This window comes from Melozone crissalis, unplaced genomic scaffold (assembly GCF_028551555.1).
Source record: "Melozone crissalis strain CALT ecotype California unplaced genomic scaffold, PUWL_Pcris_2 ptg000096l_1, whole genome shotgun sequence".
In the NCBI taxonomy this organism is placed as follows: domain Eukaryota; kingdom Metazoa; phylum Chordata; class Aves; order Passeriformes; family Passerellidae; genus Melozone; species Melozone crissalis.
In genome coordinates, this window is record NW_026535873.1 from 2,241,415 (window position 1) to 2,311,949 (window position 70,535).

Sequence of the window (70,535 nt, forward strand, 5' to 3'; positions counted from 1 at the left end):
GCGTCAGTTGCCACTCGCTGTGTGCTCTGCCCCTCACTGTTGAGCTGTTGCTGCTGACTGGGCTTTTCCTGCTGCCTGCTCTGGAGCGCCAATCCCAGCAGGATGTGCACTTCTGTGCCAGTGGAGGTACAGTGCCATCCCAGGCAGGGGGGCACCCGGCTTGGGCAGGCTGCAGCCATGTGGGAATGGATGGTGTGGGACAGGATGCCCACTGAGAGATTGTGCTTCCCCTTGCAGACTGCAAGAGAAACTGAGGAGGAGATGGAAGTGGACATGGTGCTGGAGAGGGAGGAGAAGATGGAGGTGGACGAGGAAGATCCTGTTGAGGAGATGGAAGTAGAGGAGGAGAACAACATAGAAGACATGGAGGTTGATGAGGAGGATAACACCGAGGAAATGGAGGTCGATGAGGAAGATGAGGAGGAGCCCATGGTCCTTGGATGAAGATGGAGCCCCACAGGTAAGACAGGCAGCTGCTTCCCACGCCCAGCCCACAGACACACTGGGTCCCCTGACACCAGGCTGGGGCTGGGCTGGATGGCCCCACTAAGGGACACGGTGCCCGCAGGGGGCCTGGATTGTGGTGGCAGAAACACCAGTCCTGGCCTGCCCTGCGCTTACCTTGGGCCAGGCCAGCCCTGCCAGCCCCGGCCCAGACCCTGGGGCCCAGCTCCCAGCCCTGCTGGCCTCAGGGCTGGCACCTGAGTCCAGCTCTGCTGCTTCCTTTCTTCCAGGACTGATGCAGACGATGGTGGAGATGCCACGCCTTTGTAAATATGTTTTAAAGCTTCAAGTTTCTTGTAAATATGTTCACTGCCTTCGAGGATTTCTGTAAATATGTTTTGAAGATTGTTAGTCCATTGAATCCCATGTAAATATCTTCTGTACATTGTTGTTGTTACAAGGATTTTTAAAATGAAACATGTTCTGTAAATCTGAGCTTTTGCCGATCTTCAGCAAATAAATACTGTTTCTTTTTAAAACATCTCTACTTTTGTCATTCTTTTTGGCGCAGGCAGCGTTTGCACACTTGTGGGTTCCTCTTGATCTGAGTTTGCAGGGCTGGAGGTCCCTGGGAGTGCTGGCACAGCCACCCTGGGGCTGGGGGTCCTGCGCACAGGGTCTCCCACTGACACCACTCCTGGCACTGGGCACTACTGCTCTTCCTGCCCTGGGGCACAGCGCTGTCCCCAAGAGCTCAGCTGTCACCAGCTCTCACCCAGGGGGCTCTCACAGCACTGGCCCCTGCAGCCATTCCACCAAAGCAGGCAGCAAACCTTCAGCCACCCTTCCTGCTGGAGCCACAGGGGCTCCTGGGCCCAGAGCAGGCAGAGCAGTGAGTTGGGGAACAGCTGCCTGCAGTGCAGGATCCTTGGGTGATAGTTTAGTCCTGTGGGTGAGCGACCCTGTACATCAGGAGCATCTATGGGTAACAAATTATCCAAAGCTGAGAGGGGCATATATGTTCCAGTTAGGGAGGTTCTCCTTTCAGAGGGGAAGACTATTACTAAGGGAAGTTGGAAGCCTTTTGTTCATTGGCTCTTTAAGGAGTTCCCAGACATTTCTGTTGATTCAGTTCTTCATGGAGCATTTTGGGACTCAGTTAGGGGAACACTCTGGCTTTTGCAAACTCAGGGGGTGGTAAGATTCACAAAATTTTTCCCAATTTTTCACATGATTTATGAAGTTTTCTCAAGGGTTCAAAGTTCTAATATTCAACCCAGATTTTGTGCTCTGCCCCCAGCATTCCTGAACCCACTGACACCAAGATTAGGATGAGAGACAGAAACTGCTCCAAAGCACAGATGAGCCACCTGCTGTCTGCCATCTCCCCTCCTTCTCTACCCTCTGCCCAGGTCTGTACTGAACACATCAGCCTGGATTCTACCCTAACCCATTCTCCAGTAACTCTTCTCCCTGTATGCCCTTCAGATAGCTCACAAAATCCAGTCCCTCCACTGGCACGGGATGCCAATGTCAAAATCCCTCCCACCCCCGGCTGTCTCATTGGGTCATCCGCCGTGTGAAAAATGCATATATTTTATGATTGGCTTTTCGCAAATATTAAAATGAATATTATACATGTTGTGTTAGAAAGCAATGATGTATTAATTTTCTTAAGTACTGTGTTAAATATAGTTTTAGTTTATAAAATTTGCTAAAATAGAAACTATGCTATGTAAGATGCTTTGTTTAAAAGAAAGGACTTGCAGCAAGATAGCAGCCACAGGACACCTAGATCTTTCAGAGAAAAAGAATTTATTGCCTTCTTATCAGAAGAAACGAACTTCTTCCTGCCTCGAATGTGCTATTAGGATTAGAGGGAAGAAGTTGACACTGACCAGACAGAATGCTGTGTTTGAATAGAATTTATGCATCATGTATGAAGTGCATGAATATGTAACCGGCTATTGTTTTTAAGGGTTAATGCTTTGTTAACGGGTGTCCTTTTTCAGGCTCGTGATGCCCAGAAAATGTACCCGGACGTCCGTAAGTCTTTGTTTTTATTGCCTCATATTGTCCTAATTCAATTTGTCCAAATTGTTATTACTCTAATTGTGTTACTATTTTTATAACCATTTTATTACTATTAAACTTTAAAATTGTAAAAACAAATGATTGGCGTTTTTCACAGTGAAAAACACGTTCACTCTCCTGTTAAAAAGTACAAAGTTTAATAATGGACAATGGGAGACCAGGACCATGGAGCAAAGGTTATTATGGCCTGTGTATCTTGGCACTCAGCCAGGAGCACCTTGGCACTCAGCCAGGAGCACCCTGTTACCTTCGGGGATCCCCCTGAAATACCTTTCCCTTACATATGCCTGTTGCATATTCACAGACCCTCATGCATATCCATAAACTACTTTACATATTCCAGGAAAGATTTTACATGGCCCCTCTTGGGTCTGCCTTTTCAGAGCATGTGTGTTTCTTGGCTGTGGTTTTGGCTCCTTCTCTTTATCACCGCCAGTTTTTGGGCCTTGGTCCACTCTGCCTTCAGACGGGGAGTGCTGATAGTTGGCAGATCTGTACAGGTGTCCTCATCCTGTGTGCATTGGATGTGATCCCATCCAAGTAGGCAGTTTAACACAAGCAGCTATTCCACTGAGCTTAATTAACAACAGAAATAAAAACTGTATCTTTACAACAAAGTTACTTTAACACCACACATATAAAATCCATTTTAATATTTGCAAAAAGCGAATGTTTTAATATGTATCTTTAACATTGCCCATATCTTTCCTTACCCTTTGGTTCTCCTGAGTGCAGCAAGGAGTGGGAAATGCCAGCACGGCACGGAGTTGCTGCCGTCTCTCCATCACCCCGTGTCCCTCTCCCGTAAGAACCTGAATGAGAGATGTGGGACTCGAGGCAGCTCTTCAAAATACAGTTTATTGTATCCAAGATGTCACAGCAGTCCAGGGTTGTGGGTGGCAGCGCCTGTGCCTACAGCTGTCAGCTCCAGCTGCACACAAGCCTGGAGACCCTTTAGCTTTGGTTACAGTGCATTATATACTCTTCTTTGCTGAGCATCTTCACACAGAAGAATCGATCTATACCTTTAGTTTTACCTATAGCCTATCATAACTCCTGTAATTACTATATTGATGTTACTATTCTCCAATCACTAAAAGTTAGTATGTGTGTCTCCCTGCCTGTCCTGAGAAGCCCTGATTCCCTGGAGAGCACTGCTTTTGGCCTTTGTCCATGGAGAAAAATTCCAAGGCTTTGGGATGAACTGGAATCTACGAGTGTGTGAAATAGATAGTAGTGTAGTTTATCACAGGGTGAAAAACCGAGAGCTTTGGGATTTTAGTATGAGGGTGAACAGAAGACAGGATGGAGGATTTTAGGCATTGTCTGATCTCCTTGTCCTTCATCTACTCCATTTTCTGCTGTGTTGGGAGCACAGAGTGATTGGTTGGAAAGAGCTGCAATGCAGATGATGAGTGGCAGACAAAGAATTAGTTACTGGCTGAAAGGTAGAAATAAAATGCATTCTAAGATTTAATTGGACAAAATAATTTTAAAAGACCTTGAACCTGTGTGTCTTGTGACTTTTGGTGCCTTCTCTTTGTACACTAAGTCTGGTGTGCAGCTGGCGTGCTGAACTGTTGATAAGAGAAAAATAAACAACAACCTAAAGCCCAAAAAAACCAAAAGTCCCGTTCGTTTCTCAGTCCTGGCACAGAACTTTTTAGGGGTGTCCCCATCGGGGGATCCTCGGGGGGCTTTCACACCTCCATCCCTCCCCCCCTTCCTGCCCCACTGCTCAGCCCCCTCCAAGCTCTGCACCCGGGGCCCTCTCCGCTTCACAAAAGGACCCAAAATTATCCCAAATCCACCCAAAATTACCTCAGAGCCCATCCTGAGGAGCTCTGGGGGAATTTTAGGGGGGTTTTGAGAGAATCTGGGGAGATTTTGGCTGGGTTTGAATCCTACGTCAAATTTGTTGTCCAGAAGGTACCAAAACCATCCAAAATCCACCCAGAATCGACCCAAAATTACCAGAAATTAACCCAAAATTACGTCCAAATCTATCCTGAGGAGGTTTGGGGAAGACTTGGAGGGATTTTAGGGCAATTTTAGGGGGAATTTTGGGTGGGTTTGAATCCTATGCCCACTTCGGCATCCACAAGGTACCAAAATCACCCAAAATTACCTGAAATTAACCCAAAAATTCATCCTGAGGGGGTTGGGGGGAGGTTTGGGGCGGGGGGGTGGGAGTTGAAGAGATTTGGGGGTTTTGGGGGGGGATTTTAGGGGTGTTTTTGGTAGTCATCATCATGCAAAACACAACACGCCATGCCAAAGGCAAGACCAAACCCTAAGGACTGTGCCCCTCGTGAAGAGGAGATCAAAGAACTGCACCCCTTCTAGGAAGGAGATCAAAAGCCAGAGGAGATTGAGCTATTAACTAAGCAAAAATGTATTCATTTCATCAAGTATCATAATTTCTGTTACTTTATCCTTTGTGATTAGGTCTGGAATGCTTTTCTATTCCTTGTTAATTTAGCTGAATAATATTCATTTTGGTTTTGTAAACGATTAAGTCATATTCCTGATGTTATATATGGGGTCCCATATGTCTAATTTAATAAACCAGAAACTTAAAATTTAGCAGCAGTTTTACTGAGATAAAATAATACAATCAAATAAAATCCAGTAGTTACAAAAAGAAATTTGGCAGTGGTTCAGATAAAGCATAAGCAAAACCGATTGATTGGGGTATGGGGAGGGCTTCCCACCCTGCCTCACATGCAAAAGGCAAAAGGATCCAAACACAACTTATATACTGTGTGCTAATACATATTCATCAATATTTTCCTGTAAATCTCCTCCTATTTCCAATTCCTGAAATCTGCATCACCACACACACACAGCGCATGCTCCCGCTGGGGCTAAGGGGGCTTCTGGCTCTTTGGTGCTCTTCTTGGAGGAAGGCCGACAGTCTTCCTCGCTGTCCTCTGAATAACCTGACAGGTTGTGCCTGTGCCCCAAATCCTGTGTTATGTAAGTGAGCACTATGCTCCAATTAAGCCTCATTATTTTATAGATAAGAGCACTATTTTAGACTCTCTGTCTGGAATTGTCCCAGCGTTATTCATGTCACGGCCGATCCTGTCCTAGGAGTTGTCTTAACTTTGTCTTGATGCCAATTCTGACTTGGAAGGCTTCCTAAATTTTGCTCATCAAGGCCATTCCAATCTCCTGTATCCTGTTTCCCACAGGTATCATCTACAAAGAAACTCATTTGTTTCATAACATTAATCACATATACCTTTCCAATTATTTTCCAAAAATATTGAAATAATTACAATTTTGTTAGAACTAATCACATCCATTTATCACAGGAGGCCAAAGCTTGGAAAAGGATGAAAGAAATGCTCCGAGGATGACGATAACAAAAAAATCCCAATTTATTTTTGACAGCAAATGAACACCGGCTGCCCTCCAGCCCTCCCAGCCTGGCAGGCTGAGCGGGGCCGTTCCCATGGCATGAGGTGCTGGCAGCCTGCGGAGAGAAACCAGAGAGCCACGGTCAGTCGCAGCAGGCTCCTGTGCCCCTGTCCCATCATGGCTGTGCCTGGGCCAGGCTGCTGGCTGTGCTCAGAGCCCAAACCTCCCGACCCATTCTCTGTTTTTAGAGAAGGGCAGCGGGGCAGGCCACATTCCACCTCCTCTGCTTAATCACGGCACAGCAACCTCCTCAGCAGCTGCAGGAGCGGGATGCCCGTGTGCCCGCTGCCGCCCGCCCGGATCCCTTCTGCCAGCCCAGCTGTGGAGCCGGGTGCCCACCTCTGGAGAGCTGCTGCCAGGGGAGGAGCCCATCCCGCACCAGGTCCTCGTCCTTCTGGAAGGGGCTGTCCCCGCAGACCGTGGCCCCTGGGGCAGCGCTGGCACTGGACGCGCTCCACAGACGCTGCAGGTGCTTCCCCATCTGGGCACCAGGTGTAATCCTCCTGGGAAAAACAAAGAACAATTGCATGGAAGTCAATTCAAAACGAGACCTGGAAACAAGAAAAAGTACAAAGCCTGTCACTGTTTCACGGGCCTGAGTGGTCTGACCACTCCATGGGAGAATTAAATCTGTCCACGGGTGGGGAAAATCCCCACCTTTCCCACCCATAAAGGCACCCCCTCCTCAAGGGCCTGCAGAGCAGGCGCCAGCTGGGGCACGGCTTCGGAACCCGTCCCCCTGTGCCGCCCCCCATCCACATGGATGGATGCTCCTGTCAGGCTGGCTGCCCTTGCCTCAGCCCGTGCCAGGCTGGCTGGCAGAAGCTGTCAACAAGGCCAGGAGCCGGCTCCCCTTCCACAATATTGGTCCCGTGTCCCGCCAAAAAGCAGCTTGGCTGCCGGCGGGAAAATTAATATTCCCCAGCGCCGCCAAGCCGGGAACCTCCGGCATGTGGCCAGGCCGAGCCCTGCCCTGCCTGGAAGCACCAGCATCCCCCCACCCCTGCGCCGGCTGGGGACTCATCTTGATTGCATCGGGGTGCAAAGCATGTCCTCCAGGCAGGGGCCACAGCCAAAGCCAATGGGCTCTGCCCCGCCAGCGGACAGCTCCAGGATGGTGTTCCCAGCTCCAGGATGGTGTTCCCAGCTCCACGTCCTGCTCTAGAAGAACACGCCAGCTGTGCCTCAGCTTGCGGGGACATCACGATGCCATTGAGCTGCAGGGGGACGTTTCCCCTGTCCCAGTCCGTGGCACCTTCACCGCACTGCCACCACTTCTCCAATGGGACAGGCAGCATGGAGCAGTTCCCTCCACAGCTCGTGGGGACCAGCGGAAGCATCTCCTTGGCTGCACTCTCTCCTCCGCGCCGCGGCTGCAGGGAAACGCTCCGGGGTTTTCTTCCAGCGCCACGAGTCATGTGCCGCTGCTACTTGCTGGGCTACTGGATCCTACTGTGCACAGGGATGCATCTCTGCTGTCTCCTGGTACAGGCAGGGCTCCTGCAGCCAAGAATGCTCAAAAAGGTCCTCCAGTGATGGCCTGTCTGTGAGGCCCATGCAGAAACACCACCTGATGAGGTGCTGGCCCTCTGCGGAGAGAAACCAGAAACCGCCGCTCAGCGGGACAAGGCTCCTGTCCATGCTCTCCCACATTCCACAGTGCCCAGGACACACCAGGAGTGCTCAGAGCTGCACCCAAAAGCTTCCTATCGATCCTCTCTTGCGGAGGACACCAGCACAGAGGCACAGGTGCCATCTCCTCCAGCTAAGCCCATGAGATCCACCTCCTCACCAGCTGCAAGAGCAGGACACTTATGTGCCAGCTGCCCCTCCCAACCCCGTTCTTCCCCTCGTACCTTGAAGGCACATCCCCACCTTGAGACACCCGTGGCGGGAAGAAGAGCTGGCCCCGGACAATGTCCTCGTTGGTGGGGAAAGGAAGGTGCCCTCAGACCAGCTCATAGAGCAGGATACCCAGGGGCCAGATGGTGGCTGGCTGGCCATGGGAGCAGCCAAAAAGGATCCACTCCGGTGGGCTGTACTCCGGCGTTCCTATGGGACACGGGGGCAGCTCATCAGGCCCATGCTGTTCCCTCCCTCCCAGCCAGCTCCTGTTCCACAATAGCCAGCCCCTGCCCTGCCAAAAAGCAACTTGGCTGCAGCTGGCTGAAGAAGGATTCCCCCTCCTTCCCTCCCTCCTTCCCTCCCTCTTCCAGCAAAGGGGGAACCTCTGCTGCCCGGCTGGGGCTTTGGGCTCACCTGACATCCGGGTGTAGAACGTGTCCTGGAGGATCATGCTGCAGCCAAAGTTGATGAGCTTTGCCTCACCTGTAGCCAGGTGACGAGGAGGTTCTCAGCCTTGATGTGGCAGTGCAGGACGCCGCACCTGCTGCAGCGCCGCACGGCCTCCAGCACCTGGCGGAGCAGACCCCACGCGACGGGCTCCATCAGGAACCACCGCTTGTGCAGGAAGTACCAGAGGTCCTGACAGCGCTGCGGACGCTCCATGAGCAGCACGAAGCCCTCGGGCACCTTGAACTGGTCCAGGAGCTGCACGATGCCGCGGAAGCCAGGCTGCGACACCTTCCACAGCAGCGCCGGTTCCAGGGGCAAAAGGGCGCCCTTGCGCTGCGGGGGTGCTGGGATTCATAAAATTAGAGGGTTTTTAGAAAAGTGGTTAAAAAGGCAGGCTTTTGACAGTAGAATTGTGAACATTGCTAATACAGCAAAAAGTTTTCTAAGCAGTAGAGCAGACGTGAGAAATAGCACAATAGACTTCTGTAATCTGTCTTTATAGATTGCAACAAGGTTATTTAATGGATATCTTTAGAAGGTTAGTATGAATGAGTCTCTGTGCTTTGTCTCTCATGAATGAGCTATTGTGTTAACTACCATTACGTGTGTTTCATATGATTGGATAGAATTTTTGTCAATATGTTTTGCTCTATGTGTCATTAGCTGAAACCTAGGCTGAGATGGCTTTATGCTGTGCTGTAATGTAACACCCCCTTGGCATTTCCTTTGGATCAGAGAGCTGTTAACATAATCTGTCTCCATTGTCCTAACAATGTACTGAGACTGATGTGTTGAATAAATAGCTCACGACACTGGTTCGGATGCCCCATCTCATTCATGAATGTATATAGTGGCCAGTGGCACGGGGGGGACCGCGATGCCGCCAGCGGGGCCGATGCTGCGCCGCGCCTCAGGCAGCCCCTGCCCGGCCCCGCCGCGGCTTGCCATGGCCTGGCCCAGGGCACTGCGCGGCCCCCGCTCACTCCACGGTCGCTGCCCTCACAGCGTTCCGGCTGCCGCCCTGCTGGGCCTCGCCTCAGCCCCGCCCGGCACGCCCCGCCGGCTCCTCCCGCTGGCCCCGCTCACTCACCAGCCGCGCCCACTCCGAGATGCGCTCCCGGGACACTCGCTTGATGGCCACCTGTGAGCCAAGGCCAGCGGCGGACTTAAGATCACGCTTTGGTAAGAGTGTATAAGCGGGAGAACACGCAGAATAAAAAAACCCTTTTTCTTCTTGGACCCTGATCACGTGTGTATGTCACGTCCGGCCTAATGGTGACAGTTGCCCCATCTCTGGGTCAAGAAACAAATATTGTCTGAGTGGTAACTTGTCAACAAACTGAGAAAGAAATTAGTACCTGGGCATGCAGATTTCTGAAGGGAGGAAAGAAAAGCGTTGACAAGAATAAGCCTGAGTTTTAAATGCCTGAAACACTCAAAAATAACATGTTTTGGGATATTGTACCGTATGTTACACAGAGTTCAAGCAAACCACAACTCATTAGTATCTGGACTTCATTGCCCACTATACTTAGAAATGTTGCTTGAAGGCACTTTGTGTCAAAGATCCAGTTCCTGTAGGTCACTGAAGATGTAGATCAAAATCCTACCAAACATCCATGTCCAAACCAGCAAGAGTGAGACTTTTGTCCTTGGCAGTAGTTCCCAGGTGCTCCTGGAAATCCCCAGGCTTAGACACAAAGATGTGTATTCAACAGAGGGAGAGAAGCATCATGCTTAGTTCTAACTGCGATCTTTGCTAGCAGATCTTACTAGCAGGTAATAAATTCCATTTGTTCTGTTCTTAGCCAGAGCCAAGGTGGGAATCAAAGTCTAGATCACAGGAGAAGATCACAGGAGTCTCAGCTTTTCCAGAAGAGGAAAAATACAAAAATACAAAGGATAGTAAATTTGTGTTGGGTTTACAGGGTTTTTTACAGATCGACAGACAAGTGATGAAGCTTAAAAGATGACAGCAAAGGAAAATCAACAGATATGCTGAAACTGAGTGAAGAGGAAGGAGACTTCAAATTCACTGAAAAGCTGCACAGAAAGCTTCTCTACTTTTTGCAGCTGCTTCAAGTTTGAAATGACAAACTCTAGCAGCACTTCCAACTTCTTTTTATTAATTCTACAATAAAGACAATCCAAACTGTGTACTCCTGCTTACAGTATGAAGTAAAGCACAGGAAGCCATTAGAGTAAGAAAAATTGTGTTTAGAAGGCTGAGGCAGCCTTAGGGGTAGGAGGAATGGGGAGGCGTGGAAATCAGGCCCGTGGGCACCATTCAAGGAGCATCCAGGCCCTGAGCAGTCCCTCACAGTGGCTATCCCAGCAGATGGAGTCCAAATGGAGCCCCAGCTGGGTGGGAAAAGTGCCGGGCTGGTGAGCCGTGGTTAGCAGGGGCTCCTCCATTAAATTGCTCCCTGACAGGTGTGATATGCTGTGGGTGTGTGCCCAACAGCTGGCAACAGCAGGCTGGCCCAGATGTGGGAAAAGGCCAAGGAGGCAGCAGAGTGGGAATGGGGCTCTGCAGGAGGCCCTGGTGGTTGCATACACCCGTGGGGGATGAAGCTGGCCCAGATGAGCCCTGGGGCTCTGGGCTGAAAAGTGGGGTAAAGAGAAACAGGGAGGAAGGGCCAGATGCTGCTGTAAGAATGCCATTCCATACCACAGGTGACATAGTGAGAGGAGGGTGGGAACCAAATGGTGATTGCTGCTGATCACCCTGACATCTTCAAGACAAGAGGCCCAGAAAGGACTTCACATCTGCCTCCTAGTGTTGTCCTGAATGTGAGCTCATCTCCTGGCATTCATTACCCGGAAGCCTCACAGCTTCCCACGGGCATTCCATGTTACGGATATGAACGAGGCCAAACTTTCTCCAGAGAAAGAGGTTCTCGTTTATTAAAATAGCTACAAGGAACGGAGTGCCCAGGATAAGCCCAGGCACCCACACAGCGAGCCAAAAACGAAAACAGTGCGCTCACCCCAAGTGCACTGGGTTCTCCCAAACAACAAGTACCCTAAAAGAAGAAGAACCCTAACCCAAATGAACTCCCCACATTTATACTCCCCTTGAGTCCAGGATTGGTGCATTTTGGATCCTCATGATGATTGGTCCACTTCCAGGCTTCTCATTGGTCTTTACCGCTGCTCATTCTGGACCAATCGTTTCTGCAGGGCTTCGAATGATTGGTCAGATCTTTCATCCAATCTCTCTTCGACCTTTCCTTGCCCCATCAGACCCCTGTTTCACCAAACCCTGGACCCTTCTAGCACATTCTTATAAGCCCCCCCCCTTTAACATAATACAAATAATATAATTAATACAATATAATTGAACTATATCCTATTTTAACTTAATTTAACTTTTACCTATAACATTCCACACTTCAGGTAAGCAAAGCTGCTTACCTCACTTTGTTCTTTGGGCCTCTGAAAGGGACTGTCCACTCAGCTACAGCCTGACAAGGAAGGAAGTCTTACAACACTCTGGATATTTTAGACTTTTATTGGCACTCGGGCTGAAACAAAGTATCCCCTCACTACTTCTCCATCTTCATCCTTCTGTCCTGCAGGTGGCCTGTTCAGGCTGACAGCTTGGAGCGCCTGCAGGCTCCAGTTGGGCTGCAGCCCAGCTTTTCCTCTCACAGCTTCATTCTTATTATGACAGTTCTTTCATTTCTACTTAAAAGCTTCCCTAAATTAACAACACTCTATTCTAAGCTAAACAATCTTTTATTATCTAAGCTATCTATGTTCCATAATCCTTAAAAGTTGATCCCTGTATTTCCTAAATTCCTCCTACAGGGGAGATGCATGGCAACAGTGCGAGGAGGTGAGCAGGGGGGCACAGGGCATCTATGCCTGCACCTTCCAGCCCAAGGCTGGCAGTGCCATCTCTGTCCTGGTGAATGTCACCAGGACCCACATGCTGCCCACACTCAGCTACTTCAAGGAGCCCTTTTGGCTGCACCAGGCCAGTGAGTCCCAGTGCCACCACAGCCCCTGCCTGGCTCACAGGGGACACAGTGTCCCGTGTCCCGTTTCACAGGAGCGACAAATGCCTATCCCCAACACCAGCAGTGCTCACAGATGCCCCACAGCTTGTGCAGGCAACAGTGTCGGCGGGCCGGCTGAGCCTGCAGTGGCTGCCGCCCCTGGAGCTGCTGGCAGAGCAGCTGGACTACCAGGTCCGCTATGCCATGGAGAACAGCCATGACTGGAAGGTAAGGCCTGCCCAGGATACCCCGAGCAGCGCTGCACCCCTCTGCTGCTGACACATGGCAGGTGCGGGGTCGGGCCAAGCGGGACCCGCCCCTTGGTGCCAGCCCACAGCAGCCATGCCTCCAGCTCGGCGCTGCCCCGCAGGTCCTGCAGGTTCCCCGAGCAGCGAGGAAAGAGGTCCTGGACCTGCGGCCAGGCTCCCGCTACCCTGCGCAGGTGCGGGCCCAGCCCAGCGGGCCGTGGTACCGGGGCAGCTGGAGCGCCGGGTCCAAACCCGTTGTGGTTGATGCCGTGGCCAATGCAGGTAAGGGGCAGGGCTGGAGGCTGCGGCCGCAGGAGCCACACGGCTGACGGCAAGAGGCGGAGAGGGCTGGAAATGGGGAAGGGAGCACGGGGCAGGGGGCTGCGAGGGGCTCAGAGATGGTGGGTCTGGGAAGGGCTACAGTTCCGGCGTTCGTCCTCCGATACAGGCTGGCTCATCCCCAGTGTTACAGTGGTGCTGCTGCTCTTCTCAGCAGTGCTCCTGGGGCTGCGCTGCACCTTCCCCTCCCTCTACAGATAAAGGGCTGTACCGGGGGCAGGCGGGGAGGTCCAGCACCAAGCCTGGGCACCTTGCACGGGGCATTAGGGCACCTCAAGTCTGAGGGTAAATTCGATGCCCCTTCCTCCGTACCCAGCAATGTGAAGCAGAAACTCTGGCTGCCCGTTTCTGACCTGCACCATGCTCTGGGCAGCTTCCTCCAGGAAAGCAGCAAGCACGGCCAGGTGAGTGGATGGGCAGGGCGGCTCAGCTGCTCCCGGGGGCAGCTCGAAGGGCAGCCCCTACCCCGTCCACTCCGTGTTTCCCCCCAGGCCAGCGCCTTCAACAAGCAGCCGCCGGAGGAGGCCGTCCTGCCCTGCCTGCTGGAGGTGCTGCCTGGTCCGCGGCGTGAGGCGGGCCCGCCGCCGGAGCACGCCGGGGGCCGCCTGTCCAGCACCGACATCGCCGGCCAGTCCTACCTGCTCATGAATGGCTGGGAGCCGCGGGCAGCCACGACCGCCTGCACCCCGCCATAAACTCCTGCTCCCCCCGAGCCCCCTCCTGCGCCGCCCCGCCCCCGGCCCGGATCGCCCCGCCCCAGCAAGAACGCCCCGCCCTGGTCCCGCCCCCGGTCCCGCCCCGGTCCCGCCCCCGGTCCCGCCCCGGTCCCGCCCCCGGTCCCGCCCCTGGTCCCGCCCCCTCACTGCACGCGCGGAGCGCCCTGCCCCGTCCCGCGGCTCAGCCAATCGCGTTGCGTCGCGCCGCCGTCGCCGGGCAGCGCGCAGCTGTTGGGTGTGAAGCGGCCAAGCGGGGCCCCATCCGCCCGCCGTTTAAAATGCTGTGGGGCGGGCGAGCGGCGGCGGGCGGCGCCGCGGAGGTGAGTGTGCCACAGGGACGGAGAGGCGGCCTGGAGGCGCAGTCCCGAGCGGGGAGGCTGTGGTGAGGCGGGCAGGGGAAGGGAGAATGTCGCTTATCGGAGGGAGCCCCAAAGAGAGGCTGGAAGGGATGCCGGCTGATCAAGGACCCCCGAGGAGCGGAGGGAGGGCGTATCGGCTGATGGAGTGTCCCGAGGAGCGGCTGGGGAGAGTGGGGGTGTCTGTTGGTGAGGAGGAGCGGCCGGAGCGGTTGCACAGTCCGGTGGTGGGGAGGCCGGCGGGGCCTGTCGGAGTAGGCTCAGCCCGGCCGGTGGGCACGGCTAACGCCGCCCGCCCGCAGGACCATGGCGCAGTTCCTGTTCGAGGCGGACGTGCACGGGCTGCTGAAGCTGTACACGCTGATCCCGAACGCGCCGCCTGCGCGATGGCAGCGCAAGGCCAAGGAGAGCGGCCCCGGGCCAAGTCCCGTCGGCGTGTCGCCCATGAAGCCGGCCAATCGCTCCCACAGCTCCAGCAAGACGCCGTCCAAGACACCCGGTGAGCGCCGGCCACCAGCGGCAGAGGTTGAGTGCGGAAGCCTCGCTCAGGCTGCTTGTCCGCAGCCATGGGGCTCTGGGCTCCCTGCCACGCTGCCCTACCGGCTGCTGCTCAGGCAGGAGGAGGTGGGCTGTGCTCCTGACAGCCACCCACCTCCTTGCCAGCATGAGGGGCAGAGCTCTGAGCACTGGGGCTGGCGAGCTGCTGTTCGCCCAGCTGAGCCTTGCTGGCACAGCTGTATGCTAGGACGAGTGTAGGCGGGACTGTCAGCTGACAGCTTTACATCCTGTGAGCGTTTTTGTATCTTCCCCTTATCTCTGGACTCTGGAATTGTTGCACTACACCCAACGAGTTGCACCACACAGTCCCCAACCAACTTGGTGTCAGGGAGGAAAATATTAGTTGTGACTAGGTGGCATGAGACCTCAGAGTCCTACTTGTCTGGTGGGTGTGATGTGGAAGAGTGTTGGGTTTGCTCCTGTGAAAGCTCTAATACAGGCTGTTAAATAGCTGTAAGACAATATTTTCATATGTGAATGCAGATAAATCTGGATCCAAAATTCAAAGCTACCCCACAAAGGCTGGGGGAGATCGCTACATTCCCAGCCGCAGCACTATGCAGATGGAGATGGTAAATTTCCTCCTAGCCAAAGAGAATGACCCTGCTGAGGATTCCCCTACCAAGAAGGTGAGCATGTTGCTAAGTTACAATTACTTCAACAACTGCTACTCTTTCCTGCCCCTTTACAGAGCAGTAAACTATAGGTTCTATCAAGTGGGCACACGGGACTGACAAGTCCCAGCCATCACTACTTGCAGCTCTGGGCTTCAGGAGCCTAGGATGAGATTGAAGCTGTAGAGACTGCCATGCACTCCAAGCCTATGCTGCTTCTGGTAGCAAAATTTAGCTTTTGACTAATGAGGCTTTAAAATGTAGCAGGCAACAAAAACACAAAGCTGTGAGCCTATGCAAAGTGAAACTGCTGATGGCAGCTATTCTAGGACAATGTCTCCACAGGGAACACTTCTGGAATGTTTTACACTGTGTTCTGAAATCTGTTTATGGAGTATTTGGTTGCTTTGTGGCTGTGGCTTTTCCCACTGGCAATGACACTGAATTTGCCATTGTGTGAAAATGTGAGCAGGACGACGTATGAAAGTCTGAGGAAAAACTGCTTTGACCTGCCTCTGTGTGACTGACTCTTGCAGCACAGTCAAACATCTTCAGATTCTAAGAGAAGGGGACTTAGGTGCCTGTTTAAATTGCAGTGTGGGAATTGTTTTAAATGCATTGCACTGAGGGTGATTTGTCTCTGTAGGAGCAACAGAAAGCCTGGGCAGTGAATCTGAATGATTTTGATGTAGAAGAGGCAAAGATCCTCCACCTCAGAGGAAAACCACAGAATGCTCCAGAAGGTATGATACAGGGTCTGTGTGAGGTGAATCAGCAGGAGAGATCAGGTCAGGGGAAACGCAACACAGAAGCTCTGTGTGTGGTCACAGGAGAAATCAACTAATTTCTGAGAGCTGTACAGGCTGGAGTCTCCTTTCTTAAGGTTCCTGAGGTCGAGGGAGGGCATAACAGTTACAGTGAATTTATTTAGGAAAGTTGCCATGACTGCCAGTTGGTCACCTGTTACAGGGCTTGCAAGGGTCTTCAGGGTGAAGAGAGAGACGAGAATCTTGACCTCATGTTCAGAAGGCTTGATTTATTATTTTATGATATATATTACATTACTATTATACTAAAAGAAAGAGAAGGAAAGTTCTCAGAAGCTAGCTAAGCTAAAAATAGAAAAAGAATGAATAAACAAAGGGCTGTGTCTCAGCAGAGAGTGAGACACAGCTCTGCCGTGAGTGGTCAGTAAATCCAAACATCGACAGGAGACCAATCACGCATCCACCTGCTGCATTCCACAGCAGCAGATAACCATTGTTTACATTTTGTTGCTGAGGCCACAGCTTCTCAGAAGGGGGAAAAATCCTAAAGAAAGGCTTTTTATGAAAAGATGTCGATGACAGTCACCTGTACTGCAGGTTCCAAACCTTCATGAAGTCTGTAAGAGCATCAAACTCTCTGCTGTGCACTTTCTAGTTTAAACTGCAACTAAATATAATGGGATTCAAAAACCCAAGTGTTTATTAAATTTGTTTCCATGAATGAGGAAATTGTAGCTCACCCTGTTCAGCAGTTCATACTGCCAGTGATTTTAGTGCACTGCAGGCTTGTGAGTGTTTCTCTTAGGACTTTATTTTCACTCCAAGGGATTCCTAGTTGGGTGAGCAGCACTCAGCTGGGAGGAAACTAACTCAGGTTAACAAACCTGTTCCCCTGCACACAGGCTATCAGAATAACCTGAACATACTCTACAGTCAGAAAATGGCACCTGGATTCAGCAGGAAGAAGAGCAGATATATTCCCTCAAAGTCAGACTGGGTCTTGGATGCACCAGAGATCTGCGACAACTACTGCAAGTAGGCTACAGGGTTGAGTGCTGGGCATCCAGAACATTTTGCACTGGATTGCTGTTCCTAGGACAGTGTAACTGGGCTGTCTGTATTATTTTGTGTACCCAGGCTAGCACAGACCACTTCTGGAGTGTCCCTGTGTGGCCTTACAGGGACAGTGGTCTAGGGCACTGTGCAGATGCCTTGGAGCAGGGTACCTGGCCCCAGCAGCTGGGCATAGTGACACTCAGAAGGCTGCCCCTCACCTGTACGTGTGTGTGTGCACATGTGCACCCACACCTGCTGCAGCAGCACCAGTGAAGGGTAGGGCTCTCTAGCCAAGCATGGTGTGACCTGCATTGCTCTTTCAAATTGTAGATCTGAATCTCATAGACTGGAGCTCCCAGAATTTCCTGGCAGTGGCTCTGGACAACACTGTTTATCTGTGGAATCACGCTACTAGGGAGATTATCCCCCTGCTGCAGATGGAGCATCCAGATGTTTACATTTCCTCTGTGTCATGGATTAAAGATGGAGACTACCTTGCTGTTGGCACAAGTAGTGCTGAGGTTCAGGTGAATGCAGGAGTAAAACTAGAGGTGTTTTCTAGGGATTGACAGAACTGGGGACAAAACCTTGGCTGACAGAGGAAGGATGCCATGCACCTGACTTGTCTTCCCTGGTGTGGGGTGGAACTGCCCAGTGTGCAAGGCAGGGTTTGGTTTGGGGGTTTTCTGATAAGTAGCGTTACCTTCTGTGCTATAGTCAAGAGATACACACTTTCTCTGTTCCCTTACTGAGAAAGCTGAATGCCAGAGCCTGTGCAGTGAGGTTCCTAGGGCATAGAAACAGGATTGGGTTTCTTCTGTAGAACTTTTTGCTTTGCCTCTCCAGCTATGGGACATTGAGCAGCAGAAACATTTCCGAACCATTACCAGCCATTGTGTCCGTGTGGGAACCCTCAGCTGGAACAGCTACATCCTCTCCAGGTAAAGCAGTGGGTCGAGGGCAGTTTCCAGCTGTTGCAAACTTCTATCCCTCAATCTATGTGTGGCATGGGTAAGGGATGGCAGAGAGAAGTTTGTCCTGGCTTGGGCCCCTCAGCCTTATCTGTTGGGGCTGTGAGGGGAAGGCCTCTTTCCTGTATTGCAATTTGTGCTGAAGTTGTAAAGAGCTTGTGTGGGTGCTTCACTCACACCAACAGACCTGTGTTGCTGGTAACACTGGTTGAAACCCAGTGGCAGGTATAGCAGTCTTGCAACAACAAAAATGGATTTGGGTGAAAATGTGCAGCCTGACCCTGCAAGCCTTCTCTTCTCTCTGCAGTGGTGCACGGACTGGGCACATCCATCACCACGATGTCCGAGTGGCTGAGCATCACGTGGCCACCCTTGCTGGCCACACACACGAGGTGTGCGGACTCAAATGATCTCTGGATGGCCGCTACCTGGCCAGTGGTGGCATTGACAGTCTGGCGAACGTCTGGCCATGCACCCAATGTGGGGATGGAGACTTTGCTCCTCTACAGACCTTCACTCAGCACCAGGGTGCTGTCAAGGTGAGCACAGAGCTGCCACGGGCGGATATGTGTGTGCAAGGCAGGCATGCAGCACTGGCTGGGTGCAGGTTGCCTCTTGTATGTTTTAAAATGAACTTTCCTCTCTCAGGCTGTGGCATGGTGCCCACGGCAGATGAATGTTCTAGCCACTGGAGGTGGCACTAGTGACAGACATATCCGCATCTGGAACGTGTGTTCTGGCGCCTGCCTCAGTGCTGTTGATACCCGCTCCCAGGTGAGAGATGAACATCAGCTTGGAGACAAACACCTTCTGGCAGCACACCTCCACCGAGCTGCTGGCCCCTCAGGCCCAGAGGCACAGGGAAGGAGGCGGACCATGCTCTCCTCCGAGTGGTGAGCATCAGCACATGCACCTTGTCTCACCTGTGTTACTGCCTCTTTGCAGGTCTCTTCTATCCTATGGTCAACAAACTACAAGGAGCTCATTTCAGGCCATGGCTTTGCACAGAACCAACTGGTTATATGGAAGTATCCAACAATGACCAAGGTTGCAGAGCTGCAAGGTAGGTGGACAGGGCCTGGGTGGGGGGGGGGCTGTTAGAGGTTGAAGACAGCTGCACTCCTTGGTTGGAGCCTGCAGCATCACTGATACAAGACAGTATCCGGGGCCATGCTGCTAGGAGTAAGGCATGCCCACGGGGCTGTGGAAGAGACACCATTGATCCAAGTGTATGCTTGGGGTCTGAAATCATGCTGCCACAGCCAGTGGGGAGACAGCTATGCAAGCTGGCAGGGCTCATGGGAGCATACAGGAGTAAATGTGCATGTGCTGATCAGCTCAGCCCTGATTGCACATTCCTTCTCCTCCTCAGGTCATACTGATAGAATCTTGAACCCGACCATGAGCCCTGATGGTACATCAGTGGCCTCAGCAGCTGCTGATGAAACAGTGCGGGTCTGGCGCTGTTTTGAGATGGATCCCACAAAGAAGAAGAAGAAGGAGAAGGCAAACAGTGCCAAAAGCGGTATTCTTCACCAGAGTATCTGCTGAGAGCACGGGATTGTTGTGGGGAGGGGGATATTTGGTTTACACACTGTACAGTATTTTAAATGTTAATGAACTGCTTAACTTGACTTTTTCTTAATGGAGTCTGATGGAAGAAAAAGCCATGGCTCCTAAACCCAAGTCCTTCTCCCTGAGGCTGGGGATCCTGGCAAGGAGTTGAGACCTAGGTCTTAAGGGCCAGTTTACAGGCCCCTGAGCTTAGCACAGCCTAGCAGAAGGATGCTGTGCAAGGGCTGTCCTTCTGTTTCTGTCCCAGCTAAGATAGATATGTCACCTGCCCCATCTAGATGCTGACTACAAGCACAGCAGCTCCACCACAGGCTCAACTGAAAGCACAGCATGGCTATGGCCTCCGTTTGTGTTGTCCTGGCCTGTCTCACAAGCCCAGGGGCACCTTCCTATGGCTCTGCAGGCAGATCTCAGTTTGTCTTGTTAGCTACAGGCAGCCATCAGTGCCTGTCTATGGTGCTGGAGTAGAATAGCTATTGGAAAAAAAAGGAGGGAGAGAAATATAGAGCAACAGCTGTAATCACCCCAAAGGCTGGAAAGGGGCTGGCTCTGGCATAAAGCCGGATGCAAAACAAAAGGTTAGCTCACACTGCCACAGCCAGCCTGGATGTCATGCAAGAGCCACGCAAAGCACCACCAACCCTGTGCTCAGCCTTCAGTCCCGTATTCTTCCAACAACTCTGATCTCCCTTCCCCTCCTGCTGACAGGAGGCCCTGGTGCCTCACTGAGGCTTCATGCAAGGGAGCAAGCACCAGGGCTCAGCTGACATTTATTGGAGCTTGACTCCCCTACACTTGGAAAAATGCCTTTTTTCCAGGCTGAACTGTGCTGGAGCAAGTTGCAGGAAATATATTTGAGCCCTTACCTGACCAACAACCAGCTCAGCCATGCTGCTTTGCACGGTGGAGCCGCAGTGTCTGAGGTTGTGGGGCTGCACCAGACCCATCAAGCCTGTCCTTCAGCTGCACCAGCATTGCCAGGGGCTGCTGGGGACACTGCACAGCTGATAAGCACCTTGGCCTGTACAAAGCAGCTCTACCAAGCCTGTGCCTCCCATCAGCCCTGGGAGGGTGGATTATTAACTGTTTTCACCTTTCCCTCAGCACAGTACCACACTGTGCCTAGCACCAGCTCTGCCTCCTGAGCCTTACAGCAGCTGGAACCTTCAAAGGTTCCGACTTGTGCTCTGCCAAGGCCAGTGAGTGTGTAACCACATCCACCAGAGCACCCCCCACACACACATAAAGCTGATATGGGGGGCACAGTCTCAAAAAACAGTCACTGAGCCAGCACCTTCCCAGCAGTGCTGCTGGTGCATCCCTATTTGGCCACTTGGGAAAGATCAGGAGGTCCAAGGATGGAGCTCTCCCTCAGACACAAATCCTAGGGCCACAGCTGTCTCTAAAGGGGAAGCAGGCAGGAACCCAGATGCAAGGCTGGGCTCTTCCACAGAGCTGTGCTGTTGTTGTAGGAGCCCTGTCCCACAGCCCTGCACTTGGTGCTGGGAGTTAGCACTGACTTGCCCTGTAGGGCCACAGCTGATTAGGCCTTCCCTGGTCCCTGACCTGGAAGGAAAGCTTTATATGCCAAAAAGTTCCTGTCATTTGTTCAGTCCCATGTAAGAGCAGCTCAGCTTTCTCACAGACTCTTTCATTCTCCTTGGTACATGCCCCACACCCAGATGCTGTGCATTACATAGCCCTTAGAGGACCTCTGAGCATTACTAGAGGGTAATGACACTGCAGGGTCTTTGACCCCATGCTGGTCTCTTACAGTCCTGGTGTGAGGAGGAGCAGAGGAAGGAAGTGGGCACTGATCCAGCAGGCCCAGTAAACACAGCCCTGTAAGTTGTGAATTCAGTTCACAGCATGACAGCATAATAATTACCAAGTGCCATGGCCAGCTCATAGAAGAGCACAGCTAACAGTGTTATGAATAAGAAGCTTGACTAGGCCAATATTCAAGCAGCAATCAGTTTATTATTTAATATGGTAAAGTATGAGCAATATAGCACTGGGTACAGTGGGGGAAGTTTTCCCTCCAACTGCACACCGATAGTTGAGGCTTACAGGTATTTATAGGGGTACTCATCAGCTTTTTCAGCAGTTTCTATTCCAATTTTTTACTCATCAGCAATTTTTATTCCAAATTATTACATCACAATTCTATACACTATTGTGATTTTAATTTCTCAGGATGTATCTCAAAGGAGTATCCCCAGATGGTAACGGTCCAGTTTCCAAAAGAAGGAAGATGACTCCCATCTGATGGGGTCCAGCTCCCCAGATGTGTGTCCACCTTTTAATTGCAGAGACTATAAATCTCATAACAGTGATGTCCAGGTCTCCTTGGTCGAAACCATAAATCCTTGAGGTGATGTTCATCTTCCTTTCTCAAGCTGTTTTTCTCTGCTTCAATAAGGCGTGAGATAAGCATATTTCCTTTATATATATTCCAAAGCTATAGTTTCAAGGATACAAGTAATATTCTAAAATTATACTTCAAAAGATTATTATTGTAGAGCTTTTTATGGATTAAATGCAAGCAAAAAGCAACATCCTTAACACCTTAATTCCAATGCTCCTAAATCAACCAGGGTTAATTGCAAATAAAACAGAGGTTCAAAGGCCTTTTCCCATGCTTTATTTTCCGTAGTTACTATTAGAATTCACAGCTCTCCCATTGTCAGTGTCCACACATTTCGCATTCACAAATACACACATTGCCTGTTTGTACCTGACACGAAACACAACTTTGCATCTCACAGAGGCCACTTTGGGGTCCCTTAAAACATTTCTGGGGCACATTTGGGGCAGTTTTGGGTCTGGGGAGGGAATTCAGAGAGAACTTGAGGGTCTGGAGGACACTTGGGGGAGCCGGGTGGGCACTTGGAGGGGCACTCAGGGATTCTGAGGGACAGTTCGAGGTCCGGGGCAGCACTTGGGGGTCCAGGGGGGCCCTTGGAGGTCAGGGAGGGGAATTTGGGGCCCTTCGGGGTCCGGGCGGGCCCTTGGGGTGCTCTGACGGGGCTCTCTTGGGCGCGGGGGGTGAAAGAGAAGCTCCGACGGCGCCCTGTGGGTGGCGGGGGATGACGGGTAATGAAGTCCCGGCTGCATTAAGTCGTTATGGGAACCGCTGAGTATGATGGGAGCTGTAGTTCCGGAAGTAGCTCCACTGCAGGACTTGGGAAGCCACTTGTGGGTGCGAGCGGCCACTTCGGGTCATCAGGGGACACCTGCAGGGATTCTCTGGTGCCGGAAAGCCCTTGGGGGGCATATGGCGAGCCATTATGGGTCCCCTTGGGGCACAGAACATGACGGGACTCGTAGGGGTGGAACTGGGTTATGCTGGAGCTCTGGGGTTGCGGGGCATGTTGGAGATGGTGGCCCGGCTATAAAGACGCTCTACGGTGCGCAGAGTCTCGGCTGCAATGGCGCTCAGTGGGTGCCGTGGTGCATGATGGGCGCTGTAGTCCCGAAAGGACCCATTGCTCGCTGTCATCGTCACCAGCCTATTCCATCATTCCAGAGGCTGGTCCATCACAGCGGATGGCATAAATCTACTCAGTGCCTTCTTCTTGGCCAGGTGTCTATAAGGTTGTTTTGGCAATGAGTACCATTGTCTCATTAAATTCTTTCATGGGGCATGGTGTGCCCGTAGCACTCATTTCGAATCCCAGGACAGTGTCCCAGGCAGTGACATTGGACACAGGGTCTGTCCACAGTCATCCAGTGGTTGTTCTCACCACCACAGGCACGTGGCACTTGCCGGGGTGGGTTTGGGATATAGTCAGTCTGCCAGACCTCCCCATACTTGTATTCCAGCCCTCGTGAGCAAAACACTCCCTGTGAGAAATGCCCTAAATAGATTTTTGTTTTGGGAGGTCAAAATCTCTTTAATTTGATATTTCTGAGCTCAAATCCTCCCTTAATGAGTGTTTCTCAGCTCCCTAAATAGGTGTTTCAAACACCAAAATATCCTTAAATGGGTATTTCTAAGACCAAAATCTGTCTAAATTGTTGTTTCTGAGCTCAAAATATCCCTAAATTGCTTTCTTAGAGACTTGATGCTCCCTATTTTTAATTTTTTTTTTCCAGAGCCAGAAACCTCCCAAAATCGGTGTTTTGGAGCCCCAAAGCCCCCAAAATTGCACTTTCTCAGTTCCAAAGCTCCTGAAATCGCCATTATGGCCCCGAAGCTGCTGAAATAGATTAGATTTCTAAGCTACAAAGTTCCCAAAATCAGTGTTCCAGAGCTCTGACGCCACTAACTTGAGCCCTGTGCCCTGTCTGCCATCAGCCCCTGGGGTTCATCCCAGCGCTCCCGGTGCCCTCCCGGGGCATTCCCGGCGCCCTCGGAGGCTCCAGGAGCACGGAGGGGCCGCTGGCTGCGCACATTTCCCACCCCAGCCAAGGAGCCGCCCCCGATCGGGGCATTTTCACTTTCCCTTTCCAGGCTGAGAACTGATTTACGAGAAATTAGTGTAAAACCGAGAAAGGAACTGTGGGGGGAGAGGGAGGAGCCCGTGGGGGTGGGAACGGGGGTAGGCAGGGTGAGATTTAACTGGGATGAGGAGCCCCCGGTACTCACACCCCAGCACAGAGCGGCTTCTGCCCGGCCTTGTCCCAGGTAGGTGCCAGCCCCTCCCGTGTTTTCCCAGGGCTTCTCCTTCTGCTCCTGAAATTGATGCTTCTCAGCCCAAAAGTTCCTGAAGTCGCTGCTTTGGAGCTCCAAAGCTTCCTAAATGGGGACTACAGAGCCCAAAATCGGTTTAAATTGGTTCTTTAGAGCCCAAAAGCTCTCTAAATTTTTCTTGCTGATCTGAAAATATCCCCAAATCAATCTCCCTGATTTCCAGATCTCCCGACGTGTTTTTTTCTCAGGCTTGAACTCCCCAAATCAGGATTTTGTAGGCCAGCAAGTCCCTAAATTGATGTTTCTCAACCCCAGTGCTGCCTGAAGTTTGGGTTTGTTCAGAGCCCAAAATCTCTCTAAATCAGTGTTTGGGACTCCAAAGCTCTCTAAATCACTGAGTCCCAGGGATCCCAAACTTGCAGTTTCTTAGCCCAAATGCTCCTTAATGGTAGTTTCTGAACCCCTGAGAACCCAAAATTGCTTGTTTTGATCTCAGAAGCTGCCTACATCTATTTTTCAGAGCCAAACCCATCCCTAGGTGGTTTGGAAGGCTGTGCCTGAGTGCTGGTGGAATGCAGTGGAACTGGAGAGGCTCTGCCAGAGGAGGGTCAGGGAGGATGAGGATGGGAGGTGTGAAGGGCAGTTGGGATACCTGGAGAGCCTCGACAGGATGGGCAAAGGCTGAATTGTGTGAGTGAGCAGTGGAGGGTCAGAAAGGGGGGACGCTGCCTTGGCAGCTCAGAAACCCCCTGATCATCAGGGAGAGTGGGCAGAAGAGCTCTGGGGGCAGCCTGGAGGGTCTCCAGGCCAGCGAGCAGGTTCCCATAGGAATGGCAGCTGCCCTGGCATCCATGGCCAGGCAAAGCAAAGGGCTCCAGCAGCGCGGGGATCCGGGAGCGATGGCTCAGCAGAGCTGCCTGGCGGGTGAATGGGGGGTGCTCACGGGGAGCTGCTCCTGCCCCACAGGGAAGGGCTGGCCAGGGATGAGCTCCTCAGTGCCAGCCTGGGCTGTCACAGCCGGGAAATAGCGGGGTCCAGGCACCGAGGGGCAGGAACTGAGGCCGGCACCAGAGCACAGAGCTCCAGAGGAGGCGGCTTTGATGGGCTGAACCAGGTGGTGGCCGGGCCAGCAGCTCCAGAGGTTTCCCGCCCCACGGGCTCCTCCCTCTCCCCCAGCGGCTCCTTTCTCGGTTTGACGCTGATTTCCCGTAAATGCCTGTCAGGAAATCTGAGAGGGGGCAGGAATGGTCTCTCCAAGAGCCAGGAGTAAAGCACGCCTCTCCTGAGGCTCTCGGCTGAACTGAGCGAGCTCCCGGTGAAAAGGCAGCACTGGGAGGTGGAGCACACGGGCCAGCAGCCAAGCAAGGCAGCAGCACCCGCGGCTGTGTGAGCAGGAGCCCAGCCAGGGGAAGGGCTGACCCCCCGGCCCAGCACATTCACACCACACCTGCCCAGCCACAGGGGCCTGTGGCACTCAGGAACCACTGCCCTGGGGTCACTGGGGTGGCAATCCTCCTCCAGCTGTCCTTCAGTCCTGGTGGGATTTCCTTAAGAATATCGGCGTCTGCAGCAACAAAGCCAACAACAAAAGTGTGACCCTGCCCAAACAGAGCTGTCTGCAGCAGAGCAATCAGCAATCTGCAGCCGCCCCTGTAGGCAAGGCCAGTGCAATCACTGTTGGCCATGCACAGCAGTGCCACCCCCTCCTCTCAAGGCTTCCCGGGCAGTGACCATCCCTGGGCTGGGCACTGCTGAGGGCCCTCAAGTGCTGAGTCCAGTTCTGCCACAGGGGATTGAGTGTGAAAAGCTCCCTGGACCATCCTGGGGCCTTCACTGGGCTTTGCTGAGGCCTGAAGGAGCCCTGCTGCCCTCCAGGGCCCCCAGGGCTTTCAGTGTCTTTGTCTCATCAAGGCCCTGCTGTGCTGCAGAGAGTGGGGGAAGTCAGGAAGGGTTGGAGGGAGACCACAAAGTTAATATTTCATAGAATTCCCATTCAAAGTCCATTGTCCCTTCCCACCCACTGTCTACAGACAAAGAGAAAAAATCATCAATTCAGGCCTTACTTATTTATTTAATAGTTATTTTGTCTGACACCAAAAATTGTTGCTGTGACTTTTGCTACACATTAAATGGGAGAAAAGTAAAAAGTAAGTAGCATATTGATTAGGCACAGCCTGAATGCCATGAATACATTATGGAAGATTTGTTTGTTTCTTTCATCTTGGCTGATTAGAAAAATTTTTAGTCTGAATATATAATGAATAATTATTTCATGGAGTCAGTATAACTTAATACTACAAATTATAAAAATGAAAACAGTAGCTCACCTTAGCACCCCAGACAACGCATAATGAGATTTCACCACCACTCATACAATCCTCCAGGCTTTAGCTCAAATACTGGTACTAATGTTGTATTTGATTCAATGCATAATTCAAAAAGTCTAATTTATTGGGCCTCTGTTGGCAGACCAGACTCTGTTGGTCTCTGTGTGACAGAGCCATCACTGGCAATGCAGAAGTGAAAGTTTCTTCCTTTTCTCTTTTTTTTTTTTTTTCTGGCCATACTTTTTCTTTCTCCTCTCCCCCTCCCCTTCATTTTGTTTTTCCTTCTCCTCCCCTCTCCTGTCTTTCCCCCTTAATTTTTCCCCCTCCAAGCTCCAACTTTAGCTCAGGATTGCAGCTATGGCCCTGTATAAAATATTTTTTCTGTCTAAAGCAGTTCTCAGGGCTCATTCTAAATATGAGACAGAGACAGAGAGAACAAATTGTCTCTGACTGTGAGAAGTGGGGTGACCCATCCCTGGAAGCACAACCATCTTTCCATGAGAGGTGGTCTGAGCTAATGTCTGTGTTCATCAGTTATCAATGGCAGAGGCACATCCAGGACAGCTCCACGTGCACATCATCTCCTCAGTGTTACTGTTTGAGAAGCCATCTTGCTATTGCTCTGCTTTCAGGAGAAAACCCCTCAAACTCTGAGCATTTTATGCCATTTCTATGCTTTCCCTCCTTTCAGACCAGAGCAAAAAGGAGGAGATGGAGCAGGGTTCAATCCTGGGAAAGCACCCCTTGCATTTCCTGTCTGATGCTTTCAGATCGACCTGTGGGACAGCCATAGGCGCCCTGGGGCTGTGACTTCTCTTGGGTTCCTGCTGGCATTTCTCTATTTCTAATCCTCAGTGGAGCTCTTTTCCTCACCCAGGTCTATCCTCCCCTTGAACACCAGGAAAGCTTTCTTGACATGCAGCAGCTTTGGCAAGGGGCTCCTTAATTCAGTCCAGGTCCTCCTCCTTCTCTGGAACACGGCCAAAGAAAACAGAAAGTCACAAGGAGCAGACAGCCCAGGGAAACGAAGTGCAAGAAAGAGGGAGAGGTGCCCTGAGCAGGCTTTTCCTCACTCCTGAGCAGTCCCTGTTTCTGCCTTCACCTCATCCCTGCTGCTCTGATGGATGTGCTCAGGAGGGACAGGTGGCTTTGTTGGAAGGGTCAGCAGGACCCTGCTTTCTGCAGCCAGCTTACAGAAGAGGATATTTGGGAAACTTCCCAGTCTGACCCTTCCCAAGGCTCTCTGGCCGTCACACTCCAGCCACCAGAGGTGTTCAGTGCTGGGACTGGAGCCCCTACACAGCAGGGGCTGCAGTGCCCCAGTGGGCCCTGCTGGACTCCCCACACCCAGCCCCTGTGTCCTCCCTGGTTCCAGCCCAGGTTTCCCAGAGCAGTCTCAGCTGTTTGATTCCATAAAGCCATTTATTCCCAGTGCAGTGACACAGGAAATGCCTGAGCTGTTCCCCCAGCAAGGGAGCCCCTCAGTTTTATCCCCTCACAGTCTACATGCCCAAGGCTCAAGTCTGGCTCTTCCTCCCGGGCCCTCAGCTCCTGCTGGGTCTCTTGGTGTCCCTTCCCCAGCAGTGCCACCACTCTTGGTGCCCTTTGTTGGGCTCTGTTGGCCATTCACGAGCTCTTGTCTGGGGCTCCCACCTGGAGCTCGGCTTGCATCAGGCACTGCAGCTGCCCCAGCCACCTGCACCAGGTGTGTTCACAGCCAGGAGAGGGGAGAGTGGGAGTGAGGTGGTTTCAGTTTTGTCTTTGTTACCCAGCTTGCTGCTGTGCTGGGAATTGCTGAGAAGGCAAAGCAATTGTCCCGAAGTCAAGTCGGTTTGCCCATGGTGGCAGCTGCAGAGGGATGTCCCAGGCTTTATGTGAGCTCTTCAGTTGTATTTTTTCCTCCTGTCCAGTTGAGGAGGGGGAGTGAGAGAATTTTGGTGGGCAAGTGGCAGCCATCCAAGGTCACTTGTCCTTTCTCCATAGATTTCTTCATAGCTGGTTAGGATACCCTCCAGGATTTGAGTCTGAAGGAATGGAAAATGGTCCCTTTCCTTTGTGGAAAATTGTGGCTGGGGTTGAACAGCAGGTTCTGCACTCTGCAAAAGCAGAAGGCCTTAATTTTGGAAGGTGATGTATGTGTCTGTGTGAATTCTCTGAGCTCCAGGGCAGACAAGATTGGCTAGGGACCAGCTGGGAGTACAACAGAACGTCTTACCAACTGCATTATCTTCTCCAGTGCTGTGCCCACCACAGAGGTTTTTGCCCCTCTTTTCCCCTGCATTGCAGAGTGAACCTTGAGAACAGGATGTGGGAGACAAGAAACAAGGACATGGCTGAATTTCTTGGTAAGAGCCATATTCTGTTTAGACAGTGATGGAAGGGAAAACCAGTAAATTAAAACCCTTAGTAGGTCAGAGGTTCGAGTAGTAGAAAAGATATATGTGTCCCAAAAAAGCTCTTCAATGCATTTTTTAAATCCTTAGGAAATATCAAAGTGGTATTTTCCTATATTCATCTGTTTCATTTTTCTTTTTCTTCTCATGTGAACCTAATGGCCACAAAAAAAAAAAAAAAAAACCCACAAACCAAAAACAAAAAAAAAAAACCAAAAAAAAAAAACCAAACCAAACCAAAAAACCAACCAACCAAACAAACAAAACCCCCCCCAAAAAAAAAAAAGAATTCATAGCAGCATGTCCAAGGAAGCCAATTTGAGTCCATAAGTAAGAGTGGACTCATGGATCCCATTGCTCTTGTCTGTGGCCATCCTTGGGAACCCATGGGAGGGGATGGGATGGGAAGTGTTATCCCTGAGAGAAGTGAGACAAGTGGAGGTCTCTCCCCTGAGCACGTTGCCTGCGGAACCCCTTCCAGAGCACAGCAGAAGGCCTGGCCTTTGGGGTGGGATCAGTTTGGTCAGAGGGGTGACCTCCTTTAACCAGAGACACGTCCTACGCTAGCAGGGGGTGTTGCTGAGAAGGGGTTTGAGGGTCAGGCTGAAATCAATGTGCCAAGGGACAGTGAAGGGGCCTGGGAGGTCTCTCTCCACTCCTGGTGTGAGGCAGAAGAGTCTCACCCACCCTCTCGTGGGTGGCTGAGCTGTGGTGGGACTGGGGCACCTGTGTGGTGCCTGAATGCTGTGGCAGCTGAGGCAGCTCCCTGGCCCAGGAGAGCCTCAGTGGGCCCGAGGGTCAGGAACCTTCCAGCACTGCTGAGGGGCTCCTGGTCCACAGGAGCTCACAGCTCCTGGGCCAGCTGTGGGATGTGTTCTGCCCCAGAACCTGCTCAGTGCAGTACTGGAGTTCCTTGGGGAAAGGTCCTTGTTAAATGTCCTGATTTTCTTTTTTATTTTCATATGTATCTGATGTCCAGAAACAGCATGGGATATAGCTGAGGAGCACATAGAAATGATATTCAATGCAATCGGTAAGTGTGCTGGACCCCATTGCTCTTGTCTGTGGCCATCCTTTGGAACCGATGGGATGGGATGGGATGGGATGTGTTATCCCTGAGAGATGTGAGGCCAGTGGAGGTCTCTCCCCTGAGCATGTTGCCTGCAGAACCCCTTCCAGAGCACACCAGAAGGCCTGGCCTTTGGGGTAGGATCAGTTTGGTCACAGGGGTGACCTTCTTTCACCAGAGACACATTCTACTCTAGCATGGATGTAGCGGCACAGGTTTAGATGGTGGTTGCTTCTACCTATATCTATTCCCAATAAGCATCTCCTGTGGAAAGGCCACTTGGGTTGGCATTCAGGCAAAGCAGTCAAGTCCACACACCACACTCACCACCACTAGCTCAGCAAAGAAAGGCAGAAGGGCCTTTTTGTATGGTCAGTTCCAGTGAGGTTTATTGTGGCACACTGAAGGGAAACCAGGGGCAAAAAGACCTGGCCCTGTGCTGTGCACACTCTTAAGTATGGGGGGGCACGGGGGTGGTACAAAGGGCAGGGCAAAGGGCATTGACCTTAAGGGAAGACGGGGCCAGCCACCAGGGGTGCCAAACCAATGAGGAAACAGGGAAAGGAGCTCTCAGCCTGCCTGGCAGCTCCCCATGGATGCTGCAGGGGAGAAGTTGGGGGTGGAAGGAGCCACCCCCATCAGGGCAGATTCCTCCTGCTCTGGAGATGGTGCTGCATGGCCAGGGCTGCTCTCAGCTTTCTTCTAAAGGGAAGGGAAAGGGGCTGTCAGCTTTGTCTGTGTCACTGACACTCCTGCGCTGTCACCCTCGGCATCAGCAGATGTGCCTCAGATCTCCCTCAGAAAGTGCCTCCTCAGCCTCCTCTCCCTAAGACAGCAGCAGCAGCACCTTGGCTTGCAGCATCTCTGTCTGGCCTGCCCTTAAGGCCCTGCTGCCAGGGAGATACCCCTGGGCAGTGCCCTGTGCTGGGAGGGGGCTGCAGGGCAGAGCTGAGCCCCCAGGGCTGGGCTGGGCTCTGACAGCATTGGCAGGGACAAGGCTTGGGTAAAGAAAAACAGGTCCCAATAGGCACAACTCCAGGCAGCAGAGAGCCAGACCAATCCTTTGCATCCCTCTATGTCCCGCTGCATAGAGAGAGAGAGAAGAGTTGGAGAGATTGATTTTGAAACTGGAATCTTCAAAAAAAGCCACGTTATTTTTAAGTGCAGTTTTAAATTGGTACATCCTGTATTAGAGCGAGGGGAAATGAGCAAAGGGCACCTGTGTTGGCCCAGCAGGTCTGAGTGCACTGGGGCACAGGGAGCCCTCTTTTCCATCTGGCCTCCCCAGTGTTCAGCCTGAGAGCAATGCTAAGAACAGGAGTTCTGTCCCTTCTAAAAAGCACACAGTTACTTTGTAGCCCAAAGCTACACTGAAAAAAAAAAAGGTAAATGAAATTTCCCCAGAGAAAGAGAAGCAATTTTGAGTGCCTGTGAAAGAAAATAGCATAGGATGTACTCAAGGTACTTTGTCCAAATTGTCAATGTTGTCTTTGAACAGCTCAAAATGTCCAGAATTAAGGAATGTCCAACAGCAGCTCCATCAGGCACTTCCTCCTGCTGGCATTGGCAGTGATACCGAATTTTGCCCCAAAAGGTGAGAATAACTGCCTAAGAGACTCAATTTAAGTCAGCATAGACAGGAGGTATTTTATTGCGACGCGTCGGAGAAATCACAAAGGGATTTCTCAGTATCTCGTAACCGAAGTAAGCCTTTTATACAGTTTTGATTATGAAGTTACATCATATTACATGCATAATCATGTTTTTGCATACATATTCATAAGAGGCGTGGTGTAGGCGGAGTGTGGGCGGAGACATCTCTTTTGAGGATCATTTCGGTGGTCGTTCCGGTTGCCTTCATCATGGGCAGGGGTCACCTGATGAGTCTTCCTCCTTAAACTTTTGAACTCCTATCCTAATATGGCTAATTCCCGGTGTACTTGGCCTGGTCCCATGGCTTGGCAAGGTTATTAGGGTCAGTTTGACTTTGTTGGCTCTGAACATGCTTAGCCCATCAGTTCCCCTATCCCTATCTCTCTTTCTTGTCATAGTGTTCCATGCCTTAACTGATTTATTGCTCTATATGTTTCCTAAGTGCTAAGCTTTCTTTGAATGTTTTACATTCCATGTTTTAGCTCATTATTTCTTGAAGGCTATCTGTTTTGGGGCTTCATTTCCCCCCTTTTCTTACAACTTACGAATTCTTTCGTCAAGTCCTGATCCTATAGGGCGCTGATACGCTCGTACCATAGCCCAAACCATTTGGGTCCTTTTCATAATAATTCTTAGTCTCCACCACATACAAATATTTGTGAGAGTTAGTAGTAACAGAGCTACAATTACTATTAGCATTGGGTGCACCAGGTAGTTGAAGACCTGTGTAGCTGTTGGGAAGTATCCTGTAAAGACATCCCACCAATGATGCTGGCCTACTTGTTCTACTTTGGTCAGGACATCTTTTATTTTCTCTGAATCATGTTCTACCTGCCATACCATTCGTTTAGTCGTTTGATTCACCTTTTGCACCAATTCCTTAACTTTGGGATGTGCGAGCATTGTTTTAAGAATTTTAACGTCCATCCCTATTTGTAATTTGGGAATCTCTTGATATAGGTTAAAATCTGCGTTAATTAGCTGTTGGGTAGTTATTGGGACAGTATAATGAAAATCACAACCTACGATTTTGGTAAAGTTGCATACACAAAAGTTAGTATTGTTAGTCTCTTCCTGGCAACCATCTATAGTGACGTTGTCACAAGCTGTCCTTACGCAAGCACACCCATTTCCTACATAGTAAACTTGTGATTGTGTTCTATTATGTGAAAGCATTTCAAAGGTACATAGACTATTCTCGGCATCTAAGCATAAATCTTCTGCTTCTACCACAGCGTTTTCGCAAACATATCCTAATTGTCCTCTAGGTATACATGCTTCTGTGCTAATCGATTGCCACCTCTTTTTGGTATAGTCATAACTGGCCCAGACATTATGGTCTATTGGCCTGACAATGACATCCTGATGTATTGTCCCTAGAGTGAGGATAGGAAAGATAGCTCTTTCCTCTGCCGCACTAATGGTGAGGACATAGGCTTCAATGTGTTCTTGTTGGGGCTCATAAGTGAAATTTACTAATTGCCACCAGGCTTGGTAATCCTTCTCAAATTGTGTAGTATGATTGTCCTTTAATATTGTTTCCCTTATTTCTTGAGGTAATATACCTGACGTTCCTTCTCTTAGTATTCCTGCCGCTACGGATTGTACCCATTGTTGCGTCTGAGAGCATTGAATAGCGAGTGCAATGTCTTTGCTGAGTTCCCCTGTATGATCAGCGAGCTTCACAAAATCTTCTGCAGTATGGTTTGCTACCATGGTTAGCAGTTTTACTACCAGCGATTGTGTTTCTGCTAATGTAAGCATGGATGAACTAAGGGGTATCTAAAGCTTTTCCAGGTTCGTCGTGACGGTATTTAATTTGTTCACTAATACCTCCTGATCTATCGTGTTCAATTTACCAAATCCGGTGCCAACCCACCCACTCAGATCTCTCTGTGCCCTTCTGTGATAAGACCTTGTCGCTAGCCATGCATTCCATCCCTTGAGACTTTGCTGTATAAATGGTCGACAATCCTTCTGCAAATGCGTAACATCGGCACGAATGTTCATCCGCACCTTTTTCAGGGAATAAGTGGGGTCTAACAATAATTTTAGTTCATTAGATTTTCTTATCACCTGAGGCCCTATAAAGGTCAGGTTATGGACTATTCTACATTCCACCGGTGGGGTGGTTTCTTGGGGTAAGTCTAGATCTGGATACAATGGGATTACGTCTCCCGGTAGTGCCACGTTATATCTGAAAGCACGCTGAGGGAATTGAGGGAAACTAAGGCCTAGTTCCAGCGTTTTCAACTCCCTTTCACATGTGAACATCATCGACTGATCTAATCTAAATGCCATCTCACACTGTGCTCTCCCTTCCTCAGGACCACTAGATACTACAATCTTTCCCGCAGGAGAGAGAAGAGGGTGGGGGTCAAAGGTTATGTTTCGAGGATGTAATTCCCCAAGCGAATCTTCTGTATAAATTACAGAGCTTCGGGGTTGTGATCCGGGTGGATCTTCCCTGAAGTCACTCCACTGACATGAAATTGGGCTCTTTTGCTGGGTCCAGACAGTGGGTTGGCCCATCTTTACTGGACTAAAAGTAATTAGGTTATGTTCAGAGGCTGCCATCAAGGGTTTAATTGTTAATACTAGTCGCCTTGTTTTTCCTTCTACCGGGTCAAGCTCTCGACACCCAATTTGGATTTGGTCTCCCTTATATGCTACCATGGAGGGCTGATTCCATACTTCACTAACGTATGGCTGATTGTTACGTAAGGCATAAACCTCAAAATAGGGTCCCTTCGATTCCGTTTCCAACTCCGGGTGGATACACTGGTGTGCATTAGACCATGGGTCTATTGGGGCGGGGTCTTGGGGAAAAATTATACTTATCGAAAGTCCAACGATCAAAGTTGTAAAGGTTTGAGGTGGAGTCAGGATCATGATGTCTACTCCTCTTGTTTGTTCTCCGGAGCTTTCTTAACCCGTGAGTAATGGATCCACGTAGGTCGCTCCTTGATCCGAACCGCGGTGAAGGTAGTCAGCAGCACTTGGAAAGGTCCCTCCCACTTCTGTTGTAGGGGTTTTCCTAAAAGATTCTTAACATACACCCAATCACCGGGATTAAACGGATGCAATTTGCAATCAGGTTGTTTAGGTTGGTGCTCCATCATTACAGTAGCATTTTTATCAAACTGTTTCCCCACCGTAATTACATAATCGTAAATGTACTGATTACCAATTTGGTCTATGGCGTCTCCATTTACAACTTGCATAGCATAAGGTCTACCATACAAAATTTCAAAAGGGCTTAACCTTTCTTTTGATCTTGGTTTGACTCTCAGCCTCAGCAGAGCAATAGGCAAAGCTTGATACCACTGCAAATTAGTCTCCTGGCATATTTTGGCAATTTGCTGTTTGATAAGATGATTCATCTTTTCCACTTGCCCACTGGCCTGTGGACGGTAAGGTGTGTGTCATTGCCATTTAATATGTAACGCTTTGCTTATTGCTCTTACCACTTTTGCACAGAAATGTGTGCCCCTATCCGAAGATATGCTCTTCGGTACTCCAAACCGTGGAATAATTTCATTCAACAATACTTTAGTCACTTCTCTTTCCTTATTTGTCCTGCAAGGGAATGCTTCAGGCCACCCAGAAAATGTATCAGTTAATACCAACAAGTACCGAAACCCCCCTTTTCTTGGGAGTTCAGAAAAATCAATTTGCCATACCTCGCCTGGAAATCTACCTCGATTTATTCCTCCCTGGTGTATCTTAGTCCCTGTATTCGGGTTGTTCTTCAAGCATCGCTCACACTGGGATGTGACACGTTTTATGGTGGTAAATAATTTCGGTCCTGCTATCCTAGCTTGCAGGTACTGATAGAGTGGATCCAAGCCCCAGTGGGCTTTCTCATGTTCTGCTTTCATAAACTGCCACATCACGTTTCCTTTCCTGGTATTACTAACTGTCCTGTTTCTAGTTGACCCCAACCATTCTCTAATATTTTGCCCTTATTTCTTTGAATCCATTTATGATCTGATTCCTGGTAATTTGGTCAGATGTTGGTATCCAGCTCTCCTGGTATTAGGGCCGTTACTTTCACTTCCCTAGCCCTTGTGGCAGCCAATTTGGCTTCTGTATCTGCCTTCCTGTTCCCTATTTCTGGAATAGTATTACCTTTCAGGTGTCCCTTACAATGTATTATGGCCACTTGTGCTGGGAGTTGGACCGCCTTTAGCAGTCGCAGAACCTCCTCTGCATGCTTGATTGTTTTCCCTTGTGTAGTCAACAGTCCTCTTTCTTTCCAGATGGCTCCATGAGCATGTACAACGGAAAAGGCATATTTAGAGTCTGTCCATATATTAATTTGCATGTTCTCTGCCAATTCCAGGGCTCGAGTCAGAGCTATTAGCTCTGCTTTCTGGGCTGAAGTCCCTGCAGGCAAAGGGTTTGACTCAATTACTCTTTCTGTGGTAGTGACTGCATAGCCAGCCATTCTTACTCCCTGCTTCACGAAGCTGCTGCCATCCGAAAACCAGTTGTCTGCATCTTCGAACGGCTCCTCTTTGAGGTCCGGGCGACTGGAGTAGACGGCTTCAATTGTTTCCAGGCAGTCGTGTTCGATGGGTTCTGCTGGGGCTCTCCCCTCTAGAAATGAAGCTGGGTTCACAATGTTAGCTATCTGAATAGTTACGTCATCTGATTCAGCCAGGATGGCCTGGTATTTTAGGAATCTGGAGGGCGACAACCAATGATTGCCTTTCTGCTCCAGCACAGCCGACACAGCGTGGGATACTAGCACAGTCATTTTCTGACCCAACGTGAGCTTCCTGGCCTCTTCTATGTTAATTATCACTGCGGCCACTGCCCTCAGACAGCCTGGCCATCCTTTACTTACTTCATCTAGCTGCTTGGAGAAGTAGGCCACGGCTCTCTTATGTGGTCCCAACTGCTGTGCTAGGACTCCAAGGGCCATCCCTTGTCGTTCATGGGAGAACAGCCAGAATGGTTTTGATACATCTGGGAGACCTAAGGCTGGTGCTCTCATTAGCTCCAGCTTCAACTTCTTGAAGGCCCCTTCCGCCTCGGGAGTCCAAACTAGGACATTCTCGGTTTCCTTCAACAAATCATACAGTGGTTTAGCGAGTATCCCGTACTGGTAGATCCATAGCCGACACCAACCTGTCATCCCCAGAAAGGCGCGTAGATCTCTCACCGTCTCTGGTTTAGGCATCTGACAGATGGCTTCTTTTCTAGCTGCTCCCAGGGATCGCTGTCCTCTGGAGACTTCGTATCCCAGGTACACCACTTCCTTTTGTACCAGCTGTGCTTTCTGTTGAGAGACTCGATATCCACTTAAACCCAGGAAATTTAGTAAGGAAATAGTCCATTCAATGCATTCTTCCTCTGTCATAGTTGCTATTAGGAGGTCGTCTACGTACTGCAGAAGGGTGCCATCTCCCAGCGGCCTTTCCCACCGTTCTAATTCTTTGGCTAGCTGGTTCCCAAAAATCGTGGGGGAATTGCTCCATCCTTGGGGCAATACCGTCCAGGTAAGTTGAGTCTTTCTTCCTCTATCTACAGATTCCCATTCAAAAGCAAAAATCTTTTGACTCTCGGGGGCTAGGGGAAGGCAGAAGAATGCGTCTTTCAAATCTAATACGGTGAACCAGGCCAAATTATCCTTTAGTCTAGTTAAAAGCGTGTATGGGTTAGCAACTACCGGATGTAAGGTCTTGGTTATTTCGTTTACTGCTCTCAGATCTTGAACTAGCCTATAAGCCCCATTAGGTTTCTTTACTGGCAGGATTGGCGTATTAAAATCCGATTCGCATTCTACCAATAACCCAAGTTCTAAAAACCTTTTGATTATGGGCTCAATCCCTTTCCTGTCTTCTATCCTCAGAGGATATTGTTTTCTTTTTACCGGTTTTGCCCCAACTTTAAGTTCAACAATAATCGGTGTTGCTTGTTTTGATCTTCCCGGTATATCAGTAGCCCAGACTAATGGGTATGTCTCGCTCAAAATTCGCTCGGAATTGTGATTCCCAGGTTTGGGTTCCACACAACTGATTGTTAGGCTTAAAGCTGTAATCAGTTGTTCCTCATTTACTTGAAATTCCAATTTATCTTTGTTGAACTTTATTATGGCTCCCAAGTTTTCCAACAGGTCTCTCCCCAATAAGGGCTTTGGCGAATTTGGTAAATACAAGAATTGGTGAATTCCCATTTGTATCCCGATTTTGTATTTAATAGGTTTCAAAAAGTAAGCCTTTTCTGGTTGGCCTGTTGCTCCCACAACTTGTACAAATTCATCACTTTTGGGTACCAATTCCTGATTTAAAACCGAAAAGGTTGCTCCAGTATCAATCAAAAAGTTCAATCCTTTTTACCTTCCCCTAGCTCCATTTTAACCAGTGGGTCTGCTAGGGTACGGCCCACCGGTCCCCCTCATTCGCTATCTTGATGTGTGGTAGTAGTGGTGGCCATCAGCCTTTCCCTTAGTCGGGGGCATTCTTGCTTCCAGTGTCCCGTCTCTAGGCAGTAAGCACACTGATTTGGCCCTACTCTAGTCGGGTGGGGTTGGAGCCTCCCCCTCCCTCCTACTGGGTTGCCTCTACCTCTTCCCCTAGTTCCAGGTTCCAAGTAACCTGTCCTCTGAGCTGCTACTGCTACAGCCACTACTCGAGCTATCCTCCTGTCCTCCTTTTTCTTTTCTTCAACTTCTCTATTATTGTATACCTTCCATGCCTCATTCAGCAGTGTCTCCAGGTTCTTATTTGCTGGATGCTCGAGCTTTTGTAATTTCTTCCTGATGTCTGGGTTACTCTGTCCCATCATTAACCCTAACAAGTGCTGTTTCCCTTCTTCTGTTGCTGGGTCCAGGGGTGTGTATTGTCTCATCGCTGCCCTAAGCCTGTCCAGGAATTCCGATGGGGTCTCATCTTTTCCCTGTCTGATGTCATATAGCATTGACCAATTGATAGCCTTAGGAATCGCATTACGCAAGCCCATCGCTATCAGTTTTCTATACTGCACTAATCGCTGATAGTGCTCTGCATTGCCCGGGTCCCACTCTGGTTTACTACTGGGAAAATTATCTTCTAGTCTCCCTGATAGTACTTGAGCATGTCGTCTTCCCGTTTCCAATACGAGTTCCCTCTCTGTATCCGTCAATTCCGACAGCATCACCTCTATATCTTCCCAATCAATATCTAAATTTTTTGCCATCAACTCAAATCTCTTCGCTACCCCCTCTGGATTCCTCCTGAAATTCTTTGCCTCATCCCTCCAATTGTTTAGATCACTTGTCGAGAATGGCACCTTTACTCTAGTCTTCTCCCCCACCATTGGCATAAGCTGTCGGAGAGGAGCTATCGTATGGTTCCCTTTCTCCCTTTGCTTTGCTTCCCCCCGTGCCACAGATCTGGTATAATACGAGTGACTGATCCCCTCCCCGGGATCTTCTTCCTGCGCCTCAGTGTCTCCCCTATTCTTTCCCTTCTCTTTCCTCTTTTCCCCTTCCTGTTCTTCATCTTCACCTCCTATCTCTATTACATAATCCATCCGATTCTCGTCTTGCATCTGTCGCCCTTTCTGTATCTGCCGGCTCCTATCCTGTCCTGGGCTGCTGTCCCTCTCGTCCTCTGCTCTTTTCTCATCCCTCTTATCTTCTATCTGTATTATTATATTCAGTTTCTGTGAGTTGCTCTCTACCTCCTTTTCGCCTGTTTCATTATTATTCTTCTCACTGTATCTCAATTCAGAGACATCGCCTCTCAATTTAGAGAGGTCGCTTCCCGGTGAGTTATTTTTGTCCCCAGTCTTTGGTGTGCTGGTCTCCATTCTACAGATGCCTCCACTTCTGGATGTGTCGTTATCCCCATATGGACTGAGTTCGGGCAGGCTACGTGTCTCCCTTCGGCTCTCTGCTCCTGATGGACTGCCTTCCCCCCCTTCGATTTCCAATCTGGGTGGGCTGTCAGCATCCATGTAACTCCCCGATCCCTGTGGACTTTCTAGTCCCTGAGGACTATTTTTCCCTTCATCGATTCCTGATTTTAATGGGGTACCTTCCTCCCAATTGTTGTCTAGTCTCTGGGGGCTGTGTCCAAACCTAGATTTCCACCATCGATCCAGTTCCTTTAATGGGCTAGGATCCCCTTGTTCCTCTTTTGGCCTGGGAAGAGGTCCTTCCCGCCCTGGAGCAAAGGGATGGTATTCCCACAGGCTTATTTCACTCTCCTTTCCACTGTCTCTTCTTGTTAACTTAAGACATTGTTGCCCAATGCTACATGCATCACAGCAACGTTCTTCAGGCTTTGAATCTTTCTTATCTTTTTCTAAGGCTAACACTAGAGGGTCCTGAGGTGCTACGTTTACCCCGCATTCTTTCTGCCACTCTGGTTTATTTCTTAGGGTAAAGAACATGTCAGCATACATCACCTCGTCCCATTTATTAAGCCGGCGGAGAAAAAGCATCAGTTGTAGAATAGTATTATAATTAGTTGTTCCCTCCGGCGGCCATTTGTCATTGTCATCTAGTTTATACAATGGCCACCACTGTGTGCAATATTTAAGGAGTGTTTTCTTACTTAAGTTTCCCCCCGGAATTCCTCCCAAGTCCTTCCAGTGCTTTAGGATACATCCTAAGGGGGTTTTCATATTCACGTCCTTACTCTGTTGACCTCCCATGGCTATTCTCTACGTCTGTGTTTTTGGTTTAATCTCTTTCCCGCAAACACTGTATGCCAATTTATTTTAACACTTCATAAACACAATTTCCAATCGCTCATTCGCTCTCATCCATACCCACACTCGTTAATCCAAACTGTCCTACCTTTCCGGTCTATCAAAGTATACCGCTTTACCACGAGATGTCGTTGGCAAACCGTATAGTACCGATACTGGTCGACTTCGGGCTGTCACAAACCCGTACAAACAGCTGTAAATCAAGGTACAGTTTGCAGATAATGTCACAATAAATTCTTACATACACAAAAATTACAATTGACACAAAAATATCGAATCCTTGTCCCGCAATTCAAACTCACGTCTTAGCAAACCACAAAAATGCTTGCAGACAACATAACGATATTAGACAAAAGCATAACACAAACCTTTCCTCAAAACCTTATCAGGGAAAGGGAAAAATTGGACAGGGTCCCGGGCTTGGCTGGATACGTTCCCGGGCGTAGTTCAAAGATCCAAACAAAGCAACAACATTTAGAGATTCAAACAGAGCAACATTTAAGATGAAAGAAAAACACACTCTTTTAACAAATACTCCGATTCCAAATGGGGCTACCAACCCCAATTCCAAAGGGGACTCTAACCCCAATTCCAAAGGGATTTTGCCAAGGCGTCCCCTGGCTTTCCCGTCGGGCGACCATGTCTGGTCCCCGTTTCCCAATTAAAGCGCTTTATTCCAAAATCAATAAGCAATAAACAATTAAAATACCTCTTAATTGGAGCAGGAGATGCAGGAAACCCTTCGTCCACCAAAGAGCGCTGGTCCGGGGGGGGAGCCTCCTCTGACAAAATCTGTCAGGGGCGCCCGGAGGGTCCCGGCCCCGGGCTCGGCTCCGGGGGACTCCTTAAGGCCCCGATCTCCCGTCTGTTCGTCCCATCTGGGTCGCCAGAAATGATACCGAATTTTGCCCCAAAAGGCAAGAATAACTGCCTAAGAGACTCAATTTAAGTCAGCATAGACAGGAGGTATTTTATTGCGACGCGTCGGAGAAATCACAAAGGGATTTCTCAGTATCTCGTAACCGAAGTAAGCCTTTTATACAGTTTTGATTATGAAGTTACATCATATTACATGCATAATCATGTTTTTGCATACATATTCATAAGAGGCGTGGTGTAGGCGGAGTGTGGGCGGAGACATCTCTTTTGAGGATCATTTCGGTGGTCGTTCCGGTTGCCTTCATCATGGGCAGGGGTCACCTGATGAGTCTTCCTCCTTAAACTTTTGAACTCCTATCCTAATATGGCCAATTCCCGGTGTACTTGGCCTGGTCCCATGGCTTGGCAAGGTTATTAGGGTCAGTTTGACTTTGTTGGCTCTGAACATGCTTAGCCCATCAGTTCCCCTATCCCTATCTCTCTTTCTTGTCATAGTGTTCCATGCCTTAACTGATTTATTGCTCTATATGTTTCCTAAGTGCTAAGCTTTCTTTGAATGTTTTACATTCCATGTTTTAACTCATTATTTCTTGAAGGCTATCTGTTTTGGGGCTTCAGCAGACACGCGGCAGCTGCAGCTCCTGCACTTCTGCCTCTTGCTGGCCATCTCCCTTGCTGCCCTCCTGGGCAACGGCCTCATCATCAGCGCCGTAGCCTGCGGCCACCACCTGCACACACCCATGTTCTTCTTCCTGCTCAACCTGGCCCTCAGCGACCTGGGCTCCATCTGCACCACTGTCCCCAAAGCCATGCACAATTCCCTCTGGGACACCAGGGACATCTCATACTCAGGATGTGCTGCACAGGTGTTTTTCTTTGCCTTTTTCATGTCAGCAGAGTTTTGTCACCTGACCATCATGTGCTATGACCGCTACGTGTCCATCTGCAAACCCCTGCACTACGGGACCCTCCTGGGCAGCAGAGCTTGTGCCCACATGGCAGCAGCTGCCTGGGCCAGTGCCTTTCTCAATGCTCTGCTGCACACAGCCAATACATTTTCCCTACCCCTGTACCATGGCAATGCCCTGGGCCAGTTCTTCTGTGAGATGCCCCAGATCCTCAAGCTCTCCTGCTCCAAATCCTACCTCAGGGAACTTGGGCTTATTGTGCTAAGTGTTCTTCTATTTTTTGCTTGTTTTGTGTTCATTGTTTTCTCCTATGTGCAGATCTTCAGGGCTGTGCTGAGGATCCCCTCTGAGCAGGGACGGCACAAAGCCTTCTCCACCTGCTTCCCTCACCTGGCCGTGCTCTCCCTGTTTATCAGCACTGCCTTTTTTGCCTACCTGAAGCCCCCCTCCATCTCCTCCCCATCCCTGGATCTGGCCCTGTCAATTCTGTACTTGGTGGTGCCTCCAGCCCTGAACCCCCTCATCTACAGCCTGAGGAACCAGAAGCTCAAGGATGCCCCGAGGAAAATGATGACTAGCTGCTTTTGAGAGGCAAAAAATGGCCTGTTTTCTTTTGCATAGCTTTTGGAATGGAACTCATGAAAGGCCCAACAGGCCTTCCTGGGTCTTTGGTAGGGGTCAGTGGGGTTTTTAGTCATAATGTTGTACTTGATGAAGTTATTTAATCACCGTCTAATTCACTGTCTTTCTCTTGAATTTGACCCACAAGCTCTGTAAACCAGGGATTGGGCTATCGCTACATTTGAAGAAAAGAAGCTTCCTTGCAGTGCCTGTTTTATCTGGAATTCCAACTCTGAGCCCTGTGTGAAGTTAGGGGGAAGAATGGGAAAAGAGTCCCAGCAGAGCAGCATGGCCAGGGAGCAGCAGGGATTGGTCCTTTCAGAGCTGCTCTGCCCAACTGCACTCTGTCCTTGCCAGCCCTGCTGTGGCTGTGAGGCCCGAGTGCTCTGGCAGCTTGGTCACTGTCCTGCTGCGTGTCCCTGCTGTGGCCACAGGCCCTGCCAGGCCGTGGGCACTGCTGGGACACAGCTGGGCTCCAGCACAGCAGCTCCAGCAGCAAAGGGCATCTCCTGAGGGCAGGGCAGGGAGGCTTTGCTCCCCTCCAGAGCTGCTGTCAGCAATGTGCTCCAGGAATGCCCTGGCACAGCAAAGCCCAGTGCCTGGGGCAGGGGGGAGTGTGTAGGGGGGGCTCACAGCAGTGTCCTGGCACAGCCAGAGCTCCTGGCATGGACCTGAGGCAGCAGCAGAGCAGGGCCTGGGCTGTGTCTCTGTTCTGGGGCAGCCTGGGAAGGTGCCCCAGGGCAACTGTCCCACACCAGCCCCTGCAACCACCATTGCCAGCACTGGCCTCTCCCCACCTGCAGGAGGTTGTTTGTCCCTGCACAGAGGGACACCAAGTGACCAGGCCAGCAGGCCATGTTTGCTCTGTGCTGAGGAGATCTCAGCAGTGCATCATGTGTGTGTGTGGGGAGATGAACCCCAGTGAGCACAAACACCATCAGCAGCACCCAGGGCTGGCACAATTCCAGTGGCACAAACAGTGCCTTGAGGCCACTTCACTCTGAGAGTAACGTCCTCTGGGAAAACCCCTGAATTCTTTGCTGGGTTGTGGTTAGGACTGCATAGAGAGAAATATCCCAGGCAGGGAGGCTCCAGGAAAAAATGCTCAGGGCAGTCATGGAGTGCACAGAGAGACACTGAATAGAGTGAGGGTCTGTGGGGAGAAATCAGAGCTGCCTCCCTTCTGAACCAGCCCGAAGACCTGGACAGGGCTGTGCTGTGTTCTGGGCACTGACCTGGAACTGAGGGATGTGGAAAAGGCCTTTGGTGTCAGGGCTGTTGAGAAGGCTGGGCAGCGTCACTGTGGGACCTCTCTCAAAACCCTTGGAAAGGCCAGAGCCATCCCAGAGGGTCCTGGGCACTTGGGAAGGGTAGACATGGAACCAGTCTGCACACAGGGCAGGGACAGGGACTGGGAGAGTCACAGCCTGCTCAGGCTCAGCAGGGAAGGGGATATGGCAAATCCTCCTGCAGCCATTCCAGGCACTGGCAGGACAGGGCAGGGACTGCAGAACCCACGTGGGAGGGAACAGAAGGGGATGTTGTGTGCCCAGAGTTCAGCCAGGCCTGGGACGGGGTCTGCTGTGGTCTCCTCAGAGCCAGACTGGAGAGAGCTGGGCTGAAGGAGTGGAACATGGGCTGGGTGGGAATTTGGCCGAACAATGAGGGTCAAATGTCATCCATGGTACAGAGTCCTCTTGGAAGCCACGCCCTGGTGACATCCCTCAGTGGCCAGCCCTTGGCCACCACTGTGGAATATTTCTATTGTCTCTACAATGCCATGAAATATACTTTCAATTCCTTTGTGGATGCTGCCAAACTGCAGGGACTAAACTGATGTGTGACTGACACTCAACTCATCTAGTTAATGGTGACTGCAAAACATAATTGGGCAAGATGACTGAGTTGGGTAAATTTATCTTGCCATCAGGCGCCAAGCAAGCCACAAGAAAGGGCAGAAAAAACTCATGCATCAGAGCAAAGTCAGTTCAATAGGGAAAAACCCAAACCCAACCAAAACCTAAAAACCCCAAACCTAATCAAAAAACCCAAAGCAAGATCCACCCACAACAACACAAAAACCCCAGAAAAAAACCAACCACAAAAAGAAAAAGGCCACAAAGAGAAGAAAAGCAAATTCACAGGAAATCTCCTATCAGCAGAAAATATTTAACCACCTTGTGGCAGGAGAGGATTCTGCATGTGTAGGTGATGTTTTGAAAGAAAAATGTCTGAAAAAAGAAATTTATCCCCTACCCCCCTTGACCCCCCACTTCTCTCAGTTGATTGCTGATCATGGTGTGACATGGAGTGGAACATCCCTTGGGTCAGTCCAGCCTAGCTGTCCCATCCCTGTTCCCCAGGAACACTTGCCCACCCCAGGCCCATAGGTTGGGGGGTTGCAGACGCCTCATGCGGGGCGAGCACTGAGACAAGGACAGGAGACCAGAACAAGATTTACTCTTGTCAAGGACAGTAGAACAGAACAGCTCAGCCTTGGAGAAACTGATTGAGGATGTACCTATGGCAAACAGAAGTCACACAAAAATCAGGCAGGATGCCAGCTCAGCTCTGCAAGGCTGACAAAGCAGAAGTTATGCAGAACAATACTATTGCCCTTACTCAAAAGGAGGGTTCAAGGAACAGCCACCTAAAAAGGGCACTGGATGTTGAAGACAAAACCCAAAGAACCATAAAAGAATTTGTGATAAGGTGTGCAACTATGTCAAATAAACTCAAAGGAACTGGGGATAGCTAATGGATACATAATCAGTGTGTGTGATAAAAACACTGTTCATTCAATGCTTAATGCACTCCAATGGAAGGAGGATGGCCCAAGTGACCACCATGCTGTAATGAAGAATGCCTGCTTTCAAATACTCCAAACTCTGTTCAGAAGTTTCTATCCAGTGGATTTCAGTATCAGTGGTTTCCTTGACTCCCTTATGCCCCACAGTTTCACAATGGCCCCTTGGTTCCATGAGGCCCTGCTGTAGAACAATGGACCCTTGGTTCCATTGGGTTCTGTACTGTCAAAATGGCCTCCTTGGTTCTGCACTGCCACAATGCTCTCCTTGGTTCCACAAGGCCTTGGTGTGTCACAACAGCCCCTTGGTTCCATGAACTGCCAGAGTGTCACCCTGGTCTCTTGGATCTGCAGTGTCACAATGGACAATTGGTCACAAGGAGCCCCGTTGTGTCACCATGAATATTTGGCTCCATGGAGTCCCACAGTGTCACAATGGCCCCTTGGCTCCACGAGGTTCCACAGCATCACCATGATCTCCTTGAATCCGCAGTATCTCCATGGACCATTGGTTCCATGTGGCCCTGCTGTGTCACAGTAGTTCCTTGGTTCCATGAAGCCCCACAGTATAACAATGGAATCTTAGTCCTGTGAGGTTCCATGATGTCCACAATGGTCTCCTTGGTTCCACGAGGTTCCATGATGTCACAATGGTCTCCTTGGTTCCACAAGGACTTGCTTTGTGACAATGGACCCATCTTTCCAGGAGCTTCCATGGTGTCACCATGGTCTCCTCAGATCCACATTGTCACAATGGACAATTGGCTCCATGGGCCCTCCTGTGTCACAAAAAACCCTCAGTGCCATGAGGTTCTGTGATGTCACAATGGTCTGCCTGGTTCAACAAGGCCCTGGAGTGTCACAGTGGCTACTTGGTTCCAAGACCTTCCATATAGCATCCACAATGGTCTCATGGTTTCTGCAGTAATGGACCCTGGTTCCATGAGGTCCCTAAATGTCACTGGTCTCCTGGGTTCCATGTGGCCCTGCTGTGCCACCATGCCCCCTTGGTTCCATGAGTTTCTGTACTGTCAGCAATGGTTCCTTTTTTCCACTGAGGCCCTGCTGTGTCACAATGGACCCTGGGTTCCATGAAGTTCTTCAGTGTCACAATGGCCCCCTGGACCCTTGAGGTCCCACAGTATCACCATGGTGTCCTTGGATCCACACTGCCATAATGGGCCATTGTTGCAGCCGGAATAGCTGCTAATAAAGCCCAGGGTAGGGAAGCAAAAAGGGCCTTTGCATGGTACCCACAGATGTTTAATTCAGCCGTGGGATGTTCTGGGTCACAAGGCAGGACTCCTGGGGGGAGTCCAGGTTTCTGTATCTCGAGAGGAAGGGACTGATCAGTGCCATGGGGGCAGTACAAAGATGGGGCCAATGGGGGAATGGGGAGGGAGAGGCTGAGGGAGAAAGAACAAGGGGAAGGAGCCAATGGGGTCAAACAGCTTTTGAGGGAAGCTTCTTGTGTCTCCCTAACCCAGGGAATGCCTTTCAGGGTCTCCACAGCTGCAGAATGTCAAAACGGCCCCTTGGTTCTTTTGGGCTCCTCAGGATCCCAGTGGCCCCTTGGCTGCATGAGGCCCAGCTGTGTCACACTGGCCACTTGCTTCCACTGGGTCCCACAGCGTCACAATTGTCCCCTCTTAGATCCATGAGGCCTCACAATGTCACAATGGACCTTTGGTTCCATCAGTCCCACACTGTTCCAAGAATCCTTAGTTCCATGGGGCCCTGTAGTGTCGCAATGGTCCCTTGCTTCCATGGTGCCACACAGTGCCACATTTGCCCTTTGGCCCAACAGGGGTTCATAGTGTCACAATGGACTCCTTGGTTCTATAGGGACACAAAGTGCCACAATGGCTCTTTGGTTTCACAAGGCTTCAAAGTGTAAAAATGGCCTCCATGGTTTCATGCAGCCATACTGTGTCAAAATGGACTTTTGTTTCCATGATGCACCACAGTATCACAGTGGTCAGCTTGGTTGTGCACTGTAAGAATGCCCCATTGGTCACTCAGAGCCCCACAGTGTCACTATTGTGCCCTTGGTTCCATGAGGCCTTGCTGTGTCACAATGCCCTTTGGTTCCATGAGGTCCCATGTGTCATAATGATCTCCATGGTTCCATGAGGCTTCGCTGTGGCTCAATGGCCCCCTTGGTTCCATGATGTCCCATAGCAGAGCAATGGTCACCTTGGTTTCATGGGGTCAGAAAGGCCCCTTTGTCCCATGGAGCCCCACAGTGTCACTGTGGTCCCCTTGATTCCATGAGGCCCTGCAGTGTCATGGTGGCTCCTTGGCTCTATGAGGGAAAGCAGAATCAGAATGGCCCCTTGGTTCCATGGAGCACCACGGTGTCACCACAGTCCTGTTGATTCCACAGGGCCCCTTAGTGTAACAATGGACCTTTGGTTCCATGAGGTTCCTCAGTGTCTCAGTGGCCCCTTGGCTCCATGTGGCCCCGCTGTGTCACTATGCCAGGTGGTTCCATGAGGCCCCACAGTGTCCAAATAGTCTCCTTTGTTCTGGGAAGCCCCACAGAGCCACAATGGACCCTTGGTTCCAGGTGGCCTTGCTGTGTCCCAATGGACTTTTGGTTCCATGGGGTTCCACTGCATAACCATGGACGCTTTGTTCCATGGGGTTCCATAGCATAACATGATCCCCTTGATTCCAGAAGGTTCTGCAGTGTCACAATGGACCATTAGTTCCATGCATCCCTACACTGTCACAATGACCCCATGGCTCCATGAGCTTCCACACTGTCAGCAATGGTCTCCTTGGTTCCACGAGGCCTCGCTCAGACACAATGGACATTTGGTTCCATGGGGCTCCACTGCATCACAATGGACCCTTTGTGCCATGAGTTTGCAAAGTGTCACAGCTAGGCCCTTGGATCTGTCAGCCTCTGCTGTCACCAGATGTCCAAAATATCAGAATAAGGCTCCTTAACACTAATTTGCTATTACAGAGGGTATCATTTATTCAGGCCTGAGGTCCAGCATGGGATAACTCCTAACCTTACATGGACATGTAATTCTACCACTGTGTTGCTCATATACAGTCCCTAAATGTGAATTACAATTTACTCATTTCCATAAAACCCACCCCAAGTTCCCAGATTCACTCCTTGTTTTCTCCATTCCTGCCCCCTTGAGCCAGATTTCTTCTTCTCCTCTTCCAACCATCCTTGCTGGGAAAGCAGCCCCTGCATGCCTTGTTCCTGTGCTGAAAGTTCACAGGAAGGGGAAAAATGGAATGAACCCTTTTGGTATCAGCCCCAGGCTTTATGTGGGCAGGCAGAGGCAGGCAGGAGGCAGAGCTGTCAGCAAAGGAAGGGGTCAGCCAGGTGGGGCAGCCAGGGGATGCCGACAGCCTGCAGGGACAGAGGCGCAGGGCAGGGACACCGTGGGACAGCCTGGGCTGCACAGGGCACAGGCATGTGCAGCAGCTGCAAGACAGCCCTGCCAGAGCCAACTTGGGCAGCACTTTGGCCATGGCTGCTGGGCCTGGGCCTGAGGCAGGAGCAGGAGACAAGTGACCCTTGCAGGCCTGGGGCCTCATTGCCTCCTTGTCCCTGCTCAGCAGCCTGGCAGGGGCTGCCCCATGCTCCTGCCCTTGCCATTGCACATCCCCACATGCCAGTGCCCATCCTGGCAAGAGCCCTGAGCAAGGAGGGAGGGACAGCATCTGTCTGGCCAGGGGCTGGGGCTCAGCCCTTGGCCCTTGGCATTCCTCAAACACATCCAGCTTTGCTCAGCACCAGAGACACCTTTGCCTTGTTTGTCCCCAGCTGTCATCACTGCCTCCAGTGTTCTGCTCTAACTGGAACCTGGGGACACTTTCCCAGTCGTGTGCCTCAGTGGGACCCATTAAAACTTCGAGAAAGTTCAGAATTTCAATTTTATTTGAATTCTTGAGAAACTTTCTGAAGACACTCTCAGGGACTGAGTCTGATGTAAACAACATCACTGCCCTGTGAGAATCATTAAAGTTTTTCTAGTCCAGTTATGGAGAAAGATTTCAAAGAACTTGTAAGAAATACACATTCCTATTTTAAATGAAGCCTTTTATTTTATTTCTCTTTAGAATAGAGGTGATTGCAGCATTCTGTGATTGATATTGACCCAGGGTCTCTCCTCAGCAGCTCTGGCCTGCTCACAGAAGCTGTGCCTGGAGCTCTGACCCAGTGTGGACAACCTTGCTCCACATTGCCCAGCCCCATCCTGTCTGTCCTCACTGCCCTGGGACCTGCTGTGCTTGCAGAGCTGGCTGCACTCAGCCTAAGAGGGGTTTGCCCTTTTTGGGATTTTTTGAAGCAATCTGAAACTGCTGAGTTTCCCCACTGCAAACAGACACACTGCTCAGGTGTGTGCCAGCCCCAGGTGCCACCAAAGCCACTGCAGAGCTGCCCTGGGCCAGCTGTGAGGGTGGATCATCAGCCCAAGCTGCACTGGGCCACTGCAAGGGGCTGTGGCCATGGGCACTGCACTGACCCCACTGCTGGGTTTGGCTGCCATGGCCACCGAGAGAAATTAAACTGTCCTTGGAAACACTGGGGAGGACTGGGACATACTGGGGAACACTGGGAATGCTGTGGGAGATACTGGGGCATACTGGGAGTGATACTGGGAAATACTGAGAGAAACTAGGGACACTGGGGCAATTGCAGAGAAGACTGGGAACACTGGGGCATCCTGTGGATGACACTGGGAGGAACTGGGAACGACTGGGAATGAACTCTGGTTTATTGGGACGGACTGGGCTGTACTGGAAGGGATTGGAGGGGTACTGGATTGTACTGGGTTCTACTGGGGATTAATTGGGCTTTACTGAGGTTATAATGCTGTGTACTAGGGATGAACTGGGCTTTACTGGGAGGGACTGCAGGAGGGTGAATGGGCTGTTCCCACCTTCACTGCATCCCATTTGCCGAAGCTCCCACCCATCACCAGCCACAGCCAATCAGCGCCAGGGACCCGGGCCTGGGGGCGGTGCTTACACGGGCAGCAAATTTTCTTTTTGCTTACAACTCCCGTCGTGCCCCGCGGCCCGACTGAGACCATTGCAGCCGGGAGAACAACTCCCGTCATGCCCTGCGCTCCACAGAACTCCGGGATCCGCCCCCATCTGTCCCATACGTGTCCCCCAAACACTCCAGGATCCCTTAGTGCCCTCTCAGTGCCCATTCGGGACTCCCATAAGCACCCTCGAACCCCTGAGTGCTCCCAACCCCACAGATGCCCGGTACAGCCACTTCTGGGAATTCAACTCCTCTCATCCCCCGTGGCCCCAGAGCCCCTCAGAACACAGTCTCGTGCCTAAAACTCCGGCCGCGACCCGCGCCCTAAAGAGCCCGGTTGGAGCTCTCCGAGCTTCTCCCAAGGGCTCCCGTGCCGTTTACGTTCCCCCAGAGGATCTTAAGTCGGGGCTCGGATGCAAAGGTGTCCCCCAAGAGCCGTCCCGGACTCCCAAACATTTAGTTCCAACCACTTCCGGGACTTTATCTCCCGTCATGCCCCGCACCCCACCGAGAGCCATTGCAGCTGCGCCCAGAACTCCCGTGATGCTCCGCGGCCCCACTAAACCGCACCTACAACTCCCATCACCACCTGCTCCCCTGAGAGCCCCGTTCGAGACCCCCAAGGGCCCGCCCGGACCCCGAAGGGCCCCAAATTCCCCTCCCTGACCTCCAAGGGCCCCCCTGGACCCACAAGTGCTGCCCCGGCCCCTGAACTGTCCCTCAGAATCCCTGAGTGCCCCTCCAAGTGCCTACCCGGCTTCCCCAAGTGTCCTCCAGACTCTCAATTTCTCTCTGAATACCTCCCCAGACCCAAAACTGTCCCAAATGTACCCCAGAAATGTCTCCAGGGACCCCGCAGTGTACGGCCCCCCAACCCTGTCTGAGAAAAAGATGATAAAAAAGATGACAAAAAGACTACAAATATAACTAATTAACATAAAGAGAAAGAAATAAATAGCCAATGGAAATTAATTAATTAATTCATGAAGGGACTTGTGTTACTTAGAACCAATGATGAATAATTTTCTTGGTTGCTAGAAATGTATCCAATTTTTATATAAATATACAAATTAGGTAATAAAAATATTGTATAAGACTATCCTAAATTAAAATAATATATTGTAATTTTGTTATTAATAAATTTTATTTATAAGGAAAAATGCTAAAATTTTTCTTTTTTTTTTGGGATGTCAGTCCCAGGTGGGCGTTGTCAGACATGGTGAGGCTGGGGGTAAGGAGCCGATTGTCCAAACAGGCTCAGCCTGCAAGGGGCTCGTTCTTATCCATGCCCAGACCTCCTAAGGAGATATTCAGCATCCAGATCACTTGGGGAATGCTTCTATCCCCTCTTCTCAAAACTAAAAAATAAAAAAAATACTGATGTGATTAAAAAACCAAAAATAATGAGGTGCATTTTGAAATCTTCCTCCTGAAGACAACTCCAAACTGACTCCAATCACTGCACAAGCCCTGGAGACTCAAAGACAATGGAAGGGAGACAAAGAGCTCCTGAGGCCTTTCTGTATTTTAATCAGCCCCCTGCTGGATTTGGGGCTGCGTCCAGGAGCCTCAGGCACACAGAGAAGGATGGAAAAGCTGCTCAAGGAGTCGGCAGCAAAACTGCAAGGGCCTTGGAGCATGGCTGGGCCCCAGTGAGGGCAGGGAGTGCCCAAGGCTGCCCAGGGCCTGGTGAGAGCAGATCCTTGAGGCCAGGATTGCAGGGAGCCCAAGGCTGTGAGCAGGGAACTGCAATGCTGAGCAAGGCCTGGCTTGGCTGCAGGAAGCAGAAAGGCCAAGCCCTGAGCCCAGCCTGGGCCAGCAGGGCCTGTCCCTCATGGCTGCCTCAAGGCTCTTGTTGGGCCAGGGGAATGTGAGGGGCAACAAGGACAAATGGCATCAACCTGCAGCCCCTGCCAGCCTCCCCAGGGAGACCGAGGGGGAAGCAAAGTGCAGCCCCTGCCAGGAACGTTCCTCCTTTGAGGCCTCCAGAGGCGCTGCCCGAGCCCAGGGCACAAAGCCCTGGGTGTCTGTGGCCCTGCCAGCCCTGCCCAGTCCTTGGCCATCTGTCCTGCAGGCTATGCCCCCTAGGCGTGCTGCTCCTCTGCCCTGGCTGGCTGCACTCGCCCATCTCGCTGTGCCCCAGCATTTCTCACCCAGCATTGCTGTGCCCTCCCTGGGCTCCCTGCACCCAGCGCTGCTGGCTCCTGGCACACAGAGCCCGGCCATGGCCCAGCCTCACACTGCTACACCTCCAGCACCAACATTCTGCCCTGCGAGGGACTTTGCTTTCTCCTCAGCTCCAGCCTGAACCTTCCAAGGTGCTCTTTGGGGAGGTTTCCTGCAATTCCCACTGCCAAAGAAAGCTCTGTCCCCTGCTGGTCACAAACAGAGAAGGGCTGGTGGCAGATCAGAGGTGGTCAGAGGCTGTTTGGGGCACAGTGACCATTGTAGCCATGATATTTTCTGAAAAATCCCTTTGCTTGGATTTTGCTCCTGAGAAGCTGAGGCCTCATTAACAAAATATAAACAATAATTATCTGCTGCTGTGGAATGCAACAGGTGGATCTGTGATTGGCTTCATGTCATTGTTTCTAATTAATGGCCAATCACAGTCCAGCTGTGTCTCTCTGGTCAGACACAGGACTTTGTTATCATTCCATTCTTTCTCCTTTGCTTGCAAGCCTTCTGATGAAATCCTTTCTTCTATTCTTTTTGTATAATTTAAATATAATATCTGTCATAAAATAATAAATTAGTCTTCTGAAACACGGAGTCAGATCCTTTTCTCTTCCCTCTTCTGGGACCTCTGTGAACACCACTACTGAACATGAAATTATTAAGTTCTTTAATATTCTCTGAAAGAATGAGGGGCATCAACTAAACATCTACAACTGGCTGGATGGCCAGTTGAGTGGTGGTGAATGTTACACCAGAGAGTGGTGGTGAATGCTGCTGCATCCAGCTGGAAAGCAGTCACCTGAGGTGTCCCTCAGGGGTCTCTGCTGGAGCCAGTTCTGTTCAATATTGTTACTGACAACATGGATGAGAGTGTTGAGACTTTCAGTAGTAAATGTGCACACAAAACTAATCTGGGAGCGTGTGTCCATCTGCTGGAAGGTAGGAGGCCTCTGCAGAGAGACCGGGAACAGTTGGATGGATGGGCAGAGTCCAATAAGATGAAATTTACTAAGTCCAAGTGCCGGGTCCTGCACTTTGGCCACAACACCCCCTGCAGTGCTACAGGCTGGGGACAGAGTGGCTGGACAGCGGCCAGGCACAAAGGGACCTGGGGCACTGATGGACAGCAGGTTGGACATGAGGCAGCAGTGTGCCCAGGCTGGCAAGAAGGCCAATGGCTCCTGGCCTGGATCAGGAATGGTGTGGCCAGCAGGAGCAGGGCAGTGATTCTTCCCCTGCACTCGGCACTGGTGAGGCCACACCGCAAGTGCTGTGTCCAGTTCTGGGCCCCAATTTAGGAAGGCCATGGAGGGGCTGGAGTGTGTCCAGAGAAATTCAACGAGGCAGGGGAGGGGTCTGGAAGACGAATCTGGTTTCAAGGAACCGAGGGAGCTGGGGTTCTATGATCTGGAGGAGGCTCAGGGTAGACAAGGTGGTATTAGGATGCAGGTTGGATTTGCTGATCTCAATAGTTTGTCACAACAAACCTGAGTGTTTCCCTGCCATCCCCCAGCCATTGCTGGTCCCAGGGGCTGATGGCACTTGTGCTCCCTCAGGTTCATGTCCCCACAGCAACAGCATGGGGGTGCTCCCCCTGCTCTGTGCAATGCAAACAGGGGCTGCTGAGCCAGTGCTGCCGTGTCTGTGCCTGCAAGGATGGGGCACCTGTGTGAGCTGGGGGAGAGGCCAGGGCTGCAGAGGGGGGATGTTGTTGGCAGCTCCATGAGGACGCTCTGGGACGCTGCCCTGGGCTGTGCAGCGCACTAGGGATGGATCAGCCCCTGCTCTGCTGCTCCTTCCCGTCTGCCCCAGGGCCCTTGCAGAGCCCCAGCCATGCTGTTTGCCCCCAGCCTGCCCACGGCCAGCCTGGGGCTGCTCACGGGGCTTTTCTGTGCTGAGCATTGGCCTGGGCGTGTTCTTGAGAAAGCCTGGGCAAGGAGCCTGGAGCCCCCAGGGCCTGGGCTGAGGCGTCAGCGCTGCCCCAGCAGTGCCCATGGCCTGTCCCTGCTGCAGCCCCGGCACTGCCACCCCCAGGGCTGTGCCCGGCCCCGAGAGCACTCAGGCCCTGCAGCAACACCAGGGCCACCAGGGCAGCGGGGCAGGGCCCTGGCAGCAGCTCTGGCAACACCAAGTGCTGCTGCTGCTGCTGGGCACAGCTGCCATGCCAGACCTGATCTGCCCCAGCTCTGCACACAGGCATTGCTGCTGCAGCTCCAGGGAAGGCAACAAAAGGGGATCTCTGGTGAAAACTCTGCTCAGAGAGCCTTTATTCTGTCTGAAGCCACTGAGAGGGCAGCACCTCATTGACACAGTCTGAGGCCACCGTGAAGGTTGAGAGAAACAAAATGAGAAATGGCACAAACACTGACCTTCCTTTGTTGTAAATAATAAAACGCTAAACCGAAAGACAAGAACATATCAACAAACAAACCCAAGTGGTATCAAAGATGACTTTTATTACATGAGATTTGCAGAAACTGGTAAGAAGCTTAATGTTTCTGTAACTGTCTATTCATCAGTGTCCACACCGCAGCCTTGAGCTCCTGGTTCCTCAGGCTGTAGATGAGAGGGTTCAGGGCTGGAGGCACCACTGCGTACAGAACTGACAGGGCCAGATCCAGAGATGGGGAGGAGATGGAGGAGGGTTTCAGGTAGGCAAATATGCCAGTGCTGAGGAACAGGGAGAGCACGGCCAGGTGAGGGAGGCAGGTGGATAACGCTTTGTGCCGTCCCTGCTCAGAGGGGATCCTCAGCACAGCCCTGAAGATCTGCACATAGGAGAAAACAATGAACACAAAACAGCTAAAAGCTAAAGAGGCATCAACCAATGAAATCCAGATTTTTCTGAAGGTGGAGTGTGAGCAGGAGAGCTTGAGGATCTGCGGCACCTCACAGAAGAACTGGCCCAGGGCATTGCCGTGGCACAGGGGCAGGGAAAATGTATTGGCTGTGTGCAGCAGAGCAGTGAGAAAGGCACTGGCCCAGGCAGCTGCTGCCATGTGGGCACAAGCTCTGCTGCCCAGGAGGGTCCCGTAGTGCAGGGGTTTGCAGATGGACATGTAGCGGTCATAGCACATGATGGTCAGGTGACAAAACTCTGCTCCGATGAAGAAGATAAAGAAAAACACCAGTGCAGCACATCCTTTGTAGGAGATGTCCCTGGTGTCCCAGAGGGAATTGTGCATGGCTTTGGGGACAGTGGTGCAGATGGAGCCCAGGTCGCCGAGGGCCAGGTTGAGCAGGAAGAAGAACATGGGCGTGTGCAGGTGGTGGCCACAGGCTATGGCGCTGATGATGAGGCCGTTGCCCAGGAGGGAAGCCAGGGAGATGCCCAGCAAGAGGTAGAAGTGCAGGAGCTGCAGCTGCGGCGTGTCTGCCAATGCCAGCAGGAGGAAGTGCCTGATGGAGCTGCTGTTGGACATTTGCTGTGTCTGCACGTTTGAACGTACAGAAGGGGGAAAGACAGGGCAATGGAGGGGAAATTTCTCAGAGAAAAATCAAAACTCTTTGTCGTAGCCTCTTTCTTTCCACTAAGCACCTCCCCCTTGTCTATGTCTAGGAGATCTTCCTTCACCATTGTTGGTGGAGCTCTGATTGCTGCTGGCCAATGCTGTGTGAAGAGCTGGACCTTGGCCTGCAGGACACCCCCAGTCAGTGCAGGGGAACAGTGAGAGCAGGGCCCAGTCCTGGTGTTCAGGCTTGGATAAAGAATCTTCCGGTAAGGCTGCAGAACTGGGTGAAGTGATGGGGAGAACAGAAGGCAGAATGAGGGATTCTGCTGTACCTGGGGAGAACAGAGAGTCCAGAGAGGCAGGAGGGTTGGCTTAGTGCAGACTGAGGGGAGCTGCTCTGTCCCTCTCTCCTGTTCCAGCTGCCCTGCCCTTGCACCTTTCTGAAATCCACTCCCGTGTTACCCTGGACAGCCAGGAGACACTGCTGAGAGCAGAGGGATCCCTGGCACACAAAGTGGCTCCTGCCTTTCCCAGAGTCAGGAGAGTGGGCTCATTGCCAGCCCCCCAGGCTGCCCTGCCCAGAGCTGCCCGGGCACAGGGAGCTGGGACACCCCATTGCTGTGCTCAACCTGCACAGGAGGAGCCCAAGGGCTGGGCCTGGCCCTGCAGCTGGAACTGCCATTGCAGAGAGCCCCTCAGCAATGCCAGCAGCACCTGGGCAAGGCAAGGAGAGAGAGAGAGAGCTGGGCCTGAGGAAAAGCCTTTCCCTGGCCAGCCCTGGCCAGCCCCTGCCAGGCAGCAGCAGGGCAGGACAGTGGCCCTCAGGCCCTGGTCAGCAGGGAATGGGCACATGGCCGCAGAGATGCCCTTCATCTCTGGGGCTGCTCTGCCGGCCCAGGAGGGACTGAGGGCCCTGAGCCACCGGGCTGAGGGCTGTGCTGGCTGCGAGGGGACACAAGAGCTGTGCTGCTCAGGGCAGTGTGTGCCCTGCAGGGCAGGCCCGGCAGGTGTCACATCTGCCCTACAGCAGGGCTTCCCTCAGCACTGCCTCCCTCCCTCCCTGCCCACGGCTCTGCTGCTGGAGCTGTCCCAGCCCCAGCTGCTCCTGTGGCCCCGGCAATTTTCTATTGCCACCAAGCTGAGCCAGGGAAAAGTGGGGGCACAGATTCAGGAAAGCAGAGACCCAAGCAGGAAACTCCTGCCCTGAATGAGCTCATGAAAAGTCACCCTGGGCATGAGCTGGAGCTCTGTACAGCCCTGGCTGCAGCCCCAGCTTCACCCCCTGCAGCCATCCCTGGCAGCAGGAGCCGTCCTGCTCTGTCCCCTCTGACGGTGCCCAGGGCAGCCCCACTCTGCAGCACATCCTCCCGCAAAGCAGAAACAGCAGCAGAGCCATCCTTACAGTCACATCAGTCCTGTCCTGGGTCAACTTCAGGAGATCCCTCCAGGAGCACAGGGGACGTTGCCCTGCACCCACACACTCACCATGCACAGGGCTGTGAAGATCTTTCCCCAAGTGAAGTCTCAGCTCAATGTCTTCCCAATCCTGATTGCCTTCAGCCTGTCTCTACCTGGCTCCTGTCACCTCAGTGTGGCAGAGCCCTCAGCCCTGCTGGGCTGGGAGAGGAGGTGGCCCTGGGAAGAGCTGTTCCTTTAAAGCTCAGCAGCACAGACACAGCACAAGAACTTTAATGAGCCTCTTGGGGATTTGGTGTTGTTTACATCAGCCCAGTCCCTGAGAGAGTGCTCTAAAAACTTCTCAAGAACTCAAATTTAAAATGAAACTCTGAAGTTTCTTGAAGTTTTAATGAGTCCCACAGATGGACACGACTGAGAAAGTGTCCCCAGGTTCCAGTTAGAGCAGAACACTGGAGGCAGTGATGACAGCTGGGGACAAAGAAGGCCAAGGTGTCTCTGGTGCTGAGCAAAGCTGGATGTGTTTGAGGAACGCCAAGGGCCAAGGCCTGAGCCCCAGCCCCTGGCTAGGCAGATGCTGTCCCTCCCTCCTTGCTCAGGGCTCTTCCAGGATGGGCACTGGCATGTGGGGATGTGCAATGGCAAGGGCAGGAGCATGGGGCGGCCCCTGCCAGGCTGCTGAGCAGGGACAAGGAGGCAATGAGGCCCCAGGCCTGCAAGGGTCACTTGTCTCCTGCTCCTGCCTCAGGCCCAGGCCCAGCAGCCATGGCCAAAATGCTGCCCAAGTTGGCTCTGGCAGGGCTGTCTTGCAGCTGCTGCACATGCCTGTGCCCTGTGCAGCCCAGGCTGTGCTACGCTGTCCCTGCCCTGCGCCTCTGTCCCTGCAGGCTGTTGGCATCCCCCGGCTGCCCCACCTGGCTGGGCCCTTCCTTTGCTGACAGCTCTGCCTCCTGCCTGCCTCTGCCTGCCCACACAAAGCCTGGGGCTGATACCAAAAGGCTTCATTCCACTTTTAACCTGCCTGTGAACTTTCAGCACAGGAACAAGGCTTGCAGGGCTGATTTCCCATCAAGGATGGTTGGAAGAAAAGAAGAAGACATTTGGCTCAGGGGTGCAGGGATAGAGAAAACAAGGAGGGAATCTGGGAACTTGAGGTGGGTTTTATGGAAATGGGTAAATTGTAATTCACATTTATCAACGGTATATGAGCAACACATTGGTAGAATTACACATTCATGTGAGGTTAGTAGTTTTCCCATGTTGGACCTCTGGCCTGAGTAAATGATACCCTCTGAAATTGCAAATGAGTGTTAAGGAAACTTATTCTGATATTTCAGAGATTTGGTGAGAGTCTGGCCTCAGAGAACCAAGGAGTCAGCTGTGATACTGTGCAAACTCATGGAACAAAAGGTCCATTGTTACGCAGCAGAAACCCATGGAACCAAAATCCATTTGGGCGCATTGGGGCCACATTGAACCAATGGTCCATTGTGATACTGAGGATACAAGGAGACCATTGTGACCCTGAGAAACCTCTTGGAACCAAGGGGCCATTGTGACACAGCAAGGCCTGGTGGAACCAAGGAGGCCATTGTGACACTGCAGGGCCCCATGGACCTAAGGATTCATGGAACAGTGCAGGAGCCCATAGAACCAAAGGTCCATGGGGACATTGTGGGGCCTCATGGAATCCTGGAGGCCGTGATGACACTTGGAGGCCTCGTTGAATCAAGGGGCTCTGCAGGGCTTCATGGAACCAAGGGGACCTTTCTGACACTGTGAGTCCCCATGGAACCAAGGGTCCATTGTGACACTGCAGCACCAAGGAGACCCCTGTGACACTGCCAGGCCTCTTGGAAGCAAGTGACCATTGTGACACTGGAGCCCCATGGAAACAAGAGGCCAGTGTGACACATCTTGGCCTGATGGAACCAAGGATCCAATATGACACCACCATCGTGATACGGCAGGGCCCCATGAATCCTAAAGAACAGGGAACGGGTCTGGTTGGCTTGGCCTGACTTGTCCAACTGCCCTTGGCATGTCGAGGGTCTCTTCTCATGTACCCCTGAAACCCTGGGGTCTGAGCTGACTTTCAAATGGAAAAGAGCTGCATTTCTCATTCAAGCATCTACAGCCAGAACAGGATTCCCTCTCCAAAATTCCCAATATCCAGGGATTGCTGCCAGAGAAAAGCTTCCATTACCAACGAGTCTGGCAGCCCTTGGTCTCCTCAGGGCCAGCTCTCACCTGCCTTCCAAACACAAGGGCTCTGTGCTTTCCTTTCTGTGGAAAAGGACTGACCTTCTTCTCCTCCAGGCAAAAAAGGACTGAAATTGGGATTCCACATATAAAATTTCAACTATCCAAGAGTTGCTCCCAGAGAAACCGGCCAGGACAAACAGGTCTGCCTGTCCTAGGCTTCTGGTGACTGCAGTTCAACAGACCCTGAAATACTGGGGCTCTGTGGTTTCCTTCCTGGGGTGACACTGTAGGAACCTGTGGAATCATGGACACCATTGTGACACTGTGGGGCCTGGTGAAATGAAGGGGCCACTGTGACACTGTGAGGACCCCGTGGCACCAAGGCCATCACTGTGGCTCTGCTGGGCCGCATGGTCCCAAGGGCCCAGTGTGAAGCAGCAGGGCTTTGTGGAACCAAGAGGCCATTGCTGCATTTCAGGGCCTTGTGGAACAAAAGGGCCGTTGTGTTCCTGCAGGGCACCGTGGATCCATGGAGAGCACTGTGGAATTTCAAGGCCCCATGGAATCATGGAGACCATTGTGACACTGTGGGGCCCCACGGAACCAAAGGGCCACTGTGACCCTGCAGGGCCTCATGGAAGCACGGGGCCATTGTGACACTGCAGAAGCAAGGAGAACATTGTGACACTGCAGGGCCTCATGAAACCAAGGGGAGATGGAACAGGTCTGGCTGGTTTGGCCTGCTAGGGGCCACCTGACAGGTCCAGCTGATCTTGGCATGCTGAGGGCTGCCTCTCATCAGCCCCTGGAGAACTGGGGCTCTGTGCTTCCCTTCCTATGGAAAAGAACCATCGCTCTTTCCAGGTGTCCATGGACAAAACTGATATTCCCTCTGAAAAATTCCCCATATGCAAGGGTTCTCCCAGACAAAAGCTGCCAGAACAGAGAGCTCTGGTCGGCCTTGGCCTCTAGTGGTCACCTCTCATCTCAAGGAAGTCCTGAGGAAAGAATTTGAACAGGTTTGGCTACGGGAACATCAATGAGTGTCTCCTCCTCTGAAAAACTCAGATGATCTTCTGATCATATGTGTCTCTTTTTTTCTCATTGTGTATTTTGCATGAAACATTATTTTCAGCTAAATAATATTATTCTTCTCACTGTACCTAACACTCTACCAGTGTTATCTGACACAAAACACCTCCTCTACATATGGATTCAGGTCACCTGTATAAGCAGATACAAGAAAGAATGCAGCAGGAATGATTTGTCTGTGCTCCCATCTGTCCCATCTCCTCTGGAGCTGGAGGTGCAGCCCCAGCCCTTGGCAGGGCTCAAGGGCTCCCAAGCTCAGCTCCTACCCAGAGAACGTGCAGACCCTGGGCTGCTCTTCTTGGCCCCTGCACGCTCAGCCAGGCTGAGATGGACACTGATGGTTTCTGGGCCAGGCTGTCTGACCACAGCCCAGCTCCCTGCAAGCTCTGCCAGCTGCCCTGAGCTCTGGGCAGCACCAAGGGCCTCTCCCCAGCCCAGCCCAGCCGGCTCTGGCCCCACAGCTCTGCTCAGGCCAGGCTGCTCTGGGCACTGCCCCACGGCCTCAGCCCCTGGCAAGGGCACAGCAGCAGCTGCAGCTGCCACAGGACTCAGCCCCAACATGGGGGAACATGCCTGGCCAAGGGAAAGGAGGCTCCCTGGGTGCCCTGCTGTCCTCTGCAGGAGATGCTGAGAGCTCTGCAGCCCCTGCTGCCATCCCATCTGCCCAGGGCAGCACAAGAGCCCCGGCCTTGGGGCCCTCAAGAGCTGCTCCTGCTCCAGGCCCAGGGCCCATCCCAAAGCTGGGGCAGCCACAAAGCTGTGCCCATTTCTGCTCATTCCTGCTCTGATGGGGATGGATCCTCGCCACTTGCAGGTTGGTGATGAATTTTACTTTTCCAGAGGCCTCACCTTTCTTTATCTCTTCAGTTCAGAAATTCAGTGACAAAGGCTCATAAAAATTTGTTCAAAACACCCAAACAAGACAAGCCCATGGGAATAATTCAAATCTTCCCTTCTTCTGTGGTTAATTAGACAGATTCCAGAAGTGTATTTAAACTGAATCTACGATACTGAAAACAATGCAGGCAGAATTATTTGTCCTGTTAAGTTCTCTTTTCCTGTTTATAGATTGCTATTAGCAATCCCCAGTTGATATTGATCCCCAGCACCTCCTCATGCAGACTGAACACATATGAAAATCAAGACCCTTCATGGCTGACAATCAATCAAACTTTGTCCCTACCCCCTCCCCACCATTTCCCCCATCCAACCCCTGGCACTCAGAGCAGCTGAGGAATGGAGTCCCATCCAGGGCTGTCCCCAGGGCTCAGGATTGGGGCCAGGTCAGTGAAATCTCTTTATTGCTGATGTGGATGATATTGCCAGCTGGGGGCTATGTACAAATCACAGATGGGAAGGGACTGCTGTGGAACGTGCCTTGACCTGTTTTATTTTTCAGCATCAGTCTCATTTACATGGTTATGACAATGGGAAGATGCCAGCAGCTCACATCCCAAGCAGCAGACCAAGAACGTAATGTTACAACTTACTTTATAAGTTTTTTGACCAATCAAAAAAGGAAAAGCATATTGACAGTAGTTCTGTCCAACAACTATAAGCACATGTATCTTTGGTTAAAACAATGATTGCTTATTTTGAATACAATACCTGCTTGTAAGCCTTAAAACACAATGCACAGAGCCCCATTATTGAGCTTCAAACTTCCTAATATCTCGCTAGATATACTTTTCTTTAGCTTAGGGAGTTATTCTAGACAAGCGTTAATACACCCACCATTGTTCTGTTTGTCCTTGTTTTTCTACTTTTTAAATAATTTTTCTGCTGACCTATCTCACGGCTGCTGCTTAGCCTTGCTCACAGTTTGACTGTCTCTGAGGCCTCCCTTTTGCAGCTTTCCCAAAACCCTCTGATTTTGTGGATTCCCCCAGATGAGGCCATCGAGGGCAACCTCAGTCAGCTCTCAGGTGAGCCCAAGCTGGGTGGCAGTGTGGCTGTGCTGGAGGGCAGGAAGCTCTGCAGAGGGATCTGGCCAGGCTGGAGCCATGGGACCAGGACAATGGGATGAGGTTCACCAAGGCCAAGGGCCACGTCCTGCCCTGGGCTCAACACCACCCCAAATCCCTGGCTGTGCCCTGCCCCTGATCCCTACAGCCTGTCCTGTTTCCTTCATCCCTGCACTGCCAGGGACTCTCTGGGACAAGGGAGCTCTGCTCTGGGGATGGAGGGAGGTGCAGGTGCCACCACTGGATTGGGAACCAGAACTTGCCAGGTTTGTGTCCTTTGGGGGTCAGGAACTGGGGCGACTCAGAGGCACAGGAAGTTTCTCTTCATGGCCAACAGACCATGGTTGAAGAGGACACAATTCAATATAACCATGCTCTTCCCTGAGCCATGTGCAATGTCCCAGCAGCATCTGACATGTCCACCATCCACAAGTGATTTCCATACTAAAATTAACTTGAGAAAAATGTGATTCTGTGATAGATATAAATAGAATTAAGTTTTTCTATCAGGATGCTCGTCCTGAAGTGGGGATAAAATGGACTGAACAATTCCTGATTTGCAAAGCTGTCAGTGGTGGATGGAGAAGGGGCTCAGGCTGCTTTTGGTGTTGAGGAAATGCTGAAACCAGCCTGACTCAATTCAACTCCTCCTGTCCTGGCTGATCTCCCCTCTTTCCCCTTCCACCCATTGGCTTTTGTCTCCCACCAGCCCCCCTGGTGAAGAGCCTGGCTCTGTGTTCTCCATCCCCTCCTCGCTGGCACTGCCAGGCTGGGATGAGGAGCCCCTCAGCCTTCCCTGCTCTGGGCTGGACCAGCCCAGCTCCCTCAGCCTCTGCTCACAGCCCAAGGGCTCCAGCCCCACCTTGGAGGCCCTTCCCAGCCCCTGCTCCAGCTGCCAGACCTCTTTCCTGCCTTGAGGACCTCAAACCAGGCCCCAGTGACCTGGATAATCCATGTCCTTGATGTGCTGGTCACACAGCCCAGCCCCCTATCCCCGTGTCAGGCTCTGGGACTTGATCTTGTGGAACATCCTTGTGGGAGGCTGCAGCTCCAGGTGGACCAGGGGGATACCAGGGGGCAGGGACCCTGCTGGGCATGAACAGCTTTGGACTTCCAGGGGGAATCTGTGAGGGGTGTCTGGGGCAGAGTGACCAACCCAGTGACCTCACACAGACCTGCTGTTATGTCAGACAGCCCCCCTCTGACATCACAGCCTTGTCTGTGATGTCACAGCCTGTTCTCTGCTGTCCCACAGCTGATCTCTGATGTCACAGAGGCAACTCTGTGATGTCATAGGCTGCTCTATGATGTCAGTCCTCTGCCCTGTGATTTCACAGCTGGCTGTGTGGTGTCACAGAAACAGCCTATGATGCTGTAGCTGCTTTATGACCTCACAGAACCTCTTTGATGTCATGGCTAACTCTGTGACCTCATGTTTCCAGATGATAAATTGTCTACACCAGGTGAGCACACACGGTGCTGGTTCTCCAAAACCCCAGGCCTGTGGAAACCACACAATGCCCATTGTGTGAGAAGGGGAATTGAAATTCACCAGCCTCAGTGTCCTGCCATCTCAGCCAGGCCCACTGGAACATTGGGGTCCACGAGCACCAGGGACCACCAGAGAGACCCCCCAGGACAGGAGAACGCATGGGTGAAGGGGAGGGGAAATATGTTAATGATTTTGCGGAAATGATTATCATATGTGTGTTTAGTCCAGGACAATCAATGCATATGTGTGCAAAATACAGAAAATAAACAGAAACCTTCCAGCACTCAGCATGCACAGCTTTGGGAGGAGCTATCCACCTGGGCATCTGGCCAAATAAAGAATGCTGCTTCTTAATGCTACATTGCGGTTATGGAGTTTTAATATTTTGCTGAATTTTGGGTGACACTTCCACTGCCAAGGTAAGCTCTGTCTCCTGCAGTTTACAAACAGAGAAGGGCTGGTGGGAGATGTGGTGGTCGGAGGCTGCCTGGGGCACAGTCACGATGAAATAATCAAGTTTTCAAAATCCTCTGAAAGAAGGAGGGACATAAACAAAATGTCTACACTGGAATTACGCAGGGCAAACCTTGGCCTATTCAGGATGCAGATTTGGAGAGTACTGAATCAGGTACTGATTTTTTAAGGGAAACAGCTGTTAAAACAAAGGTCTCCAGGAAGGATGGACACACCTCAAGAAAGTAATCTTAAGGGGGAAGGAGCAGCCTGTCCCTCTGTGCCAAAGTTGAACCAGAGAGGAAAATGAGTGTCCTGGCTGGGCATGAGGGTTTTGTGGGAACTCTGAAAAAATAGGTCAGGCAAAATCAGGAAGTTTTTAAGGATGTTGTTTGGTCATGCAGAAAGAAAAGTGGAGAGATGAAAGCTCAATTAGAGCTTCACCTGGCCACTTCTGCAAAAAGTAATTAAGAAAACCTTTTATAAATAAACTAATAGCCAAAGGAGGAATAGGGAGAACCCCTACTCAATAGTGGATGCACTGGGGAATAGAGTAACTAAGGATAAGGAGAAAGCTGAGCTGCTTAACACTTTGTGTATCTCAATTGTCAAAAAAAAGACATTTTCCTCAGGACAAGTGTTCTCCTGAGCTGTAGATGGGCACAGGGAGCAGAACAGCCCCCTGTAATCCAGGAGGAAGCAGCTGGGGACCTGCTGAGCCACTCAGATGCTCACAGGTGCCTCTGGGAGCAGATGGGATCCATCCCAGGGGGATGAGGGAGCTGGTGGATGAGCTCCCCAAGCTGCTCTCCATCATTTACCATCAGTGCTGGCTCAGCAGGGAGGTCCCAGAGGACTGGAGGTGCCAATGTGAGCCCATCCCCAAGAAGGGCTGGAAGGAGGAGCTGGGCAACTCCAGGCCTGTCAGCCTGACCTGGGTGCCCGGCAAGGTTATGGAACAGATCACCTTGAGTGCCATCACAGGGCACCCACAGGATGGTCGCAGGATCAGAGCCAGCCAGCGTGGATTTCAATATCTGCATTGATGATTGGCATGAGGGGATTGAGTCCAGCATCAGCGAATCGGCAGATGACACCAAGCTGGGTGTGAGTGTGAATCTGCTGGAGGGTAGGAGGGCTCTGCAGAGGGCCCTGGACAGGCTGGATGCAGGGCCCAAATCCAACAAGGTGAGGTTGAACAAGACCAAGTGCCGGGTCCTGCACTTTGGCCACAACACCCCCTGCAGTGCTACAGGCTGGGGACAGAGTGGCTGGACAGCAGCCAGGCAGAAAGGGACCTGGGGGCACTGATGGTCAGCAGGCTGGACATGAGGCAGCAGTGTGCCCAGGTGGGCAAGAAGGCCAATGGCTCCTGGTCTGGATCAGGAATGGTGTGGCCAGCAGGAGCAGGGCAGGGATTCTTCCCCTGCACTCGGCTCTGGTGAGGCCACACCTCGAGTGCTGTGTCCAGTTCTGGGCCCCAATTTAGGAAGGCCATGGAGGGGCTGGAGCGTTTCCAGAGAAGGGCAACAGGGCTGGTGAGGGGTGTGGAACACAAGTCCTGTGAGGAGAGGCTGAGGGAGCTTGGGTGGTTTATCCTGGAGAAGAGGAGGCGGTGTCAGGGCACAGGTTGGACTTGATGATCTCCAAGGACTTTTCCAACCTGGCTGATTCTGTGACTCTCTGGAACCACCCTTGGAGCAGTTGCAGGAGGAGCCCTGGGCCTCCTCTGCAGAAGCTCCAGCAGCCCAGGTCCCTCAGCTTCTCCTGCCAGCCCCAAAGCCCATCTTGTCTGTCCTGCAGAGCCTCTGCAGCTCCTCCTCAGTGCCCAGAACAGGGAGCCCCAGAGCCAGACACAGCAGCCCAGATGTGCCCCCCTGGCCTGGGAAGCCTCTGGCAAGGGAGCAGCTTGAGGCAGTGCAGGAGCCTGCAGACAATTACTGAAGTCACCCCAGGAGAGAAGACAAAAGTGAAGCATAGGAAATGCTCAGGGCTGTTTGAGGGTGGCTGCCAGGCAGCCCTGGCTCTGAGCAACAGCGTCTGCAGTGGGGCAGGAAACTCCCAGCTGATGGGAAAAAATTTTCTGGCTGACTGCAAAGGCCACGACAAACCTGTGATTTCCCTGGTGTCCCCCAGCCCTTGCTGGCCCCAGGGGCTGATGGCATTTGTGCTCCCTCAGGTTCATGTCCCCACAGCAACAGCATGGGGGTGCTCCCCCTGCTCTGTGCAATGCAAACAGGGGCTGCTGAGCCAGTGCTGCCGTGTCTGTGCCTGCAAGGATGGGGCACCTGTGTGAGCTGGAGGAGAGCCCAGGGCTGCAGAGGGGGGATGTTGTTGGCAGCTCCATGAGGACGCTCTGGGACGCTGCCCTGGGCTGTGCAGCGCACTGGGGATGGATCAGCCCCTGCTCTGCTGCTCCTTCCCGTCTGCCCCAGGGCCCTTGCAGAGCCCCAGCCATGCTGTTTGCCCCCAGCCTGCCCAAGGCAAGCCTGGGGCTGCTCACGGGGCTTTTCTGTGCTGAGCATTGGCCTGGGCGTGTTCTTGAGAGAGCCTGGGCAAGGAGCCTGGAGCCCCCAGGGCCTGGGCTGAGGCGTCAGCGCTGCCCCAGCAGTGCCCATGGCCTGTCCCTGCTGCAGCCCCGGCACTGCCACCCCCAGGGCTGTGCCCGGCCCCGAGAGCACTCAGGCCCTGCAGCAACACCAGGGCCATCAGGGCAGAGGGGCAGGGCCACGGCAGCAGCACTGGCAACACCAAGTGCTGCTGCTGCTGGGCACAGCTGCTGTGCCCGCCCTGATCTGCCCCCAGCTGTGCACACAGCCGTTGCTGCTGCAGCTCCAGAGAAGGGAACAGAAGGGGGAACTCTGGTGAAAACTCTGTTGGCAGATCCTTTAGCTCCTTTAAAGTCACCAAGAGCTCAGCTCTGCATTGGTACAGTTTGTGAGCCACAGCAAATGTGGAGGGAAAATAAATGAAATGAGGCCCAACCAATGGCATTTCTTTATGGATATTATTAAAAAAATGAAACAAAAGAAAGAAGAGAACATAGCAACCACTAAACCAACAAGAACTATACAAGATGACTTTTATTACATGTGACTTCAAGAAATTTGCAACCAGTTTAATGTTTCTGAAACCATCCTGTCATCAGTCTCCCCATTGCGGCCTTGAGCTCCTGGTTCCTCAGGCTGTAGATGAGGGGGTTCAGGGCTGGAGGCATCACCGAGTACATAACTGACAGGGCCACATCCATGGAGGGGGAGGAGATGGAAGGGGGCTTCAGGTAGGCAAAAAATGAGGTGCTGATGAACAGGGCGACGACAGCCAGGTGAGGGAGGCAGGTGGAAAAGGCTTTGTGCCGTCCCTGCTCAGAGGGGATCCTCAGCACAGCCCTGAAGATCTGCACATAGGAGAAAACCATGAACACAAAACAACCAAAACCTAAGGATGCACCAACCACAATGAGCCCAAGTTCCCTGAGGTAGTATCTGGAGCAAGAGAGCTTGAGAATGTGTGGGATTTCACAGAAGAACTGGTCCAGGGCATTGCCATGGCACAGGGGCAGGGAAAATGTATTGGCTGTTTGCATGAGAGCATAGAGAAGACCACTGGCCCAGGCAGCTGCTGCCATGTGGGCACAAGCTCTGCTGCCCAGGAGGGTCCCGTAGTGCAGGGGTTTGCAGATGGACATGTAGCGGTCATAGCTAATGATGGTCAGGACGGAAAACTCTGTGGCAAGGAAGAAGATAAAGAAAAACACCTGAGCAGCACATCCTGCGTAGGAAATGATGCTGGTGTCCCAGAGGGAATTGTGCATGGCTTTGGGGACAGTGGTGCAGATGGAGCCCAGGTCACTGAGGGCCAGGTTGAGCAGGAAGAAGAACATGGGCGTGTGCAGGTTGTGGCGGCAGGCTACGGCGCTGATGATGAGGCCGTTGCCCAGGAGGGCAGCCAGGGAGATGCCCAGCAAGAGGCAGAAGTGCAGGAGCTGCAGCTGCCGTGTGTCTGCCAATGCCAGCAGGAGGAAGTGCCTGATGGAGCTGCTGTTGAACATTTGCTGTCTCTGGACATTGGAACCTTTTGAAGAAGGAATTACAGTGATAATTGAGGGGAGATTTCTCACAGAAAAGGCAAAGCCCTTTCGCATAGACTCATTCTGGCCACTAAACACCTCCCCCTTGTCTATGTCTAGGAGATCTTCCTTCACCTTTGTTGCTGGAGCCCTGATTGCTGCTGGCTAATGTTGTGTCAGGAGCTGGACCTTGACCTGCAGGACACCTGAGAGTCAGCCCTGACCCCCAGTCGGTGCAGGGAACAGTGAGGGCAGGGACCAGTCCTGGTTTTGGGACATGGATAAGTAATGTACCCCTAAAGCAGAGGAGCTGACTGGGTGAAGGGATGGGGATAACAGAAGGCAGAACGAGAGATTCTGCTGCACCTGGGGAGAACAGAGAGTCCAGAGAGGCAGGAGGATTGTCTGAGGCTTAGTGCAGACTGAGGGGAGCTGCTCTGTCCCTCTCTCCTGTTCCAGCTGCCCTGCACTTGCACCTTTCTGAAATCCACTCCTGTGTTACCCTGGACAGCCAGGAGACACTGCTGAGAGCAGAGGGATCCCTGGCACACAAAGTGGCTCCTGCCTTTCCCAGAGTCAGGAGAGTGGGCTCATTGCCAGCCTCCCAGGCTGCCCTGCCCAGAGCTGCCCGGGCACAGGGAGCTGGGACACCCCATTGCTGTGCTCAGCCTGCACAGGAGGAGCCCAAGGGCTGGGCCTGGCCCTGCAGCTGGAACTGCCATTGCAGAGAGCCCCTCAGCAATGCCAGCAGCACCTGGGCAAGGCAAGGAGAGAGAGAGAGCCGGGCCTGAGGAAAAGCCTTTCCCTGGCCAGCCCCTGCCAGGCAGCAGCAGGGCAGGACAGTGGCCCTCAGGCCCCGGTCAGCAGGGAATGGGCACATGGCCGCAGAGATGCCCTTCATCTCTGGGGCTGCTCTGCCGGCCCAGGAGGGACTGAGGGCCCTGTGCCACCGGGCTGAGGGCTGTGCTGGCAGCGAGGGGACACAAGAGCTGTGCTCCTCAGGGCAGAGTCTGCCCTGCAGGGCAGGCCTGGCAGGTGTCACATCTGCCCTGCAGCAGGGCTTCCCTCAGCACTGCCTCCCTCCCTCCCTGCCCACGGCTCTGCTGCTGGAGCTGTCCCAGCCCCAGCTGCTCCTGTGGCCCCGGGCTCCTCCCCTGCCAGAGCTGCCAGAGCCCAGCCCAGCCCCTGGGCCAGCCATGCCCTGCAGCTGCTGGGCCCTGCAGGGATTAAAGAACAGCTCCCCCAGCCTGGGCACCATGGAAAGGTGATGCTGCATGCATCTGGAGGCTGGACAGGTGCAGGCAATTGCTGAGGTGCCCAGGAATGCTCAGTGTGATGGTTTAAGTGTCTCAGCCCCTGATCTACCCTGCATAGTTAATTTTATATTGCCACCAAGCTGAGCCAGGGAAAAGTGGGGGCACAGATTCAGGAAAGCAGAGACCCAAGCAGGAAACTCCTGCCCTGAATGAGCTCATGAAAAGTCACCCTGGGCATGAGCTGGAGCTCTGTACAGCCCTGGCTGCAGCCCCAGCTTCACCCCCTGCAGCCATCCCTGGCAGCAGGAGCCGTCCTGCTCTGTCCCCTCTGACGGTGCCCAGGGCAGCCCCACTCTGCAGCACATCCTCCCGCAAAGCAGAAACAGCAGCAGAGCCATCCTTACAGTCACATCAGTCCTGTCCTGGGTCAACTTCAAGAGATCCCTCCAGGAGCACAGGGGACGTTGCCCT

General features: G+C 51.8%; 3 protein-coding genes and 1 pseudogene across 3 annotated transcripts; 2 read left to right on the plus strand and 2 right to left on the minus strand.

Moving 5' to 3' along the window:
- Window positions 1-5,370: 5,370 nt before the first annotated feature.
- Window positions 5,371-11,113, minus strand: LOC128947322 (serine/threonine-protein kinase pim-1-like). Its single transcript, XM_054291576.1, is given in 8 exon segments — window positions 5,371-5,508; window positions 6,344-6,467; window positions 7,418-7,553; window positions 7,840-8,016; window positions 8,224-8,304; window positions 8,307-8,592; window positions 9,350-9,400; window positions 11,093-11,113. Coding segments are annotated over 8 exon segments (1,014 nt in total).
- A 3,115-nt stretch (window positions 11,114-14,228) lies between these two features.
- On the plus strand, window positions 14,229-19,439 carry LOC128947323 (cell division cycle protein 20 homolog; annotated as a pseudogene).
- A 22,640-nt stretch (window positions 19,440-42,079) lies between these two features.
- Window positions 42,080-42,840, plus strand: LOC128947324 (olfactory receptor 14J1-like; the record flags this gene model as incomplete). The annotated part of the gene is made up of 2 exons (XM_054291577.1): window positions 42,080-42,541; window positions 42,817-42,840. Coding segments are annotated over 2 exons (486 nt in total), but the record flags the coding sequence as incomplete, so codon positions are not given.
- Window positions 42,841-60,706: 17,866 nt separating this feature from the next.
- LOC128947325 (olfactory receptor 14C36-like) lies at window positions 60,707-68,409 on the minus strand (the record flags this gene model as incomplete). Its single annotated transcript, XM_054291578.1, has 2 exons — window positions 60,707-60,736; window positions 67,948-68,409. Coding segments are annotated over 2 exons (492 nt in total), but the record flags the coding sequence as incomplete, so codon positions are not given.
- Between the last annotated feature and the right edge of the window lie 2,126 nt (window positions 68,410-70,535).